At 47.0% G+C, this 71,290-nt stretch overlaps 2 protein-coding genes across 2 annotated transcripts; both read right to left on the bottom strand.

Moving 5' to 3' along the window:
* Positions 1-38,245: 38,245 nt before the first annotated feature.
* FAM71A (family with sequence similarity 71 member A) lies at positions 38,246-41,324 on the bottom strand. Its single transcript, XM_036344589.1, has one exon. The coding sequence runs from the start codon at positions 40,114-40,116 to the stop codon at positions 38,365-38,367; it is 1,752 nt and encodes a 583-aa protein (XP_036200482.1). The 5' UTR covers positions 40,117-41,324; the 3' UTR covers positions 38,246-38,364.
* Positions 41,325-45,205: 3,881 nt separating this feature from the next.
* ATF3 (activating transcription factor 3) lies at positions 45,206-58,258 on the bottom strand. The gene is made up of 4 exons (XM_036343110.1): positions 58,126-58,258; positions 51,376-51,619; positions 47,814-47,921; positions 45,206-46,632 (listed from the first exon to the last, which is right to left on the bottom strand). Exons 2-4 carry the CDS (start codon positions 51,613-51,615, stop codon positions 46,435-46,437), a joined length of 546 nt encoding a protein of 181 aa, XP_036199003.1. The 5' UTR covers positions 51,616-51,619; positions 58,126-58,258; the 3' UTR covers positions 45,206-46,434.
* Between the last annotated feature and the right edge of the window lie 13,032 nt (positions 58,259-71,290).

Below are 71,290 nucleotides of genomic sequence, written 5' to 3'. Positions count from 1 at the left end.
AAAGGAGAGAGAATGAAGGGAAGGAAGAAGGGAAAGAGAAGAAAGGAAAAAGGTGATGGGAATTTTTGAGCTCAGAACCGAAACCATCCCTGCTCCTGGGGAAGTTATGCGGAGCCCCCAAGAGAGTATGTTATTGAAAGCCCCTCCCCAGTGAGAGTGGAGGTAGCCAAGGCCAGAATCTCTGGAAACTGCTCTATGCTTAGGGTCATGGAAACATTCCTGGATCACCCACTTGGAAATTGACCACCTTGATGGAATTGTCTCCCCCTCTCCCCCTCCCCCCTCCCTGCCCAACCATTTGGGACAAAGAAGATTCATGTGGTTACTTTGTCACCATGGACACCATCACCATCAGCTGGTGCCGGTGCGTGTGGCATGGCATGCTGGAAGAGCTTGTGTCCGAAATCCGGGGCTGTGTTCAAGGCAGACTCTGCCCCGAGCAGCGCATCTGTTCTTTTGGGTGCTCAGCATGACCTTTTCTGGTACAATATTCTTAAGAAGATCAGAAATGTCATCACAGGTCAGACAAAAGGCCACTGGCCCAGGATTCCAGCCACAACACTGAGGGAAAGTGAGGGAGAGTCCAGTGTTCGCATTCGAAGACACTGTCCTTAAATGCCAGAGGTGCCCTCGGAACTTCCCTGATTTCCCTTAATAACTCGCTACTTGATCTATTGTCTGTTAGTCAAGACTTGTCTTGCACTAGTTTAAGTTCTCAGCCACCATGGGCAGGGCGTCAGCTTTCACTACAAATCCAGGGTGACCGGTTCGTGGACAGTGCGGGTGCCAGGGCTCAGGGGCCCGAAGAGCAGGGCTGTTTTCCAGGCGTTCACCCAGCTTCCTTGCAATCTTTCCTCTAGACAGGAAGGAGGCAAGGCAAAACGATGCACCTTCCCAAATGTTGTAAACCCACAGAAGGCTCAATTCGCCGGGCAGTACTTTTTGACACTGAGAAAGTGAGAGAGTTTGAGACCCACCAGTGGAGACCCACCAGCATCCAGAGCTTCAAGGATGGAAAGAACCAGCGAATGCATCTCGCCGCAGTTCTTGAACTGTGGCGGGGAATTTGCTAATGATTCTTTATTCATTACAGAACTTATTAATAGTTAACTACCTATTTTAACCAATTATTTATTTATTCTGGCAATAAACCAATACCTTTATTTATAAAAATAAATACTATGTAGTTTAAAATGATAAAATAATTTATTAATCGTTTGTTGTAATTACTTACTAATTAGGTAGTGTTCAAATAATCTGCAGTGTTATACCCATTGTGTGTGTCACGGGGAACAGGACCAGCAAGGGAAGACCCCCCAACACACACACACACACACACACACACACACACACACACACACCTTAAAGGGCCACCTTATCATATAACTTCTAAAATCTCACCTCCAGACCTGTCTCAGTTTGAGCAGAAGAAATTTCATGATATTTTTCATCTGGTTGAATCAAGGAACACTCCTACCTAAATTCTAAATAACTACAAGACAGGGGTCCTGTTTTACTTACCCATTTATCTCTGGTTGCTAACCACAGCACCTACCCCAGGTGACTAGCACTAAAAGTGTCCGTTTGAATGACTGATTGAATGAATGGCTACTCCTTCCCTAGTCTTCATCTAGTTCAGTCCCTCACCCCCTTCCAACCCTCTAAAAATCACTTAATATTACTCTATTTATGATGTGAATTCCTCATTGTGGTTTCCCCATTTAAGAGCATGGACCTGACCTACTTCCTTTGTTCCTGTAATTCTTCATCTGGGTCGGTTTGCCTGTTGTAAATTAGAGATTCCCATAAGTCAGCAGTGACGTTGCTTCCTAAAGGCCCTGCAACAAGAGTTGGAAGTGACAGTAGGCTGGTGGTAATAAGGTGGAGGCATGGGGTAGAAAATGGACAGGAAACACATCGCTTCGGTCATTGTCTTCAATTTTATTTAAACATTGTAAATAGAGCTATATTTTTATTTTTTTCTACAGTCATTACTTTTTGTCTTTAATATTTGCTCAGGGTTACTTAACTTACCCAGTGTTCACTGAGGAGTACATACCCGAATCACCAGTGACCTGGTCTGGAGAGGGAAAAAGAATGAAATAGAATAGGTTGGTCTTGTAGGGGAAAAGTTCATGGGAAAAGGATGTGTTGTCTAGAGGACACCCCTCAGGCATTCCAATTACTGTCTTTCAGTGTCTTTGAGCCATTTTACAACTCTGTAAATTGTAGCTACTTGATATCAATACAAAATAATTTTTAAAAATATATTTTATTGATTTTTTACAGAGAGGAAGGGAGAGGGATAGAGAGCTAGAAACATCGATGAGAGAGAAATATCGATCAGCTGCCTCCTGCACACCTCCTACTGGGGATGTGCCTGTAACCAAGGTACATGCTCTTGACCGGAATCGAACCCGGGACCTCTCAGTCCTCAGGTCAACGCTCTATCCACTGAGCCAAACCGGTCAGGGCAATACAAAATAATTTATAGCTATAACCTTGGCTGGGTGGCTCAGTAGGTTAGACCATCGTCCCATACACCAAAAGGTTGGGGCTTGATTCCTGGTCAGGGCACATACTTAGGTTTTAGATTTGATCCTCCCGGTCCAGGCGCATACAGGAGGCAACCAATCAATGTTTTTTCTCTCTTTCTCCCTTCCTCTCTCTTAAAAATAAATAATAATAATAGTAATAATAATAATGTGTAGTCATAGACCCAAAATTTATGTCTTGACCATAAAAGGTCAATTTACTCTCCACCCTCTCTTTCCCTGGAAAAAACCAGTTTGGCTCCATTTTCACATTCGTTTCAACATTCCAAATCTATAAATATGCCTGTTCTTTGAATTCTGTTTTAAACTGGATATAAACACTCAGATCTCCTATTGATCTTACCTTTAATCTTTATGGTCTTATTTAACTTTTGATAAGTAAATATTTTTTAATACCTGTTAATTTCATATTTGAATAACAGCTATGATTTGGCCCTTTTTTGAAATTTCTTTTAAACCGGGTGAAATGACCCCGGTGTTGTTGGGGACCTGGAGGAAGCCAGGCTGTGTCATTGAGTGTCACCACCAAGGAGCAGAACCTCTGGGGCCCTTTCTCCTGCGCTGCAGTCCTGGGCTGTGTTATCCTGAGTTAGGTCCTCATATCTGCTGCTCCTCCTCCTCACTTTTTCTCCATCTCCTAAGCATCCTTTACATCACAGGCCAAACGTCACTTTCTCTAGCAGCCTCCTGTGATCCTTGACACACTGGTTTAGGTCAGCGGTTCTCAACCTGTGGGTCGCGACCCCTTTGGGGGTCGAACGACCCTTTCACAGGGGCTGCCTATGACCATCGGAAAACACATATATAATTATATGTTGTTTTTGTGATTAATCACTATGCTTTAATTATGTTGAATTTGTAACAATGAAATTGGGGGTCACCACAACATGAGGAAACATTAAAGGGTCGCGGCATTAGGAAGGTTGAGAACCACTGGTTTAGGTGCTCTTACTGTGTGCTTCCTTTGACTTGGTGTGTGAGTCATAGCATACACCCCATTCTATTGTTATTGCTCGTTTAAATAACCAAAACACCGATGAATGGGTCCTGAAGTGAAAGATCCCGCAGCGCCTTGTATCCACCTGTGCTGGCGTCTGACTTCAGTGGGAAACCTTGGTGGACCCAAACGGAAACATCTCTCTTTCCTCTGTTCAGTAGACACATCACCTTTTTCTCTGAATTGTGTGTTTTCACATGCTTGGAAACCCTTACTAACACCTGTTCCACCTTTTTCTTTTTCATCTTTTCTTTCTTTGTCTTTCTTTGTTCCCTCTTTTATCCTTTGTAATAAATTACAGAGCCCATACAATTAATAACACATAACCGGACCTGTACTTGCAAATAAATGCTTTGAAGGCAGTGAAGTTCTTGGGGTTGTTCTCCCATGGCCTAGGATGCTTCATGGTCACGACAAAGGAGTAGGCATCTCGCTGAGGCCGCCCTTAGAGTGACCCCGAGGCCCGCATTCACCAATCTTCCCACTTCCAAAAGCCAACGACGAAGCTCACATCTCTGAGTCATCTGACCCCCATAGGAAGCTACAAAAGTAAAAGCAGGAGAGGCACTCTGGGCCCCAGATGAGACTGAGCAAATCTGTGCACTTGCCAGACCAATTCTTCACATTAATAAGGAGAAAGATGGTGATGCATTTCAGAAATATCCAGACCCCCCTTTCAAACCCGGATTTCAGAAAGCGCTTTGCGGTTCACTTCCATTTCACCCCAGGTCCCTGCAAACATGGTTGGTGGTCACTGGAGGTTCTTTGCCTTCTAGCTTATTGGGTGAGAAAATATGGAATCCTGTGTCATTCAGAACTGAAACTGTCTAGAAACAGGATTTGATACCCTGTAGGAGACAGGAGACTTCCCTTTTGCTGTTCAAGTTTCATCGTCAGTTATCAGGAACTGAGCGGGGGACGCCAGGACTTGGAGCTGCAGCAGCTCAAGGCCTGTGAAGCTGTTGCTCTCTGGAAATGAATGTGCTCGCTTTCCTTTTGAATGTGCTCGTGGCAGTGAAAAATACATTTAAGAAAGTCCCTGGTTGACTCTGCACGTCCCAGGCTTTGCTGGAAGAAAGGAAGGCGCTCCTGGTCTAGTCCCAGATGTTGGCCAGGCCAGGGTTCTCCTTTGTCGGGCACAGCACCCTATGGCATGGGGTGGTGGCCCCTGGAGCAGTGAGCACAGCGCCCAGCCCAGTCTGTGCTTGGGCAAAAGGGGAAGCCCACTGACAGCATAGTCAAGGGGTCTTACCCTGGAAGCCTGAGAAGGCCATGTGGTCCATCTAACCTACTCATTTTACAGCTGAAGTGGTCAAGGCCCCGGATGCCAGTGTTGTGCCCTCAAGACGGTTGGTGTGAGGTGTGCATCAGGCCTGTCAGGAATCCAAGCATCTCGACTTCCTGGGGTTGGCCTTTCTGCCATTTCACATCCATGTCACCGCCTCACACAGGCTGTGTTCCAGGGTGTGGTTGCCCCTAAACCCACACACCTGATCCATGCTCTGCCTCGCTTTGTGTCACAAGGCCAACCTGAACATACTGGTACTCCATTCTGTGCTCCCCGATGGCTGGTTCCAATCAGCATTAGCCAAAGGGAGCCAGAGGAGGCTGGAGGGGGAGAGGAGGGAGAGGTCAGCCCAGTGTTTCTTGCCTGGCCCTTCCTGGTTTGCAGCCCAGGTTCTGGTAGTGGCTGCATTCCTCAGTGTTTGTTGCAACCCCCGCTCCCCAGCTCATTTCCACTGGGCCCCAGTGGTACCATCCTCTCCCTCTGCCTTTTCAGGACTAGATGGTAACAGCGCCCCACTGTTGATATCCCTTGGGTGCCTCAACATCCTTGATTGGTTCCCTTAATCCTGCCAACGTCCCTGTAAATTCTCTCTGTAAAAGCTCTTCAGTAGAACCATCAGAGTGGAATCCTGGATCCTGATCAAAATTTGTTCTAGCGTTCTAAACGAAAGGCCAGTTGGCTAGGGGCAAACAAAGTCCATGTTAAAGAACGTCCCCATCACCAATGAAACCATGAAGAGAATTGCTTTATACTTATTCAGAGGCCTAGAACGCAGCATCTATCCAACTAATGAATGCCCAGTGAATACCTTTCTCACCAGCAGGGTCTGCCCCATAGAGGCAAAAACTAAAGGGAGGACTGGAATCCATCTCTAGCTCTCTGCCTGCTGGGTGTGCATTCAGTGGGACGGAATTCCTGAGCTCTCTGGGGGTATGTAGACATAATTCTCCTCTCAACTTCTCTCATTCCCACACCTATATATAAACTTTCACTTCTCTTTATTTCACAAATCCTGAAAAAATGAAACCATTATCTACCCAGCTTCCCCAGCTAAAAATCAGAGGTACCTGGAGTTCTTCACCAAGTCCAGTTGGTCCCCAAATCCATCCCTACCTTCCATCTGTTCTCACTTTTCTAATTCCATCGGCATCACTTTGTTTGGACCAGTAGTTCTCAACCAGGATCAACCGGGGAGTTTTATTTTCAAAATGCATATGCTTTAACTCTTCTTCCCCTCATTTCCTAAGGGGATATTTTAAAAATTTGACCAGGTACGTCTACACGATGGAATACTACGCTGTGGTAAAAAAGAAGGCTTACCATTTGCAACAGCATGGATGGAACTGGAGAGCATTATGCTAAGTGAAATAAGCCAGTCAGAGAAAGATAAATATCACATGATCTCGCTCATTTATGGAATATAATCAACAACATAAACTGAGGAACAAAAACAGATCCAGAGACAGAGAAGCATCGACCAGACCATCAAACCTCAGAGGGAAGGTAGGGGAGGGTGGGGGTAAGGGGGAGAGAGCAACCAAAGGACTTGTATGCATGCATACAAGCCTAACCAATGGACACAGACAACAGGGGTGGGGTGGGGGGGCAATGGGGGAATAAGGACACATATATAATACCTTAATCAATAAAGAAATTAAAAAAAAATTTGACCAGGCTAGGATGTATTTTGCTATAAACTAATCTCCATATTCACTGAGTTCCATTGGTCTTGACCTTCAATATCTCTTACTTAGAATACCTTACTCCCTGGTCTGCCTGCCTCTGGCCTCTCCACACACCATCAGAATCACCTGCTTCCAAGTCAAATCTGATCATTTATTTCTCCTGTTTAAAAACCTTCAGTGGCTACAGTGGTAAAAGCCAACCTGCCTGGCCAAACAAGATCTTTTACCATCTGGTTCTAACCTAGCCCTCCAGCTTCATCTCTGAAAATACCGAGAGAATAAAGCAGTTGGTCGGAGGTGAGAAGATGGACACAGATGAAAGAGAGCCTTCAGGGCTTCGGCTGCGGAGGTCAGGAGAGGAGCCTCAGATCCAGAACTCCCCTTGAAGCCCAGCATTTCTGAGGTTTCACCAAAGATTTCCATGGGACTTTATCTCCTGGACAGTTCCACATGCGATCCCATCATGTGCAAATGCAATGAGTTTTAGTTCCTTATGATGCGAGAAACCCAAGAAAATCAATACCCTCATGAATGTCTCCACCTGGTAAGTACTTAATCATCTTTCAACTCCCAGTTCAAATGGCATCTTCTGTAAGGAGCCTCCTCTGACTTACCTAGTGAGAGAGATTCTTTCTTCTTCTGTGCTGTGGTAGAACCTTGTATGTGTTTCTGTTGCAGCATTGGTCTTATTTTATTCTATTTTATTTTATTTTTTTAATTGATTTTTTAGAGAGAGAGGAAGGGAAAGGGAGAGAGATAGAAACATTGATGAGATGATCGGCTGCTTTCTGCACTTTCTGCACACCCCCCCCCCCCCCACTGGGGAATCCAGCCCGAAACCTGGGCATGTGCCCTGACGGGGAATTGAACCGGTGACCTCTTGGTTCCTGGGGCAATGCTCAACTGCTGCGCCACACCAGTCTGGCTTATTTTATTCTATTTTAGATTCATTGTATTAATTTTAAAATTTCATATAAGTTTAGAATCGCCTTGTCCAAGCCTAAAAACCACCGCTCTTTTCAAATAGAATTGCATTGAATCTATAGATTAATTTAGGGAGAACTGACATTTTAATAATATTGAGTCTGCCAATGCATTCATGTGATATATCTATTTATTTATTTGAATGTGATTTAATTTCTCTCAGCTAATATAATGTTTTACATCTGTTCAGTGCTTTATAATATTCAGTATAGAGGTCTATCACATCTTTCATTAACTTTATCCCTAAATACATTATGCTTTCTGATGTTATTGTAGATAGGATTTATAAGATTATAATTTTCCAATTATTTGTTGCTGGTATATTGTGTGTGTGTGTGTGTGTGTGTGTGTGTGTGTTTGTATGACCTTATATACTTTAACTTTGCTAAATTTATTTGTCAGTTTTAGTCTGGTTGGGTTTATTTTAAATTCCTAGGGATTTTCTATGTAGACAATCACGTTGCCTGTAAATAGAGAAGGTTTTGGTTTTTCCTTTCCAAACCTTGTGCCTTTGATTTATTTTTCTTGTTTTACACACTGGCTAAGGGCTGCAGCATAATATTTAATAGATGTGTTAAGAGCAGTCATCATTTTATTGTGTGTTCCCTATCTTAGAGGAAAGCATTCAGGGTTTTTTGTGTGGTTATTTTTATGTTTTTTAAACCATTAGGTATGTTGTTAGCTGTAGAGATTTTTCAGAATTTCCCTTTATCAAGTTGAAAATGTTCATGTCTATTTTTAATTTGTTGAGATAATTTTATCATAAAGGAATTTAAATTTTTTCATATCCCAGTACTGTAACATAAGTACTCTGAAATTTTGAAATTTTGTTCATTTTCATCATTACTTGCTTGTCTTTACATAATGACTTTGGATCTTGCTTTGTTCACTTAACATTACAACACAAATGTTCCCATGTTGCTACATTAATTTTCATAATCACCATTGTAAATGGCTCTATAATGCTTTGGAAATAAAAACTGTAATATACACTCATGGTAAAAAATTTCAGAAATACCAAATAGTACACACGAAAAGCTAAGTCTTTTCCCCAAACACTGACCTTCAAGGTGCCTTGCTTAGAAGCAGCGGACAATCCAATTTCTAGGATGTAGGTCCAGAAATATTCTATGCACACAAAGACAAGCATGTGAGCATTATTCCCCCTCTCCTTTCAGACACAAGTATAACAATATTAGTTAGATAATTGCTTTTTTGCATAATATATCCTGGATACCATCTCAAGTTCATACATTATTCTTTCTTTTATTAAAAAATATTTTTTATTGATTTGAGAGAGGAAGGAAGAGGGAGAGAGAGATAGAAACATCAATGATGAGGGAGAATCATTGATTGGCTGCTCCTGCACGCCCCCTACTGAGGATCAAGCCTGCAACCTGGGCATGTGCCCCAACCAGAATCGAACCGGGTACCCTTCAGTTCGCAGGCTGACACTCTATCCACTGAGACAAACTGGCCAGGGCCACATATTATTTTTTCTTTAAACACTTCACAATATTTCATGAATGAATATTCTACAGTTTACTGAACCAGTATTGATAAACATTTAGGGTTTTCCCAGTATTTTTTTTTTGTATGATACATACCACAAGATGTAATGTTGAAATTTTGACTCAGCTGTCAAGTTACAGGACACGCTACATTCCAAAGAACATGCCAGACTGTATGCAAAATTTACTCCAAAATTAGCTGAAAGCTGATGGCTTGACTGTTGAAACCCCTCAGCTACACTGGGCATATAAAAGAGTGGAGAGAGAAGAGATCGTGAGGGGATTTGTGAGGGCTTTCTCCATCCCTTAAAGTCAAGGAAGAGGAATTCAGCAGTTACCTCAAGGGGCTGATCTATGTCCTTGCGGTCTGGGGGACACTGCCAGCTGGCGTGTGACTTCTGCCTGGGAAATGGCGAGGGGGGAGAAATGCTGACTGCAGCCTTTTCTGCCTTAAGGGAGAGAGGGAGTGTGGCTGCTGCCTGCGCTCATCCTGTGGGTTCAGGGCTTGTCCAGAGAGCGTTACATAAGCCTTCCTGTGCAGCAGTTGGCGTGACTTGTCTTAAATCAGTGCCAGCCCCACTCCCCCTTGTCTTCCTCTGGTCTAGCAGCGGGAGGCTCGGCAGGCCAGCTCTCACCGCCTTGTCCACGGGACACAGCCTGTGTCTCTCCTAATCTCAGCACAAGTCAGAGCAGATAGGCCAGGGCCTCTGATTTGGGTCTGAGTCCAGCTCTCAGCCTGTTTTCTGGCCTTTGACCCTTCCTCAGCCCGCTGTGGGCTGGGCTGAAATAGAACCCTGTGGACCACGGTGCTGACCCTTCCCTTCTCTCTTCCTTTTCTACCTCCTGCATCAAGACAGATGCTTCCCCTTACAGGGTCCAAATGTCACCTGTGCCAACCACGGTGCCCTGGAAGAGCCTGCTTTCTAGGCATCCTCCCCCTCATTGCTCCTCTTGACCTGGAGGCCAGCTGCCAAGGTCATGACATGCACCCGCCCCATTCTGTGATCTTTTCTTGCAGGGCTCCCTCCAGCCTCAACAAGGCCGAGGGCTGGCCGCCCCCAGGGCAAGGCACATGCTCAGAGAGGACCAGTCTCTGCTAGCATCACTGGGAGCAAAACTCTGCAAGGAAGGTCTCTGCCCAGGAAGATAATGTCCAACTCTCCTGTGCACTGGAAGCACCTGGGGATTTTGCTGAGCTGCAGATCCTGGCCCAGGAGATAGGGCCCAAAGAGTCTGCATTTCTCACAAGCTGCCCCCTGATGCCAATGCTGCTGGCCCGTGGGCCAGACTTTGAGTGGCGAGGACTTAGTACATTCTGAAGCCCAAGTGATTTTTTACAAGTTATTCCTTGGGGTCATCTCACCAATTCAGAAAAAAGGGAGGTAGAGAGAGCAGTGTGAATTTTTAAAAGTAAATCATGTATTATAAAGCACAAGGGTTTTTATTTCTTTCCAGGATATGAATTATCACTGTGTCAAGTGACACGGAGTTAAAAAGAGAGACCCATGGATCTGCTCCAAGTCAGTGAAGGAAGGAGGATTTGAGATTCACAGGTCTGTTTTGCTGCTAGACACAAGGGTCTCCAAACAGCTGGAAAATGCCAGATTCTCACCCATGAATTAGGGTGCTGCGACTCATTAACTTACCCCTTTTTTCCTTGACAACAGGGCCATTTTTAGTTGTTTTTTTTTTTCTAGTCCTCATTGCATGTGTTTTTATATGTGCATTGAATAAATAAACAAATAATTAAATTTGTTTGCTTAGAAATTCGTTTCCTCGTAGATTTATACAAGTTAAGTTTGGTCCAACCACTACGTTGCCATAGTCTATGTACTGCCCAGATGAATGGTGTTTTCCTAAGACCTAAGCCAGGCCCCGCATCAGTGTCCTGCTGGTGGCCCTGCAGCCCATGGGTTACTCAGGGTTAGGTGACTGTTTTCCTGAGCAAAGCTGAGCAATCGTATTTTGTTGTTGTTGCCCTGAAATGACAGCTGCTAACAGCTCATTTACTATAATGGCCTCTCCCAGCCTGTGCTGGGTGGGGGAGGGGTGGGGGTGGGGGTGAGGGTGGTGTGCAGGAGGAATGGCAGGGAAGTGAAAAGGCTGCCTTTAGAGGCTGCCCAGTAAATGACTGCATAGTTTCTCTCTGAGTCATCACAGCAGGGATGAGCTTGGAGGGGCAGGGTTTTCCTGCCGGTATTTGGGTTCTACGGGGTGGTGGGTGTGGACACAAATGGCTCTGGAACCTGCCCAGCAGCTGCCACCTCATTTGCATGATGCTGGGCCTGGACATTTATGGGTAGGTGTTTTTCTGGGGTGGTTAGGTGAGAAGCTGTTTGGAGTGATGAAGTTCAGGGAACTCGATTTTTTGGCTGTTTCCTCATTTCCGCATGTCTGCTGCTAATGCTGTCATGGCCACGAAGTTGGAGCATCTAACTGACGGGTCCACCTTAGGAAGAACTTCATGTTGGAGGGGGGAGGACATGAAGAGAACTAATAAACAACAGCCCTGGCTTTTGAGGAACTTCTGAAGCACAGAAAGATCCTGAGAACGTTCAAGAAGGAACTTCTGTGCAAATGGGTTTAGGGGGCACAAGGGCACAGGGTGGTGACCAGGTAGAGTGCAGGGGTGGGTGGCCTGGAGAAAGCCCAGGAGAATTAGCCATGTCCTCTAGGGAGTTACTGAACTTACCTAGGTCTCAGTTTCCCCTAGAACAGCATCTGGCTCTAAGTGGCACTTGACTCAATAATTATTACTGTCAGTAAGAGAAAATACGGGCCAACCAAGATGCTGTCTTGCATATTTTTTTTTTTTTTTTTTTTTTTATATTTTATTGAGTTTTTACAGAGAGGAAAGGAGAGAGATAGAGAGTTAGAAACATCGATGAGAGAGAAACATCGACCAGCTGCCTCCTGCACACTCCCCACTGGGGATGTGCCCGCAACCAAGGTACATGCCCTTGACCGGAATCGAACCTGGGACCCTTCAGTCCGCAAGCCGACGCTCTATCCACTGAGCCAAACCGGTCTCGGCATGTCTTGCATATTCTTGCTCACTGAATTGTCATGAGGAAGGCCTGCCCTGAGGTCCCTGATGCCCTCAAACCTTAGGTTTGCTTTGGGACCTACAACACCAATGAGTGGCCACCTGCAGCCACCAAACCGGACAGACCGGAATGAGGCTGTAGGGTCCCCTTAAGGAGAAAACTTGGGACTTCAGCTCAGAGACAGCATCTCTAACTTTCCGTCCCCAGCTAGCAGGGGGGGGGAGGGGGGGGTAACCTGTTGGCAGACTGAGAGGCTGCATGGCGAATAGTTACGAGCCCAGGACCAAACTGGGTTCAGATCTCAGCACTGTCAACAGTTGATGACCTTGAGCAAGTTATTTCTGTGCCTCTGTTTCTTGACCTGTCAAATGGGGATAAGAATAGTACCTACCTCCTAGGGTTGTGAGCCGCACAGGTGTTTAACACACAGAACGTGCTTGGAACAGTGTCTGGTGCAGAGTCATCACGATGTAAATGTTAGCCATTCTTACTTCGTAGAGATTCTTGGGTGTGCCGTTCTGGGCTTGTCACTCTCTGATTATTTTTGAGGGGGTGACTGGTACATATAGGGTAGTGTGTGTGTGTGTGTGTGTGGGGGGGGGGGTTGTGGCTAGAGGACTGAGGACAGCCAGGTGGCCCGGCAGAGCTTTCCTCTTGTCCTGGCCTGGGGGTCTGTAGGGAAGAGGAGGATGAGGATGGTGGCTAGGAGGGAGGAGGACATGCCCGTCCAAGGTCAAATGATTCCTCTAAGAGCTCTCTCTCATTGTCTAGGAGCATCCATGGGGAGCTCAGGGCCCTGCCCAGGATGTTATCTCCTCCTATAGAGGGAGGATGATTGGGTTTCTCTTACCTCCTGGGGACCACGCCTGCCAGCTGAAGCTGTGCTTCCCAACCCACTGGCCAGCCCCTCAGCATGGGCATTAGGGCCTAAGCCAGTGATGGCGAACCTATGACACACGTGTCAGAGGTGACACGCGAACTCATTTTTTGGGTTGATTTTTTCTTTGTTAAATGGCATTTAAATATATAAAATAAGTATCAAAAATATAAGTCTTCGTTTTACTCTGGTTGCAAATATCAAAAAATTTCTATATGTGACACGGCACCAGAGTTAAGTTAGGGTTTTTCAAAATGCTGACAAGCCGAGCTCAAAAGGTTCGCCATCACTGGCCTGAGCCTTACCATGGCAACATCTGGCTTTTCCTACCACTGTCTGTCCTCCTTTCCATTTCTGTCTTTATATATATATATATATATATATATGTTGCTGTGTCATATCTATTTTCGTAAGTCACCTTAGGTTATTTTTGAAACAGGCAGAGAATAAATAAATACTAGTAAACTAGTTCCTGGAGTTCTTATGAACCTTTCTTGAAGTACTTATATCAGTGATTTTCAAATGTATCTTTTTAAAAGGACTCTCTTTTTAAAAATGAAATGTTTCTGCCCTGGCTGGGTATCTTGGTTGGTTGGAGTGTCATCCCGATGCACTAAAGTTGAGGGTTTGATCCTGGGTCAGGGCACATACAAGAAACAACCAGTGAATGAATGAATAAATAAGTGGAACAACAAATATCTCTCTCTCTCTCTCTCTCTCTCTCTCTGTTAATAAAAAATTTAAAAATAATAAAAATGAAATGTTTCCTAGAAGCCCTTTATTCATATGTTATATACATTAGGTTAAAGCCGGGAAAAGTACCCCAAGCCTCCAGCCCGTGCCATCCCCTCGTCTCCTGAGACATCCTGGCCAAGCCCTCACTCTGAGCAGCTCTGCCTGTAGACCTCCAGTCGGCTCCACAGAAACCATACTGCAAAGCTGGTGTGTGTATGTCATTCTAATGCAAAAACGAGGAAGTGAGATGATTTCTTATGACCTTTTGGACAATTTGCTAATTACTGGTGGACACTAACTGCTAAAGAATGAAGATTCGTTAATATCTAACAGAGAAGAAGTATGAACAAAAACAAAAGTCCTATTTTCCCTTCTATTATATAGGATAATCATTGTGAAGTTAAGTAACAATTAGGCCTTAAGTCCTACTGATGGCATTCAATAGTTAAATGAGGGTTCTTGGTGTGAAATGTATTGTTAAAAATTCGAAAGTAAGTTTGGAACTAAGTTTCAACTGATGACCACAACCTCTATATCAGCTGCCTCAGTTTCCCCCATACCAGTGAATTCTCCATTCTTCAAAATGCCTCCACTTTCCCATCTCTCTCCTGTCATGTTTAACCCCCCTCTCCTCAAATTCCAGCTCCTTCATGAAACCTTTTGTAATCTACCTAGTCCAAACTCTGTAGCACTTTGTCACACACAGGTTGCTCTGTATTTGACCTAAAAATCCATTTTTTCCTTCTGATTTAAAAATAATTAAAATATTTGGAAAGCCCTCAAAAGCACTGTGGCCCTTGGCACTACGCTGGTACATCAGGCCTGCAGCTTACTAGCCATGTGGACCTGGGCATTTCACAGAACTCTTCTGGGTTTAGCTTTCTCATTTGTTAAGTGGGGGTAATAATAATAGGGCCTGATTTGCAAGATGAAATGTTGGCTAACACGTATTTTGTATTTCACAGTTAAAAAGAGGGCGACACAAAGGATAAAAATCTTAATTTCTTCTTGTGCTCTAACCCACCCTCCAATCCGGTGTTTCATTTCAGTCTTGGCAAAACAGACTTCCTATTTCAAAGGAAAAGCATGACAAAAATAAAAACCAAACAAAAACAAATGAAACCAAACCAAAAGCTCTTTCCGAGACATCCAAGGCCTCTGGCCAAACACAACTTGATGAGCTCACAGTAAATGAAGGAGAGACCCAGGGTTTAGATTCCCTCTCAGAGTCCTGAGAGGGAACCAGGAAGGTGAGGACTCCACTGAGCAGCTGGCCGCTCTGCCAGTTGAGCAAGAGATCAGGATGTCCCAGAGCCCCTCAGCCACCTCCCTCCCCTGGCTTCACTCGCATTTCTCATGTGAATGTGTCCTCACCCACAGAGTCGATGCCATCAAGTGGACCTGCCTAGAAACCAGATAGTCACCAGGGCACCCCAAAACCAAGATTTGGTTATTGCTTAATCCTCGGCCTCCATTTCATTCATTCCTGGCTGCAGACACCTAGGATTTCTAAGAAAAATGTAGGGGTGGAGGTGGTAGATTTGCTTTCTTCGGATGATGTTTTCCAGGAAACTCAGCTAGCTTCCTGAGAGATGTCATACACTGGAACGTTCCCCAGTGGCTGGCAGGGGAACTCTGGAATGACTCAAGCGAGGAGCTGAACCAGGAAAGGGTGGGTTATGTCCTAAAACCCCACCCTCCTTCTCACTTGGTCAAACTGCATCCGTTTTTAATGAAACCTTCAGCCCCCTCCACCTCCAAACCAGGAAGCCTTCCTAGATAAACCAGAAGCCCTTCCCACCACCCAAGTCACCCTCACACCTCTAACACCCTCATTTGCATATGTGGTTAGCTTTTTATTGACATCTTAGTGATCCGTGAACAGCTTCCGCAGGGCTCTCTGAGGGACTCAATGAGATGGATTGCAGCTTCTTGAAAGATCTGCTTGGGACCCCGCTTGGTTGAGCCCCCAGAGCCCATCGGCCCGTCAGTCAGTCAGTCAACACCCATGGAGTGATTGTGCACCACCAGCCATGCCTTTTGCCAGGAAAGACCTGACTCTTAGAGATGGAGAAGTCAGGAAGGACATAAATAAAAATCCCAAAGAACTCCAGACACAAACATCTACAAGCCGGGCTGCTCACCTCTGTGGCCACGCACAGTGGAGGCCAGAGTTCTATGCTGCCTTAACCTGGCCAAGGTTCTGGAGCCAGGCTCTTCCCCTCTGCCCAAGCAGGCCTGCACAAGGAGCACACTTTCTCTTCGACACTGAGTGGAAATAAAACAACTCTGACACCGCCACCCACCCACTCTGGACATGCCCCTCGCCCCTGGGAGCAGAAGGGGTTCCCTGGCCTAGGGGAGAGTACAGTAGTTCTCTCTTAGCCGAGGTTTCACTTTCCAGGGTTTCAGTTACCTGTGGTCAACCACGGGTTGAAAATATTAAATGGAAAAATCCCAGAAATAGCCCTAGCTGGTTAGAGCGTGGGCCCTCGGACTGAAGGGTTGCGGGTTCAGTCACAGACTTGATCCCCAGCCCCGTCAGAGCACATGAGGGAGACAATCAATGTGTCTCTCTCACATCAACGTTTCTCTCTCTCTCTCTCTCTCTCTCTCTCTCTCTCTCTCTCTCTCTCTCTCTCTCGTCTTTCTGTCTGTCTCCCTCCCTTCCACTCTCTAAAAATCAATGGGGGAAATGTCCTCAGGTGAGGATTATCAAAACAAAAACAACACAAAAAACAAAGCATCCCAGAAATAAACAATTCATAAGTTTTAAAAATATAAATCATTAATTAATTAATTTCAGAGAGAAAGGAAGAGGGAGAGAGAGAAAGAAACATCAGTGATGAGAGAATCATTGGTCGGCTGCCTCCTGCACGCCCCCCCCTGGGGATCAAGCCCACAACCCCAGGCATGTGCCTTGACCAGAATCGAACCGTGACCTCCTGGTTCAGAGGTCGAGGCTCAAACACTGAGCCATGTTGGCCAGGCGCATAAGCTTTAAATTGCACGCTATTCTGAGTAAGAATGAAATCTCGCGTGATCTTGCTCGGACCTCCTGGAACGTGAGCCCGCCCTTTGTCCAGCGTCTCCACGCTGTGGACCCTGCGTCTCCACGCTGTGGACCTTGCGTCTCCACGCAGACCCTGCGTCGCCATGCTGTGGACCCTGCGTCGCCATGCTGTAGACCCTGCGTCCCCACGCTGTGGACCTTGCGTCTCCACGCAGACCCTGCGTCGCCACGCTGTGGACCCTGCGTCCCCACGCTGTAGACCCTGCGTCCCCACGCTGTGGACCCTGCGTCGCCACGCTGTGGACCCTGCGTCGCCACGCTGTGGACCCTGCGTCTCCACGCTCTCTTCGCCCCACTGCGTTGGTCACTTGGCAGCCATCTTGGTTCTGGGGAACCCAGGCTGTGTCGCTGTGCTTGTGTTCAAGGAACCCTTACTTTACTTCGTAAGGGCCTCAAAGTGCAAGAGCAGTGATGCGGGCAATTCAGAAATGGCCAAGAAAAGCCATAAAGTGCTTCCTTCAAGTGAAAAGGTGAGTGAATTGTTCCATAAGGTATTTTGAGAGCGAGAGACCACATTCACATAACTTTTATGACAAGTATAGGTTTATAATTGTTCTAGTTTATTATTTGTCATTGTCGTGAATCTCTGACTGTGCCTAATTTATACATTAAACTTTATCGTGGGTAGGTAGGTATAGGAAAAACAGTATACGTAGGGTTTGGTACTGTTGGCGGTGTCAGGCATCCACGGGGGTCTTGGGATGTACCCCCCTCAGATAAGGGGCGACCGCTAACTGTATGAGGCTAAAGCTCTCCTCACTCCAAACGGGGCACCCCCGGTCCCACAGCAGAGAAGGCCAGGGGACACCCTGTCGTTGCACCAGCAGGTCCAGGTAAGAACCCCTCACCCCGAGAGAAGACAAGATGGAGGCAGAATTGCAGTCAGAGGTGTGGTTGGTGGCGGTCCCTGCGACCCGCTCGCGCCGACTGCTGTGCACCAGGTGAGGGCTTGCGCCGGGTCCTTCTGAGCATAGAAATATATAACCCAGCCCCCTGGCCTGCAGAAAAGTCAGCCACAAATAAACCCGTATGACATGCCGAAGGACCGGCGCACACGGTGCCAGCGGAAGAGAAAGAACAAGGGCCGCCCTCACTGTGCACTCGCCATGTGACAAGCCCTCTTCGCAATGGTTTATACGCATTTAATTTTTCCGACCACCCATAAGGTGGGTGCTAGTATGAGTCTCCTTCTACAGGGCGAGAAAGGCGAGCCCCCAGGAGATGAGAGAACTTGGTCCGCATCCCACGGTTTTTAATGGAAGAGCCAGGATTTGAACGCAAGATCCTGCCTCAGCAAGAGCGTGTGCACAGACACCCGTGTGCGTGTGTGTGTGTGAAGTGATGGCAAGGACTTCGGAAAGACGAGTGACAGCAGGCACGGGCTCTGACTCCTGTTTGTAACTTACTGTTTTTTTTTTTTTTTACATAAAGAAGGACCTTCGATGGTTGAGTTTTGAAGTAGGAGCTGGCCTTAGTGCGAAGAGCTCATGTTTGATGTTTACTTTTGCAATAGTGAATGGTGAGCGTGCGGAGGCGACAATGCATGAGAGCACAGGCCGGCGCTGGCTGGCCGGGCGGGGCCGGAGCTGAGCGGGGGCTGGGGGGGGGGGGGGGGCGGGACGGAGGAGGGGAGGGCGGGGCGGCGGCGGAGCGGCGGCTCCGCTGAGCGCAGACAGAGTCGCTGCGGAGTCCCGGTGGCCGGGCTCTCCCGGGTGCGGCCTCCACGCCAGGGAGGTCGGAGCGGGTAGGAGGACGGGGAGAGGGATTCCGTGGGAAGTCGGGGGAGAGCGTCTTCAACAACTTCTTTCCGCGCCCTCGGGTCCGGTCCCGAGCAGGGAGGCTCTGGCTTGAGGGGTCTCATTCCCCAAGGGTCCCGGCCCTCGGTCCGCGGAGCTGGTGTCGGGCAGGACCCCGAGTCTCCTGAACCACAGCGCCATCTCGTGGCCACTCAAGGGCCTCTCGTGGGCTCCTTAGGGCTCAGCACCTGGCACCCTCCGCATCAGCGCCCGCCCGTGGGCTCCAGTTGGCTTTGTTCTGAGGCAGGGGGCCCAGCGGGGAAGTGGACCTGAGGGCGGAGGCCAGGACCAGATTGGCCTGGATCTGAGTGTTGGCTTCTCAGCGCGTAGCGTAATGGAAGGAATGATCGTTAGAGCCGGGCAAGCCAGAGCCTCTTGTCTCTGAGCCTTTCTAGACCTCAATGTTCTCACCTGTGAAAGGGCATAATGACGCCGGGTGGATAATACGTTGCAAAGCCTCTAGAACACAGTCTTGAGCCGTGGGAGCTCAGCTCATCACTGATGCTGTCATCATCCTCAGGCAACACAATAGAAGCCAGTGCCGCCCAAACTCACGCTGGCAGATGGCGGGTGCTCGGGGTGCCTTGCAAACTAGTAGTGATGCCTTTTTAGTGCCAGCTGAATAGTGGGACAGCCCTAGCACTAAATACTTGCCTATTTTTATAAAAGACAACAATCCAGTTGGTCTTGCAAATCATGTAAAAATAGCTGCCTATTGTGTTCATCAGCCCAGGGGGATGTTGCATCTTCCCCAGTTACTCCGCCTCCCACATATGCTGCAGGAAACCCTCTTGGAGCAGAACCACCCCACTTCTGAGAGGCATTACAGTAGTGAGGAGAAAGGGTAGCAGTGCATGGCCACACAGAGCTGGGGCTCACTTGCCAGGTGAGGACCTGGGGCAAGTCACTAACTCCTCCAAACCCCACATTTCTCATCTGTACATCAGAGATGTTAATCCCCACTTCCTCGGGCTTTTATGCAACTAAACGAGACATTCGTTTAGCATGAGACATTCATACTAAAACACATAGCCGAGTGGATTTAGTTTGTATCAGCGTCATCAGAGAAGTTATTAAAAGTACTAGTCCCTGGGTCCTGCCCACAGTTTCTAAATCAGTATATCTGAGGCTCAAGATTTTGCATTTCTAATTTGCATTTCAGGAGATGTTTGCTACAGTCTGCCCAGGGACCCAACTTAGAGAAGGACTAATTGAGCACATACTAGACCAGCCGTGGGCAAACGACGGCCCGGGGGCCGGATCCGGCCCGTTTGAAATGAATAAAACTAAAAGAAAAAAAGACCGTGCCCTTTTATGTAATGATGTTTACTTTGAATTTATATTAGTTCACACAAACACTCCATCCATGCTTTTGTTCCGGCCCTCCGGTCCAGTTTAAGAACCCATTGTGGCCCTCGAGTCAAAAAGTTTGCCCACCCCTGGACTAGACCTTCAATGCTCATTTTCATTCCCCAACCAAGGACAAATCAAAAGGGAGACTGAGGCGATATGGGGGAATAGTAACCCAAATCCAATCAGATAAAAGCTGCAAACTCAGAACAGTCCCGTTTAACAAATGGTAATTGAGTGTCTTCTCTCCATTGGTCTCCTATGCTTTGTTGGACAGTGCTTCTCTCACATGCACCATCTCATTTGATGCTTCTGAACTGTATGATGACCTTGAGGAAGGGCCTCTCAGAGAGGTCAAGTGACTTGCTCAAGGGCACAGAGCTCTGGAAGGCAGACTTGTTGGAATCAGCTGTCTGTCAGAATGGAGCATGGTCGTGGAGGCTGGGCGGGCCCATGTAAACCTGCCTCCCCCCCTACCCTCCCTGCCCTCCGATGGCTTCCATCTTGACTGAATTCTCTGCTGGAGCACACTCTTCTAACCCATGCACCCTGCTTTGGGGTCAAGTGCCAATTGGTGTCCCCTTGCCAGCTTCATTGGCTCCACCTGCCACCTCACCCATGGGACACTCTGTCCTTCCAAATGCAGCTTCTATTTTGCCCCTGGCTGTTTGCCATGGGCCCCAGGGCCTCCAGTAAAGGGAAGAGGCCCTTGGGGTTTGGGGTAGAACCAGGAGGCCCATCCTTGGCAATTAGACCCTCCCCAGACCCGGTAGGTCTCCGAAGGAGTACCCCTTCCCCATCCTGGGCATCTGAGAGTCACAGAGAGCCAGACTTAGCGAGGCCTCAGTAGTGAGCCTCCTTGACGCCTGGAAGGAACTGCCACCCTCCCCCACTCAGCCTGGGGGTAGAGAGAGGAGGAACAATAACTGTGTGGACTCCAGACACCAGGGTTTCCTCCTCCAGGTCCCAAGTTCATTTTAGTTTTTATGGTTGGTAGAAGGAACACGGCCTTTAGAGCAAAAGACCCGATATGAATCAACCCCACGTCTCTGTGACAAAAATAGCTGTGCCGTCTTAAAGAAGTCTCTCAACTTCTTTGCCTGTGTGTGTTTGTTTTCTCATCTGCAAAAATGGGCTGAGTAAGATCCATCTCCCAGAACTGCTCTGCGGCCAGAATGACTTCTATGTGTTCAAGATGCTGGCACCTAATGAGCAGTTAATAACCCCATTTTCCTTCCTTTGACATTTATCCGCCTATGGCAAGCCTTTTCCTGGGGGTGCATGGGCAGGGAGCCAAAGTCCCCGCCTGCCAGGGGCTTCCACCCCCGCCCTTGCCCAAATAGGACAATGGCAGAAGGTCTGATACTGGATCTGGCTGGGGGCATTGGGTACGGGAGGTGAGGCTACTGGTCCAAGGGATGGGCACCCAGTGTGTGAACTTGGTTAGAGCTAATGGCCCTGCTAATGGTTTTCAGAGCTTTGCCTTGGAGGTGTAAAGAGCTGCCTGACTCACTGCTGTGCTAGCCAGGGAGACTGGAGGCTCCTCCATCCAGCAGTCTCTGCTCTGGGCACCTTTGGTTTCATATTCATTCATTCATTCATTCCACAAATAGTTGGCAGGAACCCAGGATGTGCTGGGCCCTGGGAATACTGGCATGGGTGAGGAAGACAGACTGAAGGTGGATTACCTCTTACCTGTCCACACCCCTCCTTGCCAGATCCTGAGTGAGGCTGCAGGAAGGGGAGAAGGAACTTTCCTCCAGGTTCCCAATGCTCACCCCCTTCCTTGTGGGGTCACAGGGAAGGCCTGATGAAGGAGAAATGTCTGAGGTTAATTGGTCTGGACTTGGCTCCTGCAGGAATGTAGGATGTGGAAGGATGAGGCATCCAAGATAGTGCCTGGGGGACTGAGAGGAGGGGTGCCACCGGCAGACTCAGCCACGGAGCAGGCAGGGAGAGGATAGGGATCAATATGGTTTCTTGAATTTCTTTTCTTTTATGAGTGAAAAGGGAGTCAAGAAGCCCAGGATGGGGATATTGGAGGATAAAAGTGAGGATTGAGAGAGGACAAAACACCCTTGCAGAAACACCCAGAATATACAGGTGCCCCCCCCCCTCTCCAAATGCATACATATTTTTTTTCCTGATAGTTCAATTGATGTTTCTTTCTTTTCAGATTTAACCTATTGGAATTAATTACTCAAAGCATGTATACATTTTTTTGGAGACAATTTGACCAAATATCTAGGCACCCTGCGGCCCAGCTAAGTGGACACATAAAATTTATGAGAGTGGATCATAAAAACTTGAAAGGGTCATAAAACTCATTCACCTTGAAGAGTAGTATGGGGCATTTTGTGTCCCAGGAATATTTACATTGTATCTCTGATGGTGGGATTTTAGCATGGATTTCCCAGGCAAAGGAAGTATGACTTGGGGACGAGGGTGGGGTAAGAGTGGTGGGGTGTCTTCTGAAGCCTCTGAAGAAATCACAGCACTGTCATCTCTGCCCACTTGTTGCTTTCCACGATGCCTGTTCCCACTAGGTCTGGTTCACTGTTGTGTAGCTTTGCAGAGTACAAAAGTTCATTTCTAGCCTCTCCTCAGTATCTCTTTGGTCCAAGTGTAGGGCATGAAACCAAACAAAAACCACAAAAAGCCCTAATAGGTGAGAGGAAGAGGATCTCGCTGCCAGGCCAGTGGGGAAACAGGAGATCCCAGAGACCCGGTGAGCCTGGGAAGTGGAGCCCAGGGCAAAGGTCTGTGTGCACATGTGTGTGCGTGTGTGCATGTGCGTGTGTGTGCATGCGCCCTAACAGAAAGCTGGGGTGACAACTTGCCTTTCCTCAGACTCTGGTGTTTTAGATATCCCTGGCCATAGCCCTGCCCAAGCTCAGCCCACTCTGCCCTTCTTTTGCCCACAACTCTGAGATGCTAGCATCCACACTCTGACCCTGGCTGTTGACCCATGCCCCTGCCCTGGGTGCTCCATCTTCATGATGTTGGGAACCTATCATGAGCTAAGGCTGGTGGCTCTGACTCTGCATCTGCCTCCGATTCTTCTATTACAAAGATTCTCAAATCTAGTTGATCTCCCAGGTCTCTTTTAGCTCCAACAATTAATTATTTTGGAAAACAGTGAAATTCAGTGAATCAGTATACCAGAATGTTTCAGCCTCGAATAACAAAATGCTTGTAATAAAGAACTAAATGATAGAGGCCAATTCATCACAGGAAACTGCAGTTCAGAGGGAGGTGATTATGGGATTGGTGTGGCTCTTCTACCTTTTCTCTCAGCCTTCTTCCTGGCTGCCGCTATCTCCCCTCATGGTGGCAAGGTGGCTGCAGTTGCCCCAAGCTTTCCTTCTCATGGAGCAGCTTCTCAAGCAGGAAGAAATGGGATAGGGGTGCAATCAGTGAGGAAAATATTTCCCAGAAGCTCCTAGTAGTTTTGAGTCTCTTTGGCCAGAACTGGTCACAGATCTAGCATCAAATTAATCCCTGGGCAAAGGGCAGGGACTGACCAAATATCCACCCACTCAGGCCAGGTGGATGTATGAACAAATGAAAACTTGGTGTTTTGTTAGCAAGAAAAGGGTGAAGCAGCTCTTGGGTGGGTCAGTAGTTTGTCAGAGCTTGTCTCTGGGGCATAGGTTCAGGGACTAGCTAATATATTTCTGTTGTATTGTGTGGCAATGTGGCTTAATGAGAGAAGATGGTCTTTGGAGTTTGATGGGCTTGGTTTCAGATCTTGCCTTCGCTATGCTCTTAGTCAGGGTAAGCTAAAATCTCAATGGCTTAACACAGTAAAGCTTTATTCCATCCAAGTTAAATAACAGTCCAGCACAGGTGGCAGAGGGCAGGGTAAAGGGTCTCTGCTCCACCTAGTCATTCAGGGACCAAGTTCCTACCATCTTAATCAGGTGGCTTCGTGGTGCCCTGGGTCCTCCAGATAGTGATGGGGAAGAAGATGAAGTGCCACCTACAAGATTTTTATGGGCCAGTCCTGAAAGTGGCAAAAATCACTCCTGCCCCTATTCCATTGGCTAGAACTCAGTCACATGGCTGGCCTTTAACACAAGAAGGCTGGAAAATGTCATTTAACATGTACCTAAAAAGCAAAGGAGAGCTCTAGCTGGTTTTTCTCAGTGGTTAGAGCATCAGCCCACTGACTGAAGGGTCGCGTGTTCAATTCTGGTCAAGGACATGTACTTCAGTTGCAGGCTTTATCCCTGGCCCTAGGCAGGGCACTTGCAGGGGCGACCAATCAATGTGTCTCTCTCAAATTGATGTCTCTCTCTCTTTCTTTCCCCCTCTCTCCCTCCCTTCCACTCTTTCTAAAAAATCAATGGGAAAAAATAGAAAAGGAGAAATGGATACTGATGAGTAGTAGAAGGTTCTGCCACAACCATTCATCAACTGTGTGATCTTGGGCAAATGACTTTAACTCTCTTAGCCTTGGTTTCATCATTTGTCAATGGAAATTATACATATCTAGTGGGACTATGGTAAGACTTAAAAAGTATAATATATAAAACATACTTGATACACAGGGTGCCCTCCCCTTTTAAATGTACAAATGAGCCCTTTTTTTCCCTCTGGGTAACCCCAAATACTGACAAGTTGAAAGTTGGCCCTCAGCATGTTTTCTATCTAGTTGGGGAACAAGGATCGATACATAATGCTCCCTATCACCTGGGGGTGGAAGGTTCTGTTTGGGTGATCGTCTCTCAGGGAAGTGATGAGGTGGTCCCTCAGTCTTGGGGAGGTTTGTCTTAAGGTCTTTTCATGGCATGTGTTAAGGGTTTGCTGGAGTATTACCATAATAGCCAGGAATAGCTGTTCTCTGGTTGATGGAAAGAACCAGAGAAAATGACTTTCATGGTAGCACCCAGAATTTATGTTAATACGGGTAAAAATGTTCTGATGATACTTAGTGGACTCTTGGAAATATTTTGAAAAAGTAGTTTCTTCTCTTGAAATCTTTAAGAAAAGGTCAGTTGCTACCTCTTGGGGTTTTCCTCACATCTCAGTTTAGGGTCAGAAGACTAGGCTGCTGCTTCTGGGCCAACTTTCTCTCTCCTGTCCTTTCTTGAAGTGGCCCTTTCCTCCCTCCTCCTGGAAATGAGGTGCCCAAGGCTTTGTGCCTGGGTTGACTTACCTGCCAACTAGCCTCTGAGGTCTTCTTTATGTGAACATCCAGACTGCCTAGCACCCTGGCCAGGTTCCACAACATCTTGTTCACTTGACCAGGTATACATACTGAGGGACAAGCAGAACAGTCAAATAGGAGATGCAGAAGGAAAGGAGCATAGCGGAGTGTTGCCATGGGAAGTGGGATATAAGTAAAATGCCATTTCCAAAAATGCGGGATGTCCTGGGTGCTCTGCTCTCCAGCATGTACACTGTGGAGTGGTTTTGGCAGAGCTCTGAGCTGAACTAGAGTTTGGAGCCAACAGAAGAGAAAGGGGGTGGGACAGCTTGGTGGCCAGATGCTTTCTCTTCCTCTGACTTTTGCTGTGTCACTTAGAAATGACATGAAACTCGGACTCTGCTCCTTCCTCTGAATGACTTCCAGCCACATCCCTCTTCAACCCCCAACTGGAGGCCACTCTATTTTTAAATTCCTCTTGGGAAGTAGATTTCAAAATTCCCCAAGTCTTCCCATCAGGAGAATCTCTGATTTCCAGTAAATCCAGGGTCACATAGTTTTCTTTATTCATCTGCATTCAGTTTGCATAAATGAGCATGCCATAGGAGTCCTGGACTCAGAGTCTAAGCAACTCAGAGAATTAATGCAAATGGGCTCCAGCTTTTGTGCCCTTGGGAAGGAAGGCCTCAGCCTGAGAGAGACAGAGAGAGAGAGAGGAGAAGAGAGAGAGAGAGAGAGAGAGAGAGAGAGAGAGAGAGAGAAAGCCCTAACTTGTAGACAGGTGGTCCCCTCATTCCCTTGGCCTGCAGAACACACCCTGGGCCCACTGAGAACTCTGTCAAGGGATCCTCTGTTTTCTGGGAGCTGAAGCTTATACGTTATCCTTAATGTGTTGGAGCCTAAGAGAGGGGATTGGCATCGTGAGGCATGTGTGGGGGTTAGATTCAGTGTGACAGGAACTGGGTGAGGAGGGATCCTCAGATCTGAGAAGAGAGGTGGAAGGAAGGGGGACAGAGAGTCTCACTGGAGATGACACAGCCCATGTGGAGGGGAGCTCTGAGGAAGGAAAAGGTGAGAGGGGGCAAAGGTAAGAAGGAACAAGAGTGGGTGGGTAAGTAGAGGCAAGTTGATGTGCAAGCATTGCATGGCTAGTTAGAATGGAGAGTGGACTTTGTTATCTGGAAGTTAGTGATCAAAGCTAGAGAGTGTGAGGCTGTGACCAGGCGTTTCCTCAGGGACCATTACCTTTTCTCCTTGCCAGGCTGGTGTTAGACTGGGGTGTCTTGCTGGGGCCTGGAAAGTCATCCCTTGGGTCTGTCAAGGAACTAAGATGTACAGATGATAGATTTTAAAGTGGTTTCAGGTGAGACACGACAGGAGGATGGAATTTTGGGTTGTTTTTCTAGAAGGAACACACTGCTGTGCCCACACATACAGCTCATTGCCCCAGTGGCCAGGCACTGCTGAGCCTGAGTAAAAGGTGCTGTCCATTGCAGTGGAGTGGAGGGAAATGGAGTGGTTCCCACAGCCAGAGGAGAGGGTGGTACTCGATACCGTGCCCAGCGTTCTAACCATGGAGTTTATTGACAGCTGACTGTAGGTTGGACACTCACCAGGTATAGTCTCAGATACCTCCTAAGGCCAGGCACTCCATGGTGTCAACCCAAGGTGGGGGTCAGGGCTGTGGGATCCAGTGGGATTTAATCCTGGCTCCACCACTGGGGCCTTGGGTAAGTTATTTGAACTGGTTTGTGCCTTGGTTTCTTCACCTATAAAATGGGAATAATAATGCCTACTTAAAAGAGTTGTGGGGAAAGCACTGAACCCAATAATCCCTTTAGTGTTCCTAGAACAGTGGCTGCCAGAGAGGAAGCACTCAATAGATACCACTGTTATTACACACAGCAGTCCCAAATAACATGCAACGAGAAAATTGAAGAACTTGGAGAGAAACATGGGGTTGGCTCCTAATTTCCTGGCACTGTGCCTGGTGTGGCAGCTGCTCCGACCATTTCAACTGAAGTGGATGCAGCCGCAGCAGCAGGCTGTGTGGATGAGGGCCAGGCACGGGTGCTGGCCAACCACAGGCTGGGAAATGACTCTGGTAGCTGATGGTGTGGGGTGTTTTCCTCCAGGGGGGAAATGGAGGGAAAGAAATGGATCCTTTATTTGTTTGGCAAGAAGGAGCACACAGGCTGGAGGGAGGGACCTCAACAGGAAGAAAGGCATGGGACCTTCATGACTTGTTTTTACCACTCCCAATAGAGGACCGCTGAAGAAGAGGTGCTAGTCTGGCTACTGTGGACAAGGAGGGACTAAACCTCATTAGTGGTGTCTCTCCACATCCTGGGCCACCCATCAGTGAGAGCTGGCAGAGGGCTGCTGGGAGGCAGGGAGGGGATACATGGAAGGAAGGAATACCCTGGCGGCGTGGTGCCTAGATGCAGGGGAATGCCTGTATGTCTTCATAACAAACTTTTATGCAACTTCTAATATGTGCCAACCTCTGGGCAAGACCTAGGGACCCAGAAACAATAAGACGTGGCTACTCCCCTAACGGAGGTTACAGGCTATACCAATTAAATAATTATTTCAATTCCTTCTTGTTGATAGAGTCCTCCACAGATGCTATTTCTACAGCCTTGGGGACTCACACTGTTGACCCAAGGTGATTTCCCTGACAGCACACGGACTTGCAGAGCTGAATACCTTGTGACAGAAAGTGCTGAGCTGGTGGGTTACAAAAACTCTGAGAGGCTAGTTAACAGGCTGTTCTCCATCTTGTTACTATTCAGATCCCTGAGCAATGTGCCAGCTCCTGTGCTTTCTCCAGCCCTTGCTTTTCCCTCAAGATCCAGTCCCTATGCGATGGGATGTCTGGTGGGATCCCTACTCTGGGCCTTTGCCTCCTCCTGTTTGGAGTTATCAAAGGAAACAGACGTTAACATAACAGAATTGCTGTCTCGTGAGCCTGTCTGCACAGTTGTCTTGTTGCCCTGTGTCACCACAGATTTATCCTCAGCCTGACTTCAGTCATCATCGACCTAAACTAAATTCACCATCTCCGGATGCCCCCCAATTTTAAAAAACGGCTGCTAGTTGATACTTGACTTCAGAGAATTCTTGGACTTCAGGATCAGAAAGAAAGGACCTACTTATGTCTGGGGTGCAGTGAGATGGTTGAAGAGGGGTCATTCCTCCATCTACAAGCATCCCCCCTCCTCATTCCATCTCTGAAGGCCAGGACTGGGACGGGCCTCTCTGGGCAGGAAACCTGCCCGTATTGGTTTTGCTCCTTGACCAAGAGGCTAAAAGGACATTGTAATATTGAGGCAATGAATGTGAAACAGAAACAAGTGGCTTTAGTTTCAGGAAGTCAGAAATGGAAAGCAGGTGTTGACATTCTTTGAGACCCACTGTGAGCTATATTTTGTGCTGTGCTAGCCAGAATTGTTACTTACTTGAAGTAGGACCTTGGGAAAATCCCTCTCCTCTCTAGGCTTCAACTTCCTCATATGTAAAGTGCTTCTGGGATTAGTCAGGAGGACCCTTCTCGGCCTGACATGCTGTTGTTCTAGGTGCCCCTAGTAATCTTTCGCCCCCGGGTCAAAGAGCTTGCCAATATGTGGGGAGAAGTGGGGAGGAACGGGCTAAGATCTGCCCAGTCGAGTCCCTGTGAGTTTAGTTAACTGAAAGTGGGGCAAAAGAGAAGGGATTAAGAAAATAAAGTGAGCCCTGACCGGTTTGGCTCAGTGGATAGAGCGTTCGCCTGTGAACTGAAGGGTCCCAGGTTGGATTCCAGTCAAGGGCACATCCCCAGTAGGGGGCGGGCAGGAGACAGCGGATCAATGATTCTCTTTCATCATTGATGTTTCTATCTCTCTTTCCCTCTCCTTTCTTCTCTGAAATCAATAAAAATATATTTGAAAAAATAAATAAAGTGAAAAGAGGAAAAAGGGAAGAGTGTGAGAGAGGGAGATCAGGAAAGGGAAAGTATGAAAGATAGAGGTGGCTACCACAAACACTTCAGGGTTTCTCAGATACATACTGGCCAGGTTTACTTTGTTAGGCTGGGAATGGGGGGTGGCAAATTGTATTTTCCAAAGAGGGCGACAATAATATTGCCACCCTCCACCCCCATGCTCTTTTACATTGTGATCTTGCCATTTTCCTATGAAAAGGTGGAATTTAGGTCCCCTCCCTTTAAATCTGGGCTGGCCATGTGACTTGCCTGTAACCAATAGAATGTGGGAGAAGTTATGCGGGACGACTTTATGAGGCTCAGTCAGAAGCAGCTTCCACTTGGGTATCTTGAGACACTTGCTTTGAGGGAAGCCAATCTGATCACCTGAGACCAGGCAAAATAAAATAAATTTTTTTTTAAAAAAAACTGTTGTTTTAAGCCACAAAGTTTTGGGTAGTTTGTCGTAAGGCAAAAGGTACCAGAACAGAATGATATGAAAGATTTGAAAATATAAGTCCCCTTGCAATGAAAACCCTTTAAAAGTATAAATAAGACTTTTAAGATTTTGGAATGTTTGAGATTTCAAAACTAATTTGGATGCCAACTTTTAATTTTCCCTATTAAGGACATTAAAACAAAACTACTATTTTCAATAATTAAATTTTTTTAAAAGTATATTTTGTCATGAAAAAAGAAAGAAAAGGCAGTATATTCCATCAGAATGGCTAAAATGAAAGAGATGAGCAACATCAATCTTGGCAAAGGTGTGGAACAACCAGAATTCTCAGATGTTCCTGCTGGGAGGGTAAAATGGCACAGCCAACTTTGAAAAATAGCTTGGCGGTATCATCTAAAGCGGAGCATATGCAGATATTTAATTTCGTTCCTAAGTATATGCTCAACAAAAGTCTACGTATATTTTTACTGAAAGATCTGTATATAAATGTTCATAGCAGCACTTTTCCTATTAGTCCCAAACTGGAAATAACCAAGTGCCCATCAACAGCTGAATGAATAAATAAATTATAATATATTCACACAAAGGAATACTGTATCATGTATTGAATTATTACCAGATCAAATTATTGTAATTGTAATGAATTGTTGCCAGAAAAGCCATAGACAAATCTTATAAATATGATGTCAAGAAAAAGAAACCAGTCAAAGAATACATATACTATGTGATTTGATTTATATAAAATTGAAAAAGCAAACAAAATGAATGCATGGTGTTAGCAGTTAGGATAGTGGTTCCCCTTGGGTGTAGTGACTGAAAGAGAAAGTGAGGGGACTTCTAAGAATGTGGTGATGTTCTGATTCTTCACCAGGTGCTTGTTATTTTGTGAAATGGCATCAACTTGTGCACTTTTCTGTCTACATGTTATACTTCAAAACAAAACGATAAACAGAAGGCAGGACATGATCTCAAAGCAAAGGATAGTTTTTTCAAAGAATAGGTTTTTATTTATTTTGTTAATCCTCACCCAAGGATATTTTTGTAATTGATTTTTAGAGAGTGTGGAAATGAGGGAGAAGGTGGGAGAGAGGGAGAGAGAGAAACTTGGATGTGAGAGAGACACATTGATTGGTTGCCTCCTGCACATGCCCTGACCAGCCAGGGAACAATTCTGCAACCCAAGTACGAGCTCTTGACTGGGTATTGAACCCAAGACGCTCTACCACTGAGCAACACTGGCCAGGGCAAGGATAGGATTTTAAAAAGCTTTTTAAGCTTTTTGAAAAATTCACTATATTTTCTCTTATTTTTCTAATTTCTCCTTGGACCAGCATAAATTACATAATGGCAGGGTCATGGGGGCTACAAGAATGTCAATGTGAAAGATACACCAAGGAGCAGAAGAATTGGGGCACTCAGAGCAAGTGTCCCTAGATAACCAGGTGTAAGCTGGAGTATGCCAGGAGTGCTCAGCCTGCATCGCTCTGCTCAGACCTCTCCTCCTCTCTGAACACTGCCCAAGGCCACCATCACATTTTTATTTGTATTATCAGGGTGTGTGTGTGTGTGTGTGTGTGTGGGTATGTGTGTGTATCTTTGTGGTCCCTGATTTTCTATCTTGCCCATAGTAGTACTTAACAATTGTTTCTCAAATGACCTCCAGGCTGCAGAAGGACCCTACCCCTATTCTTGGTGATCACTCATTGTCCCCTTGAGTCTGAATTCCCCACCTCTCAGGGGACCTGTCTTGGAGGCCCTACCACACTCTACCACTCTACTGCCAGGGGCCTCGAGCCATGCAGCCCGGGTGAGACACATCCTCCTTACCCAGATCCCCTCCTGTCCCCTAGGTCATACCTCTGGGATTAGCATTAGCTAATTGTGGTGTGACAGAGGGAGAGGTTAGCTGCCACTCAGCCTCAGTCCAGGCTCCCCTCCTCCAAGCACCAACTTGCAGTACCCAGGCTTGGCCACAAGGGACTCTACTCGGCGACTCTTTGCTTGGTGGAGGAGGCCTGGGTGGGAACACATCCTGCCCAGATGAACAAGGAACCGTTCAGGGGGGTCTCTCCTCCCCAAGATCTCCAAGAGCAGGAGCCCCACAGCCCCAGTGGCTGGCTTCTCCTGATATTTTACCCCTTAGCCATCTAGAAGATATTGTTCTATATCTTAATATATTCCTCTTTGCTTTCCCATGAGCCTCTCTTGTTGGCACCCCCTTGACTTGACTAATCAACAGTCACAACAGGGGGAGACACCTCCACTTCTGTTGTTTCCACCTCCTTAAATGAATGCTTAGCCTAAGCCATGAGCGCCCTGTCTTTCAGGATGTGGGATGGGAAATGGTCCTCTTCCAGCTCTTCAACATATTTTGACTCTGCCCCCTTGTCACCCCAATGCCACCCAGGTTCAGGGCTCCCTTTCTCTGACCAAGATTAATGCAGTGGCTTCCTAGAGGATCCCCCATCTCTAGACAGCCCATGCCCATTAACTCTCCACCCTGGAGCTAGAGCAATCAGACTCTCATTAGGTGCTGGCCTTCAGTGGCTCCCCAAATCCCAGACATACACACAGCGCTCCAGGCCCCCCTGATCCAGCTGCCTAATTCTCCAGCCTCATGACTCCTTCTCCCCTTGCCTTCCAACCAGCAATACTGAAATACTTGCAATTGCTTAACACACCGTGATGTTTCAAGCCTTTGTACTTTGCACATGTTCTTTTCCATGACCCGAGGCTCTCCTAACCCCTCCCCTGCACCTCCTCCACCGTTCCCCTTGCTCTCCATACTTCCTCCACCTGGTGGAGCCCTGTTTATCCTTAAAACTTCCAATTCCTCAGTGAAGCCTTCCCTCACCCACAACTCCTTCCTTTGTCCCAGAACCCCTCCTCTGAATGGATCCTGATCCCCAAACATGAGTCTCTCCCGTATCCGTCACTGGGAGTTGTAACAGTTACTCACCCCTGTCCTGTTCCCTCCACCATCTCTGTACCTGTGTGGAACCCAGGCCAGCATATAGCAGGTGCCACGTGAGAGCAGTTGCCCTGGGGCTGTTCTCTGTCTGCACCATCACCTCCCGCCTTGAGCAAGTCCTTTAAATGCTAACTCCCGTTTGTTGATCTGCCAAGAGGAGAGACGTGAGAATCACAAGGGCCACGTGTATTAAAAAAAATATACATGGCTAAATGCCCTGCACATGTTTTTTTGTACTTTTTTGTTCCAGATTAATGTTTACTTGCACTTGTCTGGGTGGAGAAAATCAGATGAAAGGAATGTGATGTGATCTTTTTGTGATTTCCCCACCTTGAGTCCAGGGAAAAGCTGGTCAGGAGTAAACCATTAATTCTGTCTCCCTGTGGCCCCTAGTCTTCTCTGAAGCTCTGGGTTAATGATTCCAAGGTTGTTTTCTTCACAGGGCCAATTCGTATCTAATCTCTGGTGTGTTCCCTTTTTTCTTAAGAGTAACCTGACTCACTCCAATAATTCCCCATCCTGGAATCAGGAACTCATTTGGCCAAAGCAAACAGAGGACGTGAGCAGGCCTGAGCAGGTCCACCATTCCCTCTACCAACAGAAGAGACCCCCTCCCATGACAAGTTTTATGAAAGTCACAAACCTTGTTGCTTGAGAACCCATGCAATCAGAATGCTGTGATCTAACTCATAACTTCCTCCATGTGACGTTTCAGGATTTGTTTGCAGAACCCCAGAAGAAGAAAGTTCTTGAAGATGTGGTACAGAGAAACCATTCAGAAGTTTAATTAGCAGCTCGGGAGGACTGGGCTGCAGAGAGAAGCAGCCCCAGTCAGTACTGGGCCATGGAATTCCAGGCGGGTGATCTGTATATGGTTGCAGTGCAGGTCATACCAGAGGCTGGGGACAGAAGCCTAGGGGCCAGATACAGCTGAAGGATGCTTTTGAAATAAGACCAGCTAAGGACTATGAGCTCACTGGAGTTTGAAAAACACTCCCTGGCAATCCACCTTTCCCTCCCCTCAATCCAGTGAATTTGGTGCTCATCTCCATGGAATATGGGACCATGTTGGTAAGAATGCTGATGTCTCAGGTTCTGGTGCCAGCCCAGTCTCCTTAGACTGGTTTGCTCTGCCTCTTCCCCATACCTGAGACGGCCGTGATTGAAGTGGGCAGAAGCAAAGGTCCCACTGTGTAACTGTAGCAAGTCACCTTCTCTGAGCCTCAGTATTCTCATCTGTAAAATAGGGATATTATTTCTTCTTTTCCTAATAACCAAATAAGGGTTTTTGTAATTACTTACCTTGAATAAATGTAATTTAAAGAGACTAGACCTTTCAGACATACCACTTTTGTGCATATACTAGAGTGAAAATATAGGAGAAGGCATTGGTTATAGTATCTCTGAGGTAATAGTTTCATCACAATTGCCATGATGATTGTATCTCTGATTTCAGAGTATTAAAATGCAATGCCCGTGTACCCACCGCCTTGCTTAAGAAATAGGGCAATTCTCAGCAGCACTGAAAGCCTTGTGCTCACCAACTTGATCTCTTTCCACCCTAGAGAAAACTATTGTGCTGAATTTTGTGTTTACTGTTCCATTTTTGTCTGGCTTTAGCAAACATGTACCCTATTCAGTGTATGGTTTGATCTTGTTTTTGAACTGTTCTCTAAGTGGAATTATATTCTGTCCTTGTTTAAGAAACAAAAAACTATGAGCTTATCTATGCTAATATCCTACTGTATCAATTCTGTTGGAAATTTTGGCTGTGTCCAGTGTTTTGTTGTTACATTAATTTTGCTAGAAACATTCTCATAGTTGCCTCCTAGAACATGTATTTCTCCAAGGTACCAGGTGTACCGGTTAATAATGCAGAATTTTTTCAATAGATGGAGTTACACATATGTTGATATATATGCGATTTGATATATATGTTATTTTGTTGTATTGTCAGCAAGCTTCAAAACTTCATATGTCAAATTTGCTGAAGGTGTTAACATCATAGATATTTTTACAGTTAAAAATGTCGAATTTTGCTCTAACTGGTTTGGCTCAGTGGATAGAGCATCGGCCTGCAGACTGAAATGTCCTGGGTTCGATTCTGGTCAGGGGCATGTGCCTTTGTTGTGGGCCCATCCCCAGTAGGAGGTGTGCAGGAGGCAGCTGATGGATGTTTCTCTTTTATCGATGTTTCTAACTCTCCCTCTCCCTTCCTCTCTGTAAAAAATAAATAAAATATATATTTTTAAAAATGTCTAATTTTGTGCCAAAAAAAGAGCATTTGTGGTAAGTTTTAATTCATTACTTTATTTTGAAGAAAAAGTTATTGTATACTTTGGGAAGTTTATGGTGACCATGCTTCATCTCAACATACTTGTGAACTCTGTTTTAAACGCTTTAAAAGTAATGATTTCGATGTGAAAGACAAAGAACGTCCAGCTCAACTGAAAAAGTTTGAAGACCAACAATTACAAGCATTATTGGATGAAGATGTGTGTCAAACTCAAAAACAACTTGCAGAAAGATTAAACCTTGCTTAGCAAACAATTTCCCATCGTTTACAAGTAATGGGAAAGATTTTAAAGGAAGGAAAATGGGTGCCACATTAACTGAACGAAAGACAAATGGAAAACCGAAAAGTCATCAGTAAAATGTGGTTTCAACGGCATGAAAGAAAGTCTTTTTTGTATCGAATTGTGACTGACGATGAAAAGTGGATTTATTTTGTGAATCCCAAAGGCGCAAAATCATGGGTTGATCCAGGTCAACCATCAACATCGACTGCAAGGCCAAATTGCTTTGGAAAGAAGACAATGCTCTGTGTTTGGTGTGATCAGGAAGGTGTGGTGTATTATGAGCTTCTAAAACCAGGTGAAACCGTTAATATTGATCGCTACCATCAACAAATAATTTGAACCACGCTTTGATCGACCAGAATGTGCGAGAAGACATAGCAAAGTAATTTTGCTCATGATAACGCACCATCACACACTTCAAAACCAGTTAGAGACACGTTAAAAGATCTTGCCTGGGAAGTATTAACCCACCCGCTATATTCACCAGACCTTGCTCCTTCAGATTCCCACTTGTTCTGATTAATGGCACATGCACTTTCTGAGCAGCACTTCAAAACATACGAAGAAGTGGAAAATTGGGTCTCTGAATGGTTTGCCTCAAAACAAGAAAAGTTCTATTGGGACAGTATCCACAAATTAACTGAAAGATGGGGAAATGTGTAGCTAGCAATAGACATTACTTTGAATAAAGCACTTTGATGTTTCTCTTGAAATTATTGTGTTTTCTTTGATTACAAAATCCGCCATTATTAACCGGTACACGTAGTATATACCTAGGAATGGACTAAGTCTCGAGGAGAATCCCCCTCCTTCGCCAAGCCCTCCTTCGTGTTCTGATTGCCAACAAATGCTGATGCACTTCTCTTCCCTTTCCTGAATAGCCTGAGGGGATGCAAGTCCTGTTCTTACTTTGTCTGGGGGTGTGGGTGTGGGGGCCAGGGGCGGGGGGAATCCTATATAATAAAAGCTTAATATGCTGAGTGTCCGGTTGTCTGGTCATCCATTCAACCAATCAAAGCGTAATATGCTAATGATATGCTAAGGCTGCTCAACTGCTTGCTGTGACGTGCACTGACCACCAGGGAGCAAACAGTCGACTGGTCGATCAGTTGCTATGATGAGCACTGACCACCAGGGTGCACTCTGATCGGTAGGTTAGCTTGCTGCTGGTGTCTGGCTGATCAGGATTACGAGATGGGCTGGACATGCCCTGGAGCCCTCCCGTGGTCCCTCCCTGGCTGGCCAACCTCCTGCACTCCTCCCCTGCCCCAGTCTTGCACTGGTGGGGTCCCTTGGCCTGGCCTGCACCCTCTCTCAATCCGGGACCCCTCAGGGGATGTTGGAGAGTGGGTTTTGGCTCGATCCTGCAGGCATAAAAGGCTAATATGCAAATCAACTGAATGGCGGAACAACCAGTTGCTGTGATGTACACTGACCACCAGAGGGCAGACACTCAATGGAGGAGCTGCCCCCTGCTGGTCAGTGCACTCCCACAGGGGGAACACTGCTCAGCCAGAAGCCGGGCTCATGGCTGATGAGTTCAGCGGCAGTGCGGGGGAGCCTCTCCCTCCTCTGCAGCAGTGCTAAGGATGTCTGACTGCTGGCCTAAGCCATCAGACATCCCCTGAGGGCTCCCAGGCTGTGAGAGGGCACAGGCTGGGCTGAGGGACGCCCCCCTCAGTGCATGAGTTTGTGCACCGGGCCTCTAGTCTACACTAATAAAATACAAACATGCCAATTGACTGTACCTTCACTCCGCCTTAAGCCATGCCCACCAGCCAGTTGGAGCGACTATATGCAAATTAACCCAACCAAGATGGCAGCTGGCAGCCACGGAGGTGGAGCAAGCAGGAGGTTTGGTTGCTCCAGTGATGGAGGAAGCCAAGCTTCCCGCCTGCCACGGCTGGCTCTGAGCTCCACTCAAGGCAACAAAGTTCCAATTATAGAAGATAAATAAACCCCAGATACCTGCTTTCAGCCAGCTGTGGCCACGGAGCTGAAGCGAGCAGGAGGCTTGGGTTGCCCCTGGCAATGGAGGAAGCCAAGCTTCCCACCCGCCCTGGCTGGCTCTGAGCTCCACTCAAGGCTACAAAGTTTCAATTATAGAAGGTAAATAAATCCCAGAATTAAAAAGAAAAAAAAAAAGGAGAGGCTGGGAGTTTTCTGTCGCCGGGGGGCTTGGCCAGCATGAAAACAGCCCTCAGCCCCTCACCCAGACTGGCCAGGCACCCTAGTGGGGACCCCCCACCCTAAAGGGGGTGTGGCCAGCCTGAAAACAGCCATCAGCCCCTCACCCAGGCTGGCCAAACCTCCATGGGGTGAGGGTCCCCACTGCGGGGGGGGGGGGGGGTTTGACCAGCCTGCAAACAGCCATCAGCCCCTCACCCAGGCTGGCCAGGCACCCCAGCGGGACCCACACCCTGATCCGGGACACCCTTCAGGGCAAACCAGCCGGCACCCACCCGTGCACCAGGCCTCTATCCTATATAATAAAAGGGTAATATGCAAATTGACCCTAACAGCAGAACGACTGGGAATGACTAGTCACTATGACACACACTGACCACTAGGGGGCAGATGCTCAATGCAGGAGCTGCCCTCTGGTGGTCAGTGGGCTCCCACAGGGGGAGCTCTGATCAGCCACAAGCCAGGCTGATGGCTGCCAGCACAGCGGTGGTTGTGGGAGCCTCTCCCGCCTCCTCAGCAGCACTAAGGATGTCCGACTGCAGCTTAGGTCTGCTCCCTGCTGGTAAGTGGACATCCCCCGAGGGCTGCTGGGCTGCCAGAGGGATGTCTGACTACCAGCTTGGGCCTGATCCCCCTGGGAACGGGCCTAAGCCAGCAGGAGGACATTCTCTGAGGAGTCCCAGACTGCAAGAGGGCACAGGCTGGGCTGAGGGACCCTCCCCCACCCCCCGCCTAGTGCACAAATTTTTGTGCACGGGGCCTCTAGTTGTTTATAAAAAGGATAGGGAAATGGTGGAGGTAGAGCTTCCCAGGCCATTGTAGGACTTTCAGCCATGGCCCTGGGAACAGGGCCGGAAAGGAGTTGAGGCACGACAGAGCCCTCCTGCTGGCTCTGCCCAGCATGGGTGAGGGGGTGCTGCTGTGGACTGGACATGGGGGTCTCAGGCTGCAGCACAGTTGACATCACAGAATCTACTGTGAGTACTGTGAGGTCACTGCTAGACCAGGGGACATAGAAATTCAGACAGAAAGCAGCATTGTATTGATTGTATTCAGACCCTATGATCTTTATTTAAAATCCAGTAAGGAAAGCTGGAATAGGCTCTCCAGGGATCCTCCCCTGAGCCCTGGTCCGCTTTGCAGCTTCTGGGTCCTACTAATAGGGTTCAAAGGTCACTATCTCCATGATCTCAGATGTTGGACTGTCAGTCATCTCCAGTCCCTGGCCACTCTCTCCTATCTCTATGATGCTCTCCATGCTGTTCCTTCCCATTGTCTTAGCCAACTTGTCCACATCCCTGCCGTGTGGTGAAGTCACTGTTTTTATTGTAAGATTGGCTTTGACATTCCTCCAAAAAGAGCTGATACTGCTGAGTCTTTTGGTTGTGGAACCTGAGTTACTTGTAGACAAGCTCCTCCCTTGTTTGTGAGAGATCCTGGAGTCGATGGTGATGGGAGCAGAGCTGATGACTCTGTGCATGGTGACAGGCCTGCTGCTCCCCGGGCTGCTGAAACGTGGCTCCTTTTTGTCATTTCTCTGCCTGGCTAAGAACCAGCTAGATGGTTTTCGAAGGATTTTGTCACCCCCTGGCTTTTGGTGGCTTTCAGTTGCCCTGAGGTGATGGGGACTCCTGGGATCTTTGTTCCTTTCTCTTCGCTCCCTCCAGTCCTTTCTGCTCTTGCAGGCTTCAGCCATGGCTGGGGACACTCGCTGCTGCCTGCTGGCCTGTTCACTCACACTGCCTTCCTTGGGCAAGGCTGCGATGAGAGGTTGTGTGGCACGGCCAATAGCTATTTCTCCAACAGTCTTGCTGGTCGGCTCTGCCTTTGCCCTTGCAACAACCATGCTGGTCTCTGGGGAGAGGCTAGTGTTGGAAGGACTCCCTGGGACCTTATTGGCAGCACCTGCAAAGGCCATCTTAATGCTCTTGGGGGACATGTTGGCAGCACCTGCAATGGCTATGCTGGTGCTGCTCCCCTCTGGACCCTTGGCGGCTGCCCCTGCTATGGCCGCACTTAGTTGCTCAAGGGCAGCACATGTGGTTATTGCCATGCTCAGAGCGCCTGCTGTGGTGCCTGCTGCCACCCCTGCTACTGACACTTTGTCAAGCTCCATAGGTTTTGGGTTTTGGGTGGCTACATCAGGCATGGCGGTGAATCTGTAGGAGTCATATTGGATACCCTCCCCCCCAGCAAAAGCTGCAGAAGTGGCCCCAGCCACCTCAGAGACCACATGGAGGCTTCTGATGCTGACCTGGTCCTGATCCTCTTTCCCTCGGAGATCGGCCACTTTCTGGCTCTTGTCCTCATCCTCAAACACAGGCATGCATGCCATGTTCCCGGCAGGGTTGGTGTAGGTACTGTTGTGACTGTCCATTGGTGTCTGCAGGAGGTGAACGAGGTTTTCCCAGCTGGCAAAGAGGTCGTCCCAAGCGTCCCAAGGGGAGCACAGCTGCAAGTAGCAGGAGCGGCCAGTGGCGAACTTCAGGCGCAGCTGTTGTTTCTCTCGGTCATGAATGGAGATCCGCACAAACTTCAAGGGAAGGAGCCTAGTGAGCTCCAAGGTCTTTGCAGCCTGGCGGCTTTTTCCCTTGGGGACTCTGCTTCGCCCTGCATGCTCTTCCCAGCCGGTGGCCGGGCGGGCCAGCAGCATGACGTCTGGGAGTGGGAGGATGGGGCTGGTGGACGCGATGCCCATGGTCAGAATGCGGACGTGGTTGTGCACATCGACCACCTCTCCCCTTCTCGTGATCTGGATGAAGTCGCTCTCAAATATAGGTGCGTGCTTGAAGATGTCATATTCTCCCTTCTGCAGTTGGCGCTGCAGTTTTCCCATGGTGGTGTTGAACATGCCCATGTTGGAGCTGTTCTGGGCCGTGTAATATGGCAACGGAGACTCCCTGTTCATGGCTTTGTTATATCACAGCAACCAGTGCTGATGAGGCAGGTTCCTGGGTCTTCTCCTTCTTGGCCTCGTTGGCAGCAGAGGGAGCAGTAATGATCCTGGGTCTCGCAGATGGCTCTGCGGAGGTCTCTCAGCCCCACCCCAACCCACAGGGACCCCTCCCAGAGGCAGGGTGGGGATGGGGCACAGATGCTTGCCGTGGGGATGCTAGAGGGTGCCTGGAGCCCAGACTGAACCTCATCAAGAATATAGAGATGTACAGTGGGCTTCCTCTCCACCTCACTCGCCTCCACCTCTGATTTTTTTTTATTTCCCCAAGAGGCTATGAACTCCTCTCTCTCAGCCCACACCCCCAGTGTGGCTATATTTATACTTCACTGCCCTTTGTGACCTGTCACTGTCTCCTACCCCTTTGTGCTCATCCCCTAGCCACCCCCTCAGGACAGGGCCACTATCATTTCCCCAGACACCCATTGACCCCACAGAGGACAGGCTCACCCTGCCAGGGACTCAGGTGGGTTCCAAAATAAAAACTGGACAAAATCTGTAGGAATGTAAGGTGATGGGATAAATTTGAACCATTTGAGCTCAAGGTTTAATTTAATGAAATAACCCAGAATTGGCAGTCTTGGTCCCTAGCCCATCCTTTCATAAAATCTCAGTAAATGTTGATGACAACAACCTTTAATAATAACTTTAAGAATTGCTTCCCCTAGGCACCACGCTGTGTTCTTCACACAGAATGGTGAGAATCCATTGGGTTTGGTGCTATTGCTACCCCCGCCCCTATTTTACAGGTGAAGAATTTGAGGTTGTATCACTTGTCTAAGTTCACACACGAATGGCAGTAGAGGCAGTATTTGAATGCAGGTCTAGCTAGTCTTTGTTCTGAACCACTAAGTACTTTGCCTCACAAAGGAGGCTTGGGCTGACCAAATGTTTTCAAAGTGGACTGATTTAACTACCTCCAAGAAGACCCATTTTGTGCATTATTAGAAGTTGCATGATTAATTCTATTATGTGTGCATAATATGGAGAGAATCCAGGGCAGTGGTTGGGCTGAGCTGGGAATTAAATTTTCCAGTGGGCCGCCCTGGCCAGTGTGGCTCACTTGGTTGGAGGGTTATCCCGTACACCGAAAGGTTGCGGGTTCAATTCCCAGTCAGGGCATATACCCAGGCTGTGGGCTCACTCCCTGGTTGGGGTACCTACAGGAGGTAACCAATAGATGTTTCTCTCTCACATTGATGTTTCTCGCATTTATGTTTCTCTCTCTCTCTCTCTCTCTCTCTCTCTCTCTCTCTCTCTCTCTCTCTCTCTCTCTCCTCTCTTTCTAAAATCAATATAAACATGGCCTCAGGTGAGGATTAAAAATAATAATAATAAATAATCTAGGGGGCCGCCTCATTTCTTCCCCTCCATTAAGTTTATACAAACAGCCTTTGTAAGCTTCAACTCCAGGAGCCTGCCAAAAGCCCTCCTGCAGAACCTCCCTACCGGCCAGAAGTGGTTGGGAGCATTGACACCTTCGGAGAGCATGTACCATTATCCTACCTATTGCGCTCCCAAAGAGCTAGTCACAGAATAAGTGATTTCTAAATTGTTACTTGAAAGTTCTGAGAAAGACCCCTGTTCCCAACCCTCTTATCTCCCACCTTAGAGATTCATTCCTTAGGATACAGACTATCTTCCTGTGCATCACCAGAGGAGTGGATAAACAAAATTTGGTCTATCCACACAATGGAATATTATTCAGCCACAAAAAGGAACAAGATACTGATAGATGCTACAAAGTGGATGAACCTTGAAAACACTATGCTAAGTGAAAGAAGCCAGATATGAAAGGCCACATATTATATGATTCCATTTCTATGAAATATCCAGAAGAGGTAAATCCATAGAGACAGATAATAAGTTATTGGTTGCCTAGGACTAAAAGGAGGGGTGACTGCTTAATAGATACAGGATATCCTTTGGGGTGATAAAAATTCTGGAACTAGTGGTGATGGTTACACAATATTGTGAATGTACTGAATACCACTGAGTTGTACACTTTAAAATGGTTACACTGGTAAATTGTATGTTATGTGTATTTTAATCTCTCTCTCTCTCTCTCTCACACACACACACCTTCTCAGAACCCTGTTAAAAAACATTGTTTCAGCTTTAGAAAGGTCAACTCTGTGACCTTGAGCAAGCTACTCACCTCTGTACTTCATCTGTAAAATGGGAGTAATAACAGTTGCTGGGAGGATTAAATGAGATAATGCATATAAAATGTTGAGCGTACTGTCTCAATAAATGTTAGCACTTATTGGTATTAGTCCTCAACTGGCCCTTTACGCCTCAGTGTGAATTCCTTTCTGAGAGCAGATTTGATCAGACAAAGAGAGAAATTTCTGGGGTTAGAGCCACCATGAGAAAGCAGAAGGATGCTCAATGGGTAAACCTGGCCACCTGTGAGGTTTTATCTCAGGCAGATCCGTGTTAACACTGCTCACTCCATAGAGAAACTGCTTGAACACAATGAAATAGTATGGGATGGGGAAGAGAGGAGAAAACTTGGTTTGGGTTTGGGTTTCAAGGGTTTGTTAAAAGCCCATGAGGAGGAAAGAACAGCATTTTAGTTCTTGGCAGAAAGTGAAAGTTTCAATTCCAGAACCCCTGTCTTGGGCTAGAATGCTTTAAAGCTCTTTACTTCAAAACAGGTGCCAGGCCAGATCTCAGAGGAAGGCAAGGGGGTAGGATGCAAGCAGGAGAGAGGAGGGAGGGTGGGCTTCCCACAACCTCTGAGTGTGATGTCACCACTGAGGCAGCCCAATGGAAGACATTGTCATTCTGGCAGAAGTCCCATCCAAGTTTATTCTCCCAGATACACCCTGCCCCCAACTTTCATTCTCCATCCAGTGTGAAACAAGATGAACTAAATGACTTAATGGTCAATACATATTCATCCTTTATTATTATTAAAGTATTGAATCATAAAGTTGGCTACAGAAAAAATATTTTTAATGCATTTGTTAAAAGAACTTAGTTTTTTAAAAAAATATATATATATTTTATTGATTTTTTACAGAGAGGAAGGGAGAGGGATAGAGAGTTAGAAACATCGATCAGCTGCCTCCTGCACACCCCCTATTGGGAATGTGCCCGCAACCAAGGTACATGCCCTTGACCGGAATCGAACCTGGGACCCTTAAGTCCACAGGCTGACACTCTATCCACTGAGCCAACCCAGTTAGGGCAAGAAGAACTTAGTTTTATTAACCATATATAGTGCATTTCTCAGATCAATTTTTCCTGCCATAGCTACCAACCCCTTCCTTCCTCTCCAATCCATTGTCCATGGCAGCCTAAAAATTGTCTTGAGTTTCATAATAGCTGATTGGTGGCACCTATACCCACAACCAGAGGGTAAATGCAAGGAATTTCCCCTTCCTCACCAGGATAAGGGAAAGATTATCTTATCCTAAAAGAAGGGTGAATGGCACTTCCACCAGCTGGCTCTTTACAGATTAGGAACAACCCCTGATGTGCAATTAAAGCAGCCAAAGTAGGACACCTGTGTCACAGGTGATAGTGTAGAGAACCATAGACATGTTCAAAGGAACAGCATCATCCCTGGGCACGAATCTTAACATTTAGTGAAGAACAGCATTGGTAGCAGAGTAGCCAATTTTCATTTCTAGCCTGCAAGTGTTACATATGTGCATAGGCAGAGAGCAAGGGAGCTTGGTTCTGTCCCAGACCTAAGGAATCCTGTGTCCCAGAGATTCCCAAAATTAGAATACTTTTCTTTGAATTATCACACCTATCCCATATAAAATTATTCTCCCTTTCTTCTTTCCCATTGTATGGTAATTGGGAACATGGTCCCCTTCCCATGCTCCAACTCCCCTTCCTCCCCCCTGCCCTGTGGGAAATAGAGTGAAGGCCTTCTGTGAGACCTTGGGAACCTGGCCAGCAACTTGGTCTAAGAAAGCCAAAGAGAAACTGCTTCTAGACGTGAGCCAGGACTGTAAACAGCGAGTGTTTTGAGCTCATACAAGCATGTCCCCTCCCCCAAATGCCGTTTTTCTCTCTGTACTTTATGAAACCTTGTGTTGGGAAAGTCTAGGTGAGGACTAAACAATAGCACTGGCCGGCTGCCCCTGGGGTGGCCCATCCACAGGCCAGATGGGACTTAGTGGGCAACCTCACCAGTGGCAGCTGGTGCGGCAGTAAACTTCACTGGTCTGTACGCAAGTAAGTCCTAATGAACCCGTGTCATTCATAGCCAGTCCTTCTGGGTTATTTCTTTAGAATCCACAAACAATACACTGAGTTTTTCTGGGACTGGGACCTTTGCACTTTGCATAACACTCATTCTCCCCTCATTTTTTTCTGGATATTTGAAATACATATTTGCAATAATGAGACACACATCTGGACATTATAATGAATGCAATTCAAGTGAATACTTCAAGAGAAGTTCTGTGGCTGAATGGAAAGGTGTCCATGGCTCAAGTTGAACAACAGGTGTATGTTTTAGGCTTTTGTACTTTCAGAGAAACTGATGAGGTATTTAGCAATTCAGATTTATAACAAAATCTATCTTAACACCAAATAGTTGGTCTAAGGCCGTGGTTGGCAAACTGCGGCTCGCGAGCCACATGCGGCTCTTTGCCCCCTTGAGTGCGGCTCTTCCTAAGCCTTAGGAGTACCCTAATTAAGTTAATAACAATGTACCTACCTATATAGTTTAAGTTTAAAAAAAATTTGGCTCTCAAAAGAAATTTCAATCGTTGTACCGTTGATATTTGGCTCTGTTGACTAATGAGTTTGCCGACCACTGGTCTAAGGGATATGCTTGGTGCTGTGTTCCAGGGTTTGTTAATGAGAAATTGAGCATCAGATGCCACAGACCGGGGAACAGGATTGAGAGTCAACTATACCAGCTAGTGGCACTCCAAAGAACAAAGGGACACTTAGAAAATATTTAAGGTTAAATAACCACCCCACCCCCCCCACCCCCGAAGGAGAGGAAAAGGGCAGGAAAATGACTAGACTTCAACAACCAACTGATTTTAAATCACAGAAACCAGCACAACACTTAAGTTTACCATATATTTGTTTCAATATTTATTATATTGACAGGAATACTAGGATAAATAAGTAATATATTTTTTCTTACAGAAAATTGTAATGATACTATTGAGTAGGCTTAAACACTCTGAGAATTTCACAGAAACATCAGAATTTAAACAGACCAGAGTTCTCGTGGCCAGTGTGAATGACCTCTCACAGCTGTACATGCTCTGGGCCAGATTTCTATAAACATCTGCATGACAAAAACAATGCCATTCACATTCAATAATGCGAACGCCTAGGCATCACCTAGCTTCAAACGCACCTCTACTGAATGTGGTTTTCAACTGCAAGTAAAGGAAAATGGAATATTCCTTGGCTCTTACTGGCCTAGGAATAACTCCTGACCTAAACCACTGAGCAAAGTCTTAACCTTTGGAAGGCGGACTTTCTGCTTTCTTCCCGGGACAGAGGGCCTGCAGTCTTGCCCAGGAATTTTGCACTAATGCCTGAGTGCCAAGGGAAAGGAGGCCTGCTCTGTTGGCACAAAACGGCACTGCTGGCTGGCAAAATTCTGTTCTCCTGGGCTGACAAGCTCTTTCAGCCACCTGAACATTTTGTAAGACACTCCACATGATAGTAGTCCCTCAAACTCTCAGACACTAGATCTGAGAAAAGTCTCGAACAAGTCATACCAGTGTTGTCAGAACACACATCAGGAGAGCACAATGCTTAGTTATGAAACAAACGCCTTGCACACAGTAATTCCTGTACATAACAGCATATTGGCTAGAAGCACAAGCCTGGCCATTGCACAACTTTGCTAAAAGCCATTCTCACTCCATGTCCCCTACTAGTGACTGTGGGAGTGGCAAGGGAGGAGGTGGCCCCACCCACCCACCCACCCAAGGTACAGACACTTCTGCATGAATCCTAACGGTGGGAGTTCCTGTTTTTTGTAGAATCCAGATGAAAGGTGGGCAGGACACTAACCAGGGGTCATCCGGAAAATCCAAGAATGGCTGGTATGTTAAGGCCTAAATCCTGGAGTTGAGGCAAAAATGCCCTTGCTCTGGTCCGAAGTCCGCTCTGGGGCAGAGCGGAGAGGCCCAGCTGAGACACCGAGCCATCCTGCCTTCACAGTTCTTTGCTGCTGGGATTTGAGAGGAAGTCAGATCTCAATGGCTGCAGGGGTTTGGATGTAAAAGGAGGATGCAATGAGGAGTCCCCAGTTGCCCCCATAACCACAACTGCTTAGCTCTGCAATGTTCCTTCTTTTATCTGTTGGATAAAAAGGTTTCTCTCATCTTCTGGAGTCCGCCCATTCTGAGCCCGGACAATACACGTGGGCCGATGGAGGTTGAGCATGTATATCAAATGCTGCTTCTCATTCTTGAGCTCCTCAATTTGGGCCTTCAGTTCAGCATTTACACTCTCCAGTTTCTCCGACTCCTGAGGGACAAGCAACAGAGTTATTAGGAATTGAGCCAAGGTACAGCAAGGAGGGGGTGGCCAGGGAGTGGCCCCTGGGTGATAGGGTAGCATCTGGGACATGTGGGGTCTCATCTAGTTGGAAATGGCCTGCAGAGGCAACGCCATGGCTGCCTGCTACAGTGCCCCACGAAGCCGGAGCAGCAGCCTTAGGTTTGGGAGAATCCAGACTCTGGAGAAGCCTTAGCACTTAGAGGCTTCTTTAGCAATGCCCTTGAGTTACCACTCAAGGTTGAGGCAGGCTGTGACTCTAATAGTAATGAGGCTGCAGTGGAATCAATGGTTCAGAGGTCTCCTCTGATGAGTCCAATAGCCCATGTGCAGGTCTTCTGGACCTACAAGGGCTTTGGGGGCTGGAGTGAAATCTGGGCTCATGGTGCTTTGTCTTCTGATTCACTCATTTCACTGAGAAGCTCATCTCCCCAGAAAGAATGTACATGGCAACACACAAATTGTCTTAGTTTCACTGACTCCCTAAAGCAATCAACAGAACCCTTGGGGACCTGTGGAATCTGGGTGATGACTCTGCCCTGGCCTGTCCATACTTGGGGGAAAAAGACATAAATACTGGAAAGACTACAGCATGAGCTACCCAGCCTGCCACAGATGCTGTTCCCTGTAGGAAGGGGAGCTGGCTAGACGCAGCCAGAAGCTAAAAGCCTATTGGGTGAGCCAAGGAGAAGGGCTGCAGAGTTAAGAATGACCCAGGAACACCAGGAAAGCTTAATCACTGCTTGTGGATTAAGGAAATAACTTGTTTTGAAGAGATTAATTAAAGGCGTTTCATAGTGAGCCAAATGAGAGCTGGCAGCTCCCTTTTCTCAGGAGAACGGGCGAGTGAAAGCCTCTTTGGGCTGACAGATCCTGCAGCCTGGAAACTGCTGGACATGTAGGGACTGGCCGCGGCTGCTGTGGTTTTTAATTCACACACCTGCTTTCATACATTCAGAGTCCCATTCATTGTGCTAACAGCTTTGCTAACTCCTCATTCAGCCACTGGCATTTCTGCTCCCAGCTACAACACCCTTCTTGGGTAAACACTTCTGGGTAGGAGGCTTCTTAACTCCCCTTCAGATCCTGACATGAGGTTGGTGGGTGACAGGCATGAGCAGGAGGTTAGGGCAAGGCAAGAAGACACTCACTTTCTGCAGACACTCTGTCTTCTCCTTCTTCTTGTTTCGGCACTTGGCGGCTGCAATCTTATTTCTTTCCCGTCGCCTCTTTTTCCTTTCATCTTCTTCAGGGGCTACCTGTAAAATCCAAGAGGCACCTGCTTAATGGGAGGCAAGAAATGAGACCCATCTCAAATACACTGCCTTTTATTGCCAGCAAAAACTGGCAACCCAGGGCAGCCATAATGGCAAGCCCGGGACTTACACAAAACCCCACCACACACATACATTATTCACCCTTAAGAATGAATAATGAAAATCAAAGAGCTGTTAGTTAAAATATATTGTCAATATTGGTAAATCAAAATGTAGCTTATTTTAAAAATGTATTTGGATTTTGAAATAGGAGTTTGATATCCAAATGGATAGCAAGTGGTAATAACAGTAATCCTTTAGAACAGGAAACAGATTCTGTTTGGTAACTATGTCTTTTCCCCTAGAACCAGGAATGACTTCAGTAACCTGGCCACCTTGTTCCCCCCCCCCCCACCCTTACTTTGATTCAAGACCCAAGGGCAGCCATTCATCTCTATCTTCACCTGGAGCATCAAAGCACCTCCTTCCTGAATTCAGGAGATGCCCATGGGGCTCCTAGAGAAGAGAAACCCAAGCACAGTCCCAACCAAAGTGGCATTATCAGCCCATGGCTTGGCGCCACCAATGGGTGGCAAATTAGAACCATCCATTGATTTAACCTTCCCCTGTGCTTCCCCCTGAGCCAGCCCTGGGGCTCCTCAGAGAAAAAAAAAACCCTATCCTATTTTAGGATCTGGTGCTCTGGAAGTTCACTATGATCCTGACTTTGTCTGAGGACTGATGAGGAATCAGCAAAGTCTGGCTGCTGGACCTGGCTTCAAGACCAGAGTCCTGCTGGGGGAACATCACGGTGGGCTGAGTGGGTAATGGTTTTTTAGGGTGCTAATGGCAGACCTTGTCTTGTCACTTGTCACTGCTCTGGACAGTGGGAAAGGGTGTGGGAGCCACACCTCAAACCAAAGAAATCCTGGCAGCCATACTTGCCTCACATCTGACTTATTACTAGTCATTTGGATTAGAGGAAACTTGACTTTGTTTGTACTGAGATGGAAGGCCTTGCAATTTAGAGAAACAATGCCCAAGGGGGAAATATTGTGAGAGAAATTCTACCTTTCATATCCTGGATCCCAGAACCACACAGGCAGACATTTAGGTTTAGACTAAATTGCCTTGAACCCCAGCTTGACTACCTATTATCTGTGAGACCTCGGGTAAGTTATCATGTTCTTCTGAGCCTCAGTTTCCTCATTTGTAAAACAGGATCAATAATCTTTTGATGAGGGTCAAATTAGTAAACGTAAATGCTTTGCACAGTGTATAGCTTATGATCAGTGCCATGTAAGCTTTAGTTATTATTAACCTCACCATCTACGTCTTCATCAACAACTCAGCAATTCTAGTATTGCCTTTGACATTTTTTCCTTGACATTTCCTACAGACATTTTTGGGTAGGTGGGGGAGGACTCAGGGTTTTCTCATGTGAGAAAGTACTTGAAAGGAGAGCACATCTCAGAGTCACACTGTCAGAGATGAAAAAGTCTTTCCAGAGGCCATTTAGCTCAGTCCTATCAGTTTAACATGGAAACGAGTTCAACCAACATATAAATACTGATCTATTCATGTAGTTACATGCCCAGGGAGACCTGGGAATCACCAGCTCATGGTCAGCAGATCAGTAGGCTACGAAACCCTGATGTCCTCCAGGCCTTTGGTTCCTTGTCCTGTGTCGTCTCCAGGTCACAACTGCCTCATTGCACCATGTGGCCTCCCCAGAAATGGCTGGGACTGGGGAACAGGCTCGTGCCGCCCAAATGCACGGGATGCCTATGGGTTTCAGAGGCTCAGTGTCTTATTTTACGTTGAGGATTACAGCAGCCAAGGGGACCAGAATATTCAATAGGTCAGTTGGTGCATTTTCCTCCCAGTAGGAAAATCTACTTATTATACTAGCCTAAGGTCAGAAGATCACTTGAGGAACACAGAATCACAGATGGGTGGGGTGGCTCTAAGGAGTTTTTCCACAAAGCAGGCTGCCTACCTCTTCCTTTGGAGACCCTCAAAATATCCTTCAGAATGCTCTCCTTTCCATGGTGGTCCTACTACTTCCATTGCACTGTTATCTCAAGATATTTAATTATAAAGTTAAAGTAAGTATTCCCTTGTGTGTCACAATATCCAACCGGCACTGTCCACTATTTGGGCTGGGTACCAATGACAGCCCCTCAGGTTAATGAGGGCCCAGCCAGTGCCCCTAATGATAGCATCATACAGTAGTCCCCTCTACCAGTCACTGAACTATCAGCCAGGTCTTTTGTTAGACCCTTAAAAACTGTCATTTCATTCACCCTTATATAGATTCATAAAGCCCTTATTTATAGAATCACTGCCCCTTTTATAGAATCATAAAGATTCTTAACCAACTTCCTTTAAAACTCAGTTCCTTTTTGGCCAGTTCCACGACTCCAGGTCCAAAGGCAGTGTTCATGCCAGTTAAGCCCCAAACACTCCCATCTTGTGCCCATGAGGAAGGCCAACAAAACATCCAAGACCTCAGCTCTGAGTTCTTGAGCCACCACAGCATCGCCAGCAATCACCTCTCAGACTTCTCACCATGTCTGTTACTCCTGGTGTCTTGTAAAAGGTCGCTGAGTGGCGAGCAGTGCAAGTGTGAGGGACAGAAGTGAACTTGGAGCAAAATCTGGTACCAAGGCTGTGAGCATTACACACAGTTGTGGGCATGGCTGGGGGTCCTTGCTCCATAGTCTGGCCACCTGGGTCCTTGTATGATGGAATTAAATATACTTGGTGCTTTTTTAGAATGATTGGACACAGAAGGTGAGCTCACACAGGACCATGGCTTTAAATAACATCCATATGCTGGTGGCTTCTAACTTCGCACCTCTAGCCCGGATTCTCCTCTGAACTCCTATCCCACGTATCAAACTGCCTCCTCCCCGGGGCGTCCAATAGGCTGGACTCCTGTCCTTTCCCAATGTCCCAGTTTCAGCAGCACATAGATGTGCCATCCTTACAGTTAGACCAGAAGTTTTGGAGCCACACTGGAGCCCTCTACTTGGCTGGTTTCATAAACTCAGAGAAAACCAATCTGCCAGCCAATCAGCTTTACCTTCCAGACAGACCCAGACGCGACCACTTCTCCACACCTCCTGCTTCCATACTGATGCAGACCTGCCTTTGTTTGCCCGGATTACTGCAACAGTCTCATTTCTGTATTCTGCTTCTGCCCTTGTTCCTACTGCCCATTCTCAACATGACAGCCAGGGGGACCACTCTCAGTCCCCCTTTGCTGCTTTATTTTTCTCCTTTGCTCAGTCTCACATATTATGTATTTACTTCTTTTGTGTATTACCTGTCTCCTCCCAGCAGAAAATAAGCTCCCTGAGGGTAGTAGTTTGTGTTATTCATGCTGCAGCCCCCTGCATGTGGTAGGTGTGCAGGTGTAGGAAAAACACATGCTGAAAGAACAGACACCTACCTGGGCTTTCGTGACTGCCATCTCAAAGGGTCTGCTGCTGACAGTGACCGACTCCAGTGCAGAGGACATCCGGTGGCAGAGGTGCTTGTTCTGGATGGCAAACCTCAGCTCTTCCTTGACAAAGGGTGTCAGGTTAGCAAAATCCTCAAACACCAGTGACCCAGGAGGGGACAGGCAGGGGACGATGGCAGTGGCACTGACTTCCGAGGCAGAGACCTGGCCTGGGTGTTGAAGCATCATTTTGCTGAAAGACACATCGAAACCCAAACTACTTCAGGGATTGGGGGCATGGGGCCAACTCCCACCACACCTGCGACCTCCAACCCAAGTCCCACCCCCAGGGTAAGTCCCATAAGCCCTCAGGCTTGTTTTGTTTTCATTTCATGTCATCCTCAGCTTGAGTAAAACAGGTTCTTAAAATACACAGCTCAGTGATGTGGATAAAATGCCTCACTGAAGTTGATCAGGGTTGGCGTTTCGAATTCTCAAAAGCATTAGTGTTGGCTGGTGTGCATACATGCAAATGTAGCCTCAAACAATACTGAAAGAGGAAGAGCATTAAAAAAAAATGAAACTATTATGTAACCTCATTTCCAGTCTCTTTTTGAAAAAAGAAACTTGGCATCTGAAATCAAGTTGAAGTTGTCAATAAGTGGAAGTAAAGCAAGGGGTGGGGGACCCCTGAATGTAGCAAATCTGACAATTCTCCCTCAGGAAGTTGGATCCAAATTAATGAGTATGAGGATGGTAACCGTGGCAGGCGAATTTCTTTGTGCCAGTCCTTGGCAGGAGCTGGGGGCTAGGGTTTCAGATCACAAGGGACCATTAGTAGCCCCTTTGTAAAGTTAAGCTTAATGAAGCAAAGACCTCAGAATAAAGTAAGGAGCTAAGAATTTGGACCTCGTCTGGAGGTCTTGGTCAGCCCTGTGGTGTCTGTGCAGAGCCTTGGTCTGGGGGCCAAAGGGGGCCCGGGGCACTGTCTCTGGTGCTAAGGGGCAGTGTGACCTGAGCTCTCTGAGCCCCAGTCTTCACCCAACACATTACTGAGAGTTCCTACAACATGGGCACTGAGTCTCTGCTGTCACTCTGTCCCAGAGCCTGGCACAGTGCCTGGCCCTGGCTGCTCCCAATGCTTGCTGACCACTGAAGACTGCCCGACTAAATACATGAAATCAGGAATGGGTGGTCAAAGCAAATGGCTTCTGAGGTCCTGTCTACCTCTATCATTCTACAGCCCAAGGAATCCAAAAAGACAATCCTATATACTAGTAATAAAAGCCTAATATGCTAAGTGTCCAACTGTTTGTTTGACCAGTTGCTATGATGCGCACTGACCACCAGGGGGCAGATGCTCTGACCAGTAGGTTAGCTTGCTGCTGGGGTCCAGCCTATTGGGACTGGGTGAGATGGGCTGGACACACCCTGGAGCCCTCCTGCAGTCCCTCCCTGGCTCTGATCATGCACTGGTGGGATCCCTCAGCCTGGCCTGTACCCTCTCACAATCCAGACCCCTCAGGGGATGTCAGAGAGCTGGTTTCAGCCCGATCCCCAGAGGCCAGGCCAAGGGACCCCATGCACTGGGCCTCTAATAGGAAAAGAAAAGGTAGAAACAGTAACAGTTCCATGGTCCCCATAAATTTCTTCCCGCCATATACTTCCTCCATCACTGGCTGTTCCTGTTCCCCCTTGTCTAGGCAGTAAATTGTCCAGGGGTGATGAGGGTGGGGATTATCTAGCTAGGGGCTCCCTGGAGAGTTCTTCTCAATCTGGGGATCTGTCGTCCTTAAGACAAGTCCAACCAGACAGGAAGCCCATCAACAAATTGCTAACATTTAATGAGTGCCTCCTTCACACCAGAAACCTAATGTGATTTATCTCATTTAATCCTCATGAGAACCTAGTCGAGTTAGGTCCTAGCACCATTTTATAGATGGAGTAACTGAGATTTATACAAGCTAAATCATTTGCCTAAAGTCAGTGTGAGGCAGCATCAGGATTTGGAATTTGGTTTGGTTCCAAAACTCATGTCCTTAATATATAGAATATCATTCCACATTGCAAAAACAAAAAACCAGAGCAAATTTTTCATGGGGGTGGGAGTAGGCATAGGGGTGGTGGGGGTCCCGGAACTAAATTGCTGGAGGAAAGAGCCACAGGGGAAACTTGAACCCTAGGTAATGAATTTGCTGATCTTTCTATGTCAGGGTACACACTCAGGCTGCTGCCCCTGTTTTGGCATATATATAAGCAGGCCTTTTATCTACAAAATTCCTAGATTGGGGTCAGAAGATCAAGGTTTAAGGCTCACTTACTCATATGTCATCCTAACTCCCAATGCCCTTCCTTCACCTATATAAAAGCTAATAACAATCGTCCTATTTTCTCATCGAATTGTACAAGGAGTTGAGGAAATAATAATACATGAATTTGCCTTGGGAACATAATACAACTAGGGGGTATGCTTTTACTGGGCCTCCCAGGGATCTCTCAGGCACAGGGCTGGCTCTCTGACAGACACTCTGTGAGATTCAGGTAGGAGGGTGGCTGGTCACTCTCTTTGATCTCAAACACTTCTGAATAGAGCACTCTGACCTCTAACTCCCCCTTACAATCTGAGATACACTGTTGGAGGCAAGAATTCCAGACCAACAAATGCCACCGTTGACTATTCAGAGGAACCCAGGAAATGTATGTAACTCTTCTATAAAGCCCATGTCATGAGTCTGAACTGAGGTTCTACTAGCTTAATCCTATAACCTTAGGATGCTGGGAGGGTACTTGTCTCTGGCAGGTAATAAACTCAGAAAACAGCCTTCTAAAGCCAGAGGCTTAAGATTCTCCCATGCAGTCATGCCTTCCCTCCCCTTCTAACTTCATTAAAAATCCAGTAGTTCAGGGATGGAATTCAAAGCTACCACCGGGCTTGCCTTTGTTTGGAGGACTAGATGGCTCCCTTCTACATGGGTAGTCTGAATTCCACACAGTTGTGTGTAGTTCCATTTCCCCACACAACTAAGTTTATTAATGAGCTTTCGAGGCTTGAGGTCTGCTGTTTGGGAATGTTTCCCCCCTCCTTCTTAGTGTAAAGTCAGCAGTCCTGATGAAAGAAAGTGAAGAATGTCAGTGGTATGGAATGTCTTTATGAAAAGCATTGGGTGGGCTTACTTGGGGACAGAAATGGGTTGTAAAAATGTTAAATGCTTTTCAGAATGTAAAGTGGTTCTATCTGTAGAGATTTGGGCTTTCTCTGCGCTCAGCTAAAGCTTAGGGTTTTTTTTTTTAGTTTTTTGAGATACTTTCTAGTTACTTCTTTACTCAGTTCTCTTAAGGTATGATTCAGCCCAGACGCAGGCTGTGTCCCTACAAGGAAAACAAAGTTAAAATCTTCAGACAACTTTTTCCCGTGAATGTTGAGACCTTTTAACATCCCCCTCATTGAAGAAAACAATATGTTTGGGGATTTTCTGAGTTGACTTTCTACATTGATCTTAAAATTGTCCACACTTGCTACAAAGCACTTGCATTTTGCTTCTGCTTCGTTATCTCTGATCAGAAATCACGTCGTATCATTGGTGGTTTCATCATTTTCAAGAAAGTGAAACTTTACTCATGTATTTCTTTAACTGGAAATTCAGCTCCTAGATTTTATTTCCTAGTAGCTACAAACAACTGTGTTGAATTTTCACTTTTAACTTTCCACTACCCACTGTTCATAAAACATCTTAAAGTCAGAAGCCAGCATTGGTCTTTTGCTAACTTCATATCTTGCTTGGTCTTTCTCCCAGCCCACTTGAAGGTTGGAGGTATAGGGCTGTGCTTCAGGGCCAGATGTTCCCAGTGACAAGCTGAGTACCCACCAAGAAGCCACTCATGCTTTCAGGGCCTCAGTCTCCTCATCTGTGAAATGAGACCCATACCTCCTGCCCGAGTTCCCTCACAGGGCTGTCAGGAAGATCAGATGAGATTCATGAAGGTGAGTTTACACACATCCTGAGTCCCCAGTACTACTATGATTCCACTTTCCCCATTTCGAGGGAACTCAATGCTATTGTCAATACAGCTTATTCATCAGGAACTAACTGGAACCCTCAAGACATTCAGGTCAGTCACAGCTTCTTTTGCACTTTGATTGACCCCAGGCTCCCCACACACCAGGTCAGTTCCACCCCTCTATTTGCTGGCACCAGCTTGTCTCCTCTGGTACTTATGAAACAACTAGTTCTCACTAATGAAACCATTTCTGGTTTCTGTGGTGTCCTGGCTATCTACTTCCTCCTTTCCAGGATGGGTGACACTTGGAGTCACTAACCCTGCTCCATGCCCAGCCATTTGAAAAAGGAAGAAATCATGGACTCTATCTAATGAAACAGAACACCTAATATTAGAGTCATCTAGGTCACGTCTTTATTTGTAATTAAGTAAAATGAGGCCCAGGAAGGTAATGACTTGCCCAAGACCAAAGCTGGCGAGTGGTCCAGCTCGGGCCAAGCTGCTGACCACCCACCCACTGCTAATTTTCTTCCATCACCAACAGAGATCCAACTAACAAAGCAACTGGCCAGGTAGATAAAGGATCAAGTCAAGTAACCTGGTACCCACCAGAGGCGGCTTTGACAGGGAGGGAGTATAGAAGGAAGAGAACAGGAAGAGAGAAGGGGTTAGACCAGTAGTTCTCAACCTTCCTAATGCCTCGACCCTTTAATACAGTTCCTCATGTTGTGGTGACCCCCAACCATAAAATTATTTTCGTTGCTACTTCATAACTAATTTTGCACTGTTATGAATTGTAATGTAAATATCTGATATGCAGGATGTATTTTCATTGTTACAAATTGAACATAAAGCATAGTGATTAATCACAAAAACAATATGTAATTATATATGTGTTTTCCAATGGTCTTAGGCGACCCCTGTGAAAGGGTCGTTTGACCCCCGAAGGGGTCGTGACCCACAGGTTGAGAACCGCTGGATTAGACAGAAGGATCCAAAGGCAAGGTAGCTGCCACAGGTGCTGAGTGCTGTGTCTTATCCACACGGTGGGCCTGGAGTGTTACCTGCCATGTTATCTCTGAAACCAGCTAGATACTTACAACTGCAAAACCTATACTCACCCCAGTCTTAGTCTGGAATATCCTGAAAGCAAGAGCCTCTGTGTTGTAGCATTATTCTACAACAAGTGCTAAATGCAACACAAGGAGACAGTAATATCAACTCCCCCTTCATTTAAAGGTGAGAAAACAGAGGTAACTCTCAGCCACAATGAAATAGGTGCATTGGGAGAAAACGTGGTAGGCAGCACTTCAGGCTCACAGTGTGGGCAAGAAATACACCTGTGGCCACAATTGGAGCCTTTGGATCCTTCCTGTCTTAACGCCCCCCCCCCCCTTCTCCCTGGCTCTTGGCTCTCCCCCCATCCCCATCCCCCCACCCCCTATGCTTTAGCAACTCCTTTATTTGTAAGGAAGCATATGTGATCTTGGTAATGAAATTACAGAAAAGAAAGCGGTTAGGAAGTAAGCAGATGAGATGGAAATGGGGTATGGAGAAGCAGAGAAGGAGAACCAATCCAAATGGAAAGAAAGCTGGAAAAGGAAGAGATGTCCAATAGAGAAGTCTCCATTCCCCCTTTGCCTCAGAGGCTGGTCAGTGACATTAGATAGAGACTCCCTCATTCAAGTCATACAAGACCCCCTACTACCTCCCCCCTTTTTGAAATTACACCACTCTAGAATCTGAAAATCTTCTGGCCAGTAAGGACCTTAACCGTTATCTGGTCCAAACACCGTCTTGCGCTGGCAAACAGGCAGAGGGGGCCAGCACTGTGTAAGTGCCCACATCTCCCGGCAGGGGATACTGAGTCCTCAGGGTCCTGGCCACTAGACCACAAAGCCATTCTCTCAATTATGAACATGTGGCTTCGCACCTTCGCTTTCCCTATGGCGGGTCTCCATGGAGGAAAAGCGGAGAAATCTGAGAACCCGCCACAGGAAGAACCAAAGCCACAGGTATGAGAGAAAGACGTGAGCAACTTGGGACAGGAAGTCTCAGGCCCAGGAGCCCGACCCGTCTGTGCCGGGAGCCCTCTCCGTCTTCTGCCGAAGGACAGGACCGGAGCGCCTGCCACCTCTAAACTTAATCCCAACTAACTTTCGCTCCGGGCTGCCTGCGCTGTCCTGCTGCCCCGCGCTTCCGAGTGCGCAGGGCGACTCCCAGCGGCCAAGTCCGCGGCCGCGAACCCGGTTCCTCGGTTCGGTTCCATTCATTCCGTTCGGCTCCTGGGGCAGCCCTGCCGTGAGCCCCCAGCTTCCGTGCCTCTCTGCGGATCTCGGGAAGGCTGGGATCGGGAGTGCCAGTACTGCGGCACCAAGCGAGGGATGGAGCGAACAGCGAGCCTCGGACACCCGTGCGCAACACACCTCCGCACGCCTGCTCCCAGAGAGGTAGGAAAGCGCCGAGGCGGAGAGGAGCGGCGTTCCCAGCCTAGCCGAGAAGCAGGAGCCCCACCTCTCTATTAACAGGAACCCTTTGCGCCCCAAGTCAAAAGAGAAAGTTCTTGGCGAAAAACTTTCTGAAGCGCCGAAGAGCAGCGGTGGCTGGGAAAAGTTCGGTCAGAGTTCTTTAGAAGCCGGAGGCTGGGGGCGCGGGTCGGGGCTGGGCCCAGGGGGCGCGGGACTAGTTACTATAAGGGCGTAAAGGGAATGAAAGCGAGCCACCCTCACCGGCTCACTCACTCGACTTCCAAGCGCTCACCTCTGGTCTCCAATCGGAGCGGCCAGGGTCCGGAGGGCGGGCGGGGTCGGGATGGGGTCGGACTGCCTGTCGGTGGGGCTGGCGGGCGAACACCCGGAGCGCACGGCCGGCGCGCGGGCAGGCGGGTCCGCTGGGGCAGCGACGGGGAGAGTGCTGTGCAGTGCCCGCCTCGCTGCGTGCGACTGTGGCTGGGAGTGCGTTGCATCACCCCTTTTATAGCCCTCTGGCTGGCGCCGCGCCAGATTATACTCCAGTCCCAGGCTGATGTAATGCTATTAATAACTCCCCGCGAACCAGCCGAACTAGACCAGGCAAGGGAGGGGGCTGGAGGAGGGGCCAGAGTGGAGGTGTTGGGGGGGAGAGGTGGGGACTGGTGATGCAAGCGCGGGGAGGAGCTGGCCCGGGAGCGTCCTCCGGACTCGCGCGCTAGGACACAAACCTTCCCGCCCTCTCTCTCCATATCAGGACAGGAGTCGCTCGGGCTGGCCGCCAGATGTGCGTACTCGCTGCTGCGTGTTCCAGGCATGAGCCAATGGTGCCCAAGCCAGCTGCATGACTCCACCGCGCTGGCATCTCTCCCTCCGCTAGGTGGGGGGACGGGGGAGGGGAAGGGAGAGGTGAGGGGGGACGGCGTGGGGCGGATCTTGGCCGCAGTCCAGTCGAGGTGAAGCTGGGAAGCAGGCACATCCTTTCTCTAAAGTGTGTGATCATTTTCTGGAGCTTCGGGAAAATACCCCCTCCCCCGCCAAACGCCTCCTTCCACGTAGGGGGCGGGGTAAGAACTGTAGGGTTAGCCTCTGGTGCCAGAGAGGTGCCCAGAGGCACCCTACAGCGAACCCACACCGTTACCCGCCGTGGGTGACCTCCGCGGCTGGGACCGCGACAAGTTGGCGGGTTAACCCAGAGCGGAGTGCAGTGCTCGGCGGGCACGGTGGGCTCGAAGCCTCGTCGCACCCCACCGAGGGCAAATGGAACAGCCCCGAGGCGGGTTGGGAACCCGACCCCCGGCGAGGGCAAATAGGGACCTTAAGGGTTAGGATTCTTTTTTTTCTTTAAAAAACCACAAGCGTTTGAAATTGATAGTGAAATGAAAATGACCATGGAAAGATGAGAGCTGGAGAAATCAGAGGCAACCCAGAGAGGGACTCAGAGTGGGGCTGAAGCCTCGAGGCCAGGGAGAGGAGGAAAGATAAGGTGCGTTGGTCTTATTTAGGTGCTTAGGGAAATCGGTCTTGGGCTTTCACGTATTTTGTCGCGCCCAGAGCGATTGGGCTGGGACCGGACCGCGGGGACTGGGGACGCGCGGACAGCTGCGGAAATGAGGCCCTGGAGCAGAAATGCTTTCCGCCCTCGAGTGTGGCGGGAGAGGCGGTGTCCCGTGAACCCAGGTCCCAGCCGAGGCTTCAGCAGAACTGGATTTGAACCTTAAAATGACTCCTTGATTCGGATTCCCCAACCTTAGCTGTCTCGCCGGCCCATGGACGCATCTATGTGGAAGCGAGTGTGCCCCTCGCTGTTTTTGAACCTGCCAGGGAGGGAGACCCGTGCGTGCCCGTGGGGTGTGGGGGCACAAGCAACTGCTTCCAGCTGCCTCTTGGGAGCGAGACGAGCGAAGGTCCAAGTTTGGTAATTTGGGCTGAGAACCAGAAGGGTCTCGCTCGCTCGCTCGCAGCCCCACCCCACACACCTGCAGTCTTCTGCTCTTAAGGTGGTGATGGAGGGTCCCGTCAGTCTGTCTCGCTCGCGCTCTCCCTCACCCCCTTACACACACACACACACACACACACACACACACACACACACACACACGGTATCTGTGTCCCTTCCCCCGGCCCCTCCCATTGTCCAACAGCCTGGGGTAGAGACCCTCAGAGCTGCAGGTAACCGAGTCTCCCCGCATCCGGCTTCCTCTTCCTAACCCCAGCCTCACCCAGAACACCGCCCCCCACCCCTGCGCCCCGGGCCCCAAGTTTCGGGCTCAGGACACACCGAGGGCGACCTCGGAAATTCCTTCTGTCCCCGGCCGGACCTGGAACCCCGGGGTTCCCCGCAGGATCCCCGAGAATGTTGTTCGGGACGGGATAGGGTTTACAGCTGTGTCGCGCGGGAAGCACTGGGCGATTGTTTTGCTTTACTTTTCTCCATGGTAACGGCTCTCCCGGCCACACCCTCCACACCCAGCCCCCTCCCGCACTGAGCGCCCCACACCCCCAGACCCGCCCTCCCGCCAACGCGTCGCGTAGGCTGGTAAACTCCAGGCGGGCAGGTAAACTAGATTTGAATGAAAGGCGTTTGTCCATTTAAATGAAAGGTATTTGGGACTCTATTTATTGGGTCTACTTATCTACTGCCTGGGATAAAAGACACCATTATAAAGAGAAATGAGATGGGGGAGGATACGTGAGAGCTTTCCCCTTCTGTTCCTCTGTGAAATCTTTAACCAGTTTACATTTTAAACTCTGAGCCACTCATACACCCAAGCCAGATGTGTGGAGGTGGAGTCCAGTCCTGTAGGGGAAATACAACTTCAGGAGTCGGATACACAACAGCCGGACCAGCCTGCGCAAACCAGTGCAAGAGGAGGGTAATGAAGACGGAGAAGTCTGCAGCCTTTGCGGTTTGTTTTTGTTACCATAGTGCCTCCTGTTCCTCTTAGGAGTCTTGTTTCATTCTAATAATTCTTGTTTTTGAATCTTCAAGTCACACCTGGATAGAAATGCGGCCAGCTGGTCACAGAAGTCTGAGGCTGCTTTCTCTGCTAGCTTTCCCACTGAAACTCTAAAAGCGATAAGAATCTAAACACAGAAGTCAGTCCACCCCCTTGTGAATGAAACTCTTATCTAAGAAAAACAGAAAAGACGCCTGCCTGCCTCCCTGCCCCCAGCCGTCTCGAGAACTGTGAAATGCCTGTCCAATGGCGGACTGGGAAAGTGAAAAGAAAGCGCCCCAAGTTCTGTATCGTTGAGGGGTGAACAGTATCTGCGTCCTGTGCGTCCTCAGTTTACCCTGATTTAGTCCTGTGTGCACCCTCCGCACCATCTAGAGGAGGGGCAAGAATAGCTCCCCAGACCACAATGCTGCTCTACACAAAGGCAAAGAGTAGCTGCCTCCGGAGAAGGAAGCCCTGGCTTTGGTTATTTCAGGGGTTAATCCTCAGTGAAAGAGGGTGAAGCAGAGACTTGAATATTGTTGAGGTTTCATGCTGGAGAACCGCCTGGGGAATCCACATTCAGACCAGCCTTAGTATGTTTTGCCGAGTGAGATAAGAACTGGAAACTTCATGTTGGGGCATGTGCAAAAGGAAGGGAAAAATGTTAAAAGGGGAGGGGTTGGAACTAGGCAGCTAAAAACAGCCCACTCGTGGCAACCGAATCTAAACACCAAACATTGCAGGGAGCCAAAAAAAAAGTCCAGAGATATTTAAAGATTTTAGCAGTTTCTTAGTCCAGGGAACAGTTTCTTTCCACTCCTCCCCCCACCCCATTACTCTTCTTCAAACTCCAAGATTGTATTACTCACAGAGCTCTGGAGAGGCACATTAAACACAAGTTAAAGTTAGTCAGGCACTAGCAGTCAGTCAGTCCTCGTGGCTCAACCCATTTCACCTCAGAAAGTGTGGGATAGCCCGGCCTGTGTGGCTCAGTGGTTGAGTGTGGACCTATGAACCAGGAAGTCACAGTTCGATTCCTGGTCAGTGCACATGCCCAGGCCACACTGGGCTCGCCATCCCTCCAATCCCTCCCTCCAATCCCTCCCTCCCTCCAATCCCTCCCTCCCTCCCTCCCTCCCTCCCTCTCTCTCCCCCTGCCTCTCTGAAATCAATACGAATCTTTTTTTTTTTTAAAAAAAGAAAGTGTAGGGTACATTTTCTTTTCTATTCTGTTTTCCAAAGCCCACACTTAAACTCAATTTGAATAGTGGACATTACTAACTTCAGAGTCTACAAAATGGGCCTCCTTAGGAAACACGGGGAAGGATTGCATAATGGGCTCTGAAGTGTGGAGGTGGCTGTGTCACCTTGCATAAGTCATCTCGCATTCTGCCTTAAGTTTCCTTAGCTCAATCAGAGCACTGATAACAGTATCGGACACAAGTTTGTTGGAAGGCTTCATGAGGATGGGGCATACAGCATGTCCTCAGTAATGGTGTCCTTAATTATGAATTAAGGAGGGCTTTCTGGGGATACCCCTGAATCTCTCCCAGAGCCCATTCTATCCCCAAGTCTGTGACAAACAATTATAGATAAAGTCAAACTATATTCAGGAATGGTCATCTTCAGGGGCTTGGGGATATGACTCCACACACAGAAACCAATGAGCATGATCCCTGTTCTCCACCCTCAGCAACTCTAGTAATACAGGGGCTCTCCTCAGTGCATGGAGGACCAATGGCCCGTGCAAAGTGTCCTGGGCTGAGAGCAGGAGATTTGAGTTTCGGTAGGGTTCTGCCTTTGGTAGTCTTGAGCAGGACATTCCTCCCTCAGAAATGAGGAGCCCTGGGCTGAGCTTCTGTAGAGCCATCCTGAAAAACCCTGGCAATCTATCCTAACAGAATTGGAGGGAGAGGTGTCAGGGGAAGGCACTGAATTGCACAATGACAGACCCATTTCCATAATCTCTTTTCCCCCTCCAAAAAGCTAGAGAAATATTGTCTAACTTGACTTTCAAACACAGCCTATGGTCCTGACAACCTACTCCCTCTCTCTCTCAATCTTTCTCAACACTTCCAAGAACATTTGCCCCTGAACTTTGTGTCTTATTAGAGAAGAGAGTGTAAGAGCTCTCAAGCAGGGATTGCATTGTTGGGACCTTTTTTGTGTGTAATCAATCTTCAACAGCCTTAGATATCCACCTTGGACCAGAGGACCAAAGCCCCGGTAGCAGCTACTCGCATTTAAGTGTGGGGATCCTGGAGCCCTGGGTACCGAAGATGGACTCCCAACAACCAGAATATTAGCAGGAATCAGGAAACCTGGGACCCACTGGGAGGGTTCCCTCTAGCCAACCGAGTGGCTTCCATAAATCATAAACACTTCATCTGTGTTTAAAATGGAACTATTTAATATCAACTCTGTCCAAAGGATTGTTGTAAGAATCAATGAGATAACAGATGTAAAAGCAATCTGAAAATAATTAAAAGAAGCATACTTTTATTTTTTTTTAAATATATTTTATTGATTTTTCACAGAGAGGAAGGGAGAGAGATAGAGAGAGTTAGAAACATCGATGAGAGAGAAACATCGATCAGCTGCCTCTTGCACATCCCTCACCGGGGATGTGCCCGCGACCCAGGTACATGCCCTTGACCGGAATCGAACCCGGGACCTCTCAGTCCGCAGGCTGACGCTCTATCCACTGAGCCAAACCGGTTTCGGCAAGAAGCATACTTTTAAAGATTCTTTTGGGAGAGCTTTTCTTAGTATAATTTTTTTTTCCGTTATGAAAATTGGGAAATAGGCAGGAGAAAAAAATTACCCCTAATCTCAACACTATTAGCATGTTGGTGTGTTTCCTCCAGTCTTCTCATGCATATGATTTTTAGAGTTATGATTTGAGATTGCATGCAACTTTGAAATTTGCTCTTTTGCTTATTATTCTGAATTGTATGTGGTCTTAATTACCATCATGTTTCTTCTCAACACTATTTTGTCATATTACTGTGAAATGTAGCATATGTACAGATGATTATAGAGAATATATATATATATATTCATTTTAATAATAAAACCAACATCAAGAACCCACCACTCAAGTTCAGAAATAGACCACCACCAGTACTTAAAAGCCTTTCTATGACCATTTCTGATCACATCTGCCTCTCACCACCTCCCAGAGGTAACCACTATCCTGACTTTTATTACCATAATTTTTAATGGCCAATAGAGGTGGTATGATTTACTCAATCATTTTCCTACTTTTAGCATTTAGGTGTTGCCAATATTTTGTTAGAGTGTTATATAAATTTAAATCTTTATTCTGGAAGAACAGGTATCAAATTTTATCATTGCCCGAATTGCTTTTTAAGAGCACCCCAGGCAGGGATTAGAGAACAGGTCTTGATTTCTATCTTCAGTGCTATACAGGGCACAATGGAAAATGGAAGGTCCCTCAAGGATTGTGACTACCTGTACCTTTTCCTTGTTTCCTAACATCCAAATAAAATATCCTGTAGGCACTTTCCCCCACAGAGCTTCACCTTTACCCCTTCCCCTCTCTACTTTCCCACCCAACCCCATATTTTCTCTTCATCCTCCTTAAAACAGAAAATCCCGGCTGTACCATGGTGATTGGTACTGAGGCAGAAGAGCTGGCACAATGATTCTGCCCGTGCCTTCTGGTAACATGCTTACTGGAGCTCGGGTAACACCTCAGCTCGGAAATTGCTATGCCAGCTGGGGGGCATGGGTGGCATGGGTGATACAAGGTAGGCAGCCACTGGAGCAGGTTCCTGGAATCTGGTGGTGCTGACTCTCTGAACTGCAAGACACCAGAGCTGAAAGGGCCCTGGAAGTCATCGACTGCTATCAAACTGGGAGTGAGCACGTGCATGAGAGCACCAAAGTGCACTAGAGCCGGGAGGTGCACAGGGGATCTTGCTGGAGTGTCTGTCTTAACCAGTGTTTTAAATATTGTTTTAAGTAAACAAGTATGGATATAAATGTGTCACAAGAATTTTTAAGGAAAGGAAAAATATATCAAATACATTTTGGGCTTGGAATGGGCCACTGAAAGTTATACTTCTGGGCCCGGCCTTGGTGGTTCAGTGGTTAAGCGTTGTCTTATGAACCAGGAAGTTACAGTTCAATTCCCCGTCAGGGCACATGCCAGGTTGTTGGTTCCATCCCCAGTGTGGGGTTTATAGGAGGCAGCCAATCAATGATTCTCTCTCATCATTGATGTTTCTCTCTCTCTCTCTCTCTCTCTCTCTCTCTCTCTCTCTCTCCCCCTTAATTTCTGAAATAAATTGTATATATGAAAGTTATACTTCTGGGACCCTAGGGGGAATGGTTCCCTGTCTTCTGCCTCTACTAGTAAGTGTAATACTGTGTCCAGACTGTGGGCTATGCCCTTTACATATAGTTAATGCCTTTAATCCTCACAACAACTGTATGAGGTAAGTACTGTGAACATCCCCATTTTATAAATGAGGAAACTAAGGCACAGAGAGGGCAAATATCTGCCAGAAGTTACACAGCTAGGAAGCAGCAGAGAAGGAATCAAGCTCAGGCAGTCTGGTCCCCTGAGTCTGGGTGCTTAACCACAAGACCTACTGCTTCTCAGCAAGTACTCATGGGAAACTTGGGATGCTCTGATGTGGCTCAGTGTCCTCATTTAATGGGTGGGGTTATTGAGCTCAGAGAGGAAAAGTGGCTCTCTATGGACTCAGAATCATAAATTCTTACTCTAAAAGGAACCTTAGCAGCCAGATTTCTGAGCACCCATTTTTCCCTTTGCCCCAGGAGATGCTCCATTTACCAAGATTGGGGCCAAGGTGAAGAAGAGCTGATTGGAAGAGCGACTGACAGCATTTCAGGGGCTGGTGGCTAGACATGCATAGCATTACTGGAGCTGAAAAGGTGAGTGGTGGAGGGGTAGGATGGCAGAAAGAACCTGGACATCTGCACTCAGGTAGAACTGAGTTCAATTCCCCACATTGCCAGCTCCTATTTGGCTTTGAGTGAGTCCTGAAACCTCGGTTTCTCCTGTAAAATGAAGACATCTATCTTACAAGGTGATAGGACAGTGGATTACAGAACAATGCACCCTCAAGTCCTCTATGTAGGAGATAATCAATAAATGTTACCTTTTCCCTTCATTATGCCTTACCATTGAGGCTAACAAGTCACAAAGAACCCTCATACATCAGAAATGCCTGAGCCCCAATGGAAAGCTCTCTCTCTCAGACTGATTTACTGACTGATTTTAAAACAAATTTTTAAAAAATCAATGTGAAGCCAAGTCATATTTAGTAATTACTATGTACAGAGCACATACTACATGCCAGGCACAATGGAAAGCACTTTTAAAAATGCTAAGTATCTTATTTCATCCTTTTAATAACCCCGAGAGGTAGGTATTATTATTTCAGTTTTGCAGATGAGGAAACCAAAGCTCAGAAAGTCTAAGAAAATTGCTCATAGGCATTTGATTCAAACCCAGGTCTGCTTTACTTAAAAACTTCTGTTAACAGAAGCCTAGAGAGCTTTACATGTGTTTATGTTTTAGCCTTGTCCCCCTCCCACTCCTGTCGAAAATGGGCACCCCTGCTTTACCTACCAAAGTCTTGTTGAGTGCATGGAACGTTCTAGAGTTGACCTTACCAGAAAATTCATACACATGAAGTCCCAGAAGATGGCCACTTGACAAATTGTAGATCCCTGTGCCCATCTGCCAAATTTGCAATTATTCCATAATTTGTTTTAACCACAAACATAAGCCTTGCTATTGACTGAGTAAACTGAGTAGGGCTTTTTGGATTTTTATTCTGTTTCCCAAAATATGATGAACTGAAATCATCTGATGATGAGCTTGTACTTGAAACTGGAGTGGCTGAGGGTGGAGTGAGTCACTGTGAGTTTATACCTGTAAGTCAATTCCTAAAATGGTGTGCTATTGCCAGATCTTGATCTCAGCAGCTTGTTTAGCCATATTGGGAGTTACAAGGACAATCTAAGAGCATCCCTTGCCCTTGAGGAGTTTGAAATCTTGTTTAGGTCTCAAATTAACATGTGTGGAATTGTATCTAGCACATAGTAGGTGTTTGATAGTCATGTATTTATTCAGCAAACATTTAATGAGCACCTACTATGTGCTGGGTACTGTGTCAGGAGCTGCAGATACACAGTGATGCTTCCTTGCCCTGCACAGTGACAGACTTTGACAACAGATAGTTACAGGCTGATGTAATAACGGCTAAAGTGGGTCAGGAAGGCTCTTCCTAGGAGAGCTGGCAAAGGCTGATGGACAAAGTGACTTTTGAGTTGGAGGTTGAAGGCTGAGCGTATTATGGACAGGAGAGGAGGGGAGGCATTCCAGGCATAGAGAGAGGCAAATGCAGAGGCTACGGGTGCCAGGAAGACAGGGGCTGTGCCCTGTTAATCTCTATGCTTATTCCCAGCTCCTTGAACCATTCCAGGTACATACTAAGCCCACATAAATGTGCATGCAATGAATAAGATATAGAATTGTGAAAACCTGTAGCACATTTGCAGAATGGTGAGGCAGCTGCTGAGCAGGAGTATTTGTGGAGGGGAGAGGGTGTTGAGGAGTAAGTTCTGGCGGCCAGGAGGTCCGGGGCAGACTGTGATAGACCTTGAAGGTTGGAATAACCAGTTTGGATTGTGTCCCAGGCACAAAGCAAAGAGATGGGTCACAGGATCTTTGGGCAGTGGGTGGACACAGTAGATGTTCAGGAAGATTGCCGGTGCAGGGCTGAGGGTGGACTGGATGGGACAGGAGGATGCTAGCAGAGGCTCAGGAAGCTGCAACAGTGGTCAGGTGGAGCAACTGAAGGCTGGATGAACTGAGAAGATGGTGGTTCAATCTCACATGTCTTTCAATCAAAATAAAATTATCCACAAGACACAATGCTCTTATATGTTGAAAGTAAAATAGTGGTTTTCCCTAGATCTTGTCATTGCAAAATTTAAGATTCCTCATTAAAGCTGAGCCCCTTTCATTTTAGGGGAGGTGCTGTCCCTACTTTACCAGTGCCCTAAGCAGGAGCCTGGTAGACTTTGGGAGTGAAGCAGTGCTGCCTGTCCTGGGGCAGCTGAGGTGAACAGAATGGGATGATTTGGGGAAAGTTCCAGGTGGCCACCTTTAGATTTTGGTATGAGCTTGGTGTCAGGACAGATGGAGGGTGTAGGGGTCCCCTACTGCAAGGTGTTATAGGGCAGAGTTGAGAGCAGGGTGGGGAGAGGGCTAGTTGGTATGGTATGGACTAGGGGCTGAAGGAAACTAATTGGTTTATGTGGGGGCAAACACAGAAGTTAGCAGTAGGATGTCAAAGAAGAGAATGGCCCCTGGGCATCAGCATGTTGGGGACATCAAAGTAACAGACTCAGAGGAGAGAGGGCAGAGAAGGGGGGAGGGTAGCCAGGCCGGTTGCTACAACTCAGTGTAGCCTGTTCTAGGTTATTGAAAACTCACTGTTAATTACCACCTATGTTTTCCCTCAGACTTTTTGACAGAAATGTTAACCCTAACTAAACAATAAGAAAACAAATCTATTTAAAAAATGGTCCAAAAACAGTAACAGACATCCCACCAAAGAAGATATATAGATGGCATATACTCCTGTGAAAAGATGCTCCACATTGTAAGTCATTACAAAAATGCAAATTAAAACAACAGTAAGGCATAACTACACACCTGTTAGAATGGCCAAAAACCCAGATCACTGATGACACCAAATGTTGGCAAGGATGTGGAGCAACAGGAACTCTCATTCATTGCTGGTGGGAATGCAAAATGGTGCAGCAGGCACTTTGGAAGACAGTGCGGCAGTTTCGTGTAAACACAACATTGCCACACAACCCAGCAAGCACGCCCCATTAGTATTTACCTAAAGGAATTGAAAACATGTCCACACAAAACCCTGCACGTGTATATTTATAGCAGGAAGCAACCAAGATGTCTTTCAGTAGATGAATGGATAGCTGTGGTACATCCAGACAATGGACTGTTATTCAGCACTAAAAAGAAATGAGCTATCAAGCCATGAAAAGACATGGAGGAGACTTAAATGCATGTTAGTAAGTAAAAGAAACCAATCTGAAAAGGCTACATATTGCACTTCCTCTCAATTTTGCTCTGAACCTAAAACTGTCCTTTAAAAAAAAGTTAGTCTTAATAAAAAAAAATAATAATGTTGACCCCAGGTAGCTTTCTGAGAAAGTGGTTAATAAGCAATGGAGTAGTTACCAAGAAGTCAGGAGAAGTCAATGGTCCTTAGCCTGGCATATTTAAGAACTGACGAAGTAGATAAGAGTTTGGTTTTTCCATGCTATGCCACTGTTTAAAAAGATGTTTACAAAAAATGTATAACTTAGGGAATGCTGTGGGGATAATATAAGTTTTAAAAGACAAGATATTTCTTATAAATGTAGAGCAATCACGACTCAATAAAAAATTATAAATAACAGCAAATCCATAATAGAGGAAAAATTGCCATAAAACATTAAAAGTGTTTCAGTTTGGATGGTGGAAATATGGGTGGGTAATTTTTTTTTCTCCCCTATTTTCTGAATTTTCTAAAATTTTCTTTAATGGGGCATGTTAATTCTTAAAAGATGAACGTATAAATTTGATAATAGAATGAAGTTAAAACTAATATTACTTGATGCCTTTAAAAGGGGTATAGTTGCCTACTTTTTCCCAGTCCTGCCACTAAAGAATACTAAGGATAGAGATTCCATCCCAATCAAATCCTGGCTTAATTATGTCAAGCACTTATTGAATGTCTACCATGCACCAAGGACTGAGATGGGATACAGGAAAGAATAAAATAGTTTCTAAGGTGGGAAATGGGATGACTGATTCTTCTCAATGCACTCAGATATTTTTGTCCTGCTAAACCTAGAATTGACTGACGTCAACAAAACAGAAAGAAACCCAGTGTACTCATCTAGAATTGAGAATATTGGGTAAGTGGAAATGGTATGAGTCTTGGGTTCAGGTTCCTTCTTGCAGAGTTGAGAAGATGGGGAAGGGGGGCGGGTGTGTGTGTGTGTGTGTAGTGTAGTGTAGTGTTGTGTAGTGTAGTGTAGTGTAGTGTAGTGTAGTCTAACTTAGTGGCAAAACATAACAAATTATCCACGAATGGAAGCTTCTAGTATTATGAATTCTGAAATTCCTTACAGCTCTTCCGTTCTATGATTTTCAGCTCTGTGTCCAGGGTCAGTGATGTTGATGAAGTTGGTGGTCATGGTGGGGATGTTATCCTTTAAGGGCCCTCTTTCTCCTGTGGTCATTCCCTACTGAGCAAGGGTTCCACAGAAGACACATCTACCTGGTCACAGGAAAGCTAGTCACTGAGGTGGCCTCATGTCTCTGTCTGCCTTGGACAAGCTTGGCTGGACGTGCCATTGCTTTCCCTGGATTTCCAGCACGGAGTCTAAGTCTCTGTTTCCTGATCTGAAGAGTTGCCACAGCCACATAGGATTGCTGTGAGGAATAAATTCATTTATTTATCAAATATTTATTGAGTGCTTACTATATGCCAGGCATTGTTCAAGGTGCTGGGAATACAAGAATGAATAAAGCAGGCAAAGGCTGCACACCCGACACTTAGCATCAGGTTTAGCAGGACAAAAATATCTGAGTGCATTGAGAAGAATCAGTCATCCCATTTCCCACCTTAGAAACTATTTTATTCTTTCCTGTATCCCATCTCAGTCCTTGGTGCATGGTAGACATTCAATAAGTGCTTGACATAATTAAGCCAGGATTTGATTGGGATGGAATCTCTATCCTTAGTATTCTTTAGTGGCAGGACTGGGAAAAAGTAGGCAACTATACCCCTTTTAAAGGCACCAAGTAATATTAGTTTTAACTTCATTATATTATCAAATTTATACTTTCATCTTTTAAGAATTAACATGCCACATTAAAGAAACATCAGTTTCTCCACTTGCATTTAATTTAAATTGAAACAAGGCTGTGATGGAAACCAAAGAGATTCTCAATTCAGAAGAACCAGTATTGTCTCTCTAACATTCCTTTAAAGAATTTGGGTGCAGCCCTGGCTGGAATGGCCAGGTTGATTGGAGCATCTTCCTGTGCACTGAAAGGTCGCTGGTTCCAGCCCCAGGCAGGACACATACCCAGGTTGTGGGTTCATTCCCCAGCGGAGGCCCATACTGTGGGAGCGCATATGGGAAGCAACCAATTGATGTTCCTCTCTCTCTCTTTCCCTCTCTCTTCCACTCTCTCTAAAATCATTAAAACATATCCTCAGGTGAGGATTAAAAAATTTTCAGTGCAAAATATGGGCCATTGCCAGCTCATCATCCACTATCTTTCTTCCCTTTCATGTTGGCCTTGAAAAGGGAGAGGCTGGGTGAATAGGGACCGTGTACTTTCATCCTGACATATAAAGCCTTAGTCTTAGCTTTCAGATTCCCCACAGCACAGTTCTGCATTGCCTCTGCGACATATCCTGA

This window comes from Myotis myotis, unplaced genomic scaffold, assembly GCF_014108235.1.
Source record: "Myotis myotis isolate mMyoMyo1 unplaced genomic scaffold, mMyoMyo1.p scaffold_m19_p_18, whole genome shotgun sequence".
In the NCBI taxonomy this organism is placed as follows: domain Eukaryota; kingdom Metazoa; phylum Chordata; class Mammalia; order Chiroptera; family Vespertilionidae; genus Myotis; species Myotis myotis.
This window is presented reverse-complemented; position numbering and strand designations above follow the sequence as displayed.

Bases quoted from the DNA above. Each gene is read 5' to 3' on its own strand.
- ATF3 (XM_036343110.1), bottom strand. From the start codon at position 51,615: ATGATGCTTCAACACCCAGGCCAGGTCTCTGCCTCGGAAGTCAGTGCC. The intron at 47,922-51,375 runs GTAGGTGTCTGT...TGGATTTTACAG, and splicing joins TGGCAGTCACGAAAGCCCAG to GTAGCCCCTGAAGAAGATGA. The intron at 46,633-47,813 runs GTGAGTGTCTTC...CTTGTCCCTCAG, and splicing joins AGACAGAGTGTCTGCAGAAA to GAGTCGGAGAAACTGGAGAG.
- FAM71A (XM_036344589.1), bottom strand. From the start codon at position 40,116: ATGAACAGGGAGTCTCCGTTGCCATATTACACGGCCCAGAACAGCTCC.